Source organism: Castor canadensis, chromosome 1 (assembly GCF_047511655.1).
Source record: "Castor canadensis chromosome 1, mCasCan1.hap1v2, whole genome shotgun sequence".
Classification (NCBI taxonomy): domain Eukaryota; kingdom Metazoa; phylum Chordata; class Mammalia; order Rodentia; family Castoridae; genus Castor; species Castor canadensis.
Window position 1 is genome coordinate 149,506,408 of NC_133386.1, and position 72,089 is coordinate 149,578,496.

The 72,089-nt window shown below is 41.5% G+C and overlaps 1 long non-coding RNA gene across 1 annotated transcript; it reads left to right on the forward strand.

Annotated features, from left to right (window-relative positions):
* The first annotated feature begins 4,209 nt into the window (after positions 1 to 4,209).
* Positions 4,210 to 37,308, forward strand: LOC109679257 (uncharacterized). The gene is made up of 4 exons (XR_012446019.1): positions 4,210 to 4,511; positions 35,246 to 35,485; positions 36,069 to 36,251; positions 36,390 to 37,308. It is a non-coding gene; the product is annotated as an uncharacterized lncRNA (long non-coding RNA).
* Positions 37,309 to 72,089: the final 34,781 nt, after the last annotated feature.

Genomic DNA, 72,089 nt, shown 5'->3' on the forward strand with positions numbered 1-72,089 from the left:
GAGCTTCAGGCAGGACCTGTGACTATTGGCTGAGAGACATAGCTGAGCCATGCAGACCCTTGCAAAGGAGATGGAGGGAAAGGACCTCATTCTTCTCCTTTCCCTCAGTGTCCCATTGTTCTTCCATTGGTAACACACAAAGGAAGGCCTAGGGGAAAGGAGCCACAAATGTACCCACACAGACCAACTTCCCAGCTACAGAACAGGAAGAAGAATAAAGGGGGTTTGGAGGGCAAGTGGAAGATATTCCACACATGAGCCTATTTAGGGCAATTGAGAGGCAGTCCTAATGCATCAGTCAGGGACCACCCAAAAACTATCAGATGTTGGGAAGGGGCCCCAGAGAATCATACCTGCTTAGTGCTTTCACAGCAAAGCCAAATAAGAGCATAAATGGGGACCCAGGGCTCACATGCAGCACCAGAATTAAAACTACAACAGCTCCTAACACAGATGCAAGCAAAGGTCAGCTTTCTGAAAACTTGCCTTACTCTAGTAGTCAAAGCTGACCAATGAGCTGCCTGTACCTGGACTCAGGCCTTGACTAGTCTTGAATGTCTTTCTTCATGGAGGACCTGACATTGACCAGTCAGGACTGGACTCTTTCTGAAAGTTTGAATCCCTTATTTGCATGAAGGACTTGGATGGAAACCTTCCATGGGCACTCTTCCTATATTAGCTACCCCACTTCCTTTGCTCAGGGAATCCCTGGCCTGACTCACTCTTGGTCAGAGTTGCGACTCCTGCCTTCTTGAGCATATGACTCAGTAAAATCTTACATGTATTCCTCTGAACCTGGTCTCATTTCTACTGTTTCTGAACCAAGAACCTGGCTCTAGTAACATTAGAATTGTTGATGGGACAATCAAGAAATAGGTTTTTATTTCTACTGGGATTTCTGTGGAAAATAAGCATAGAGCTACTGGTGGCCATTTTGTCACCATTCTGGAGAGAGGAAGCAGAGCAAAGAGGTGGGGACAAACTCCTGATGGTACCATTGAAGCACCTGGATTCAGTTACACTTGAAGACTCCCCCTTGAATTTTCAGCTAGGACCAATAATCCCTCCTCTGCTCTAGCCAGTCAGGTTTTTGTGACTTGTATCTGAAAGATGTCTGACAAGTGAACCATCTACCTAGTTCTGTACACTGTAGAACTCAGCTCCTAGATGAGCTCCAGCCACATCCAGAATTCCCTCCTAAATCATTTTGTCAAGTCTGGTGTCCTCAGGTCTGCACAGGTGCCAGCCCCTGTCTTTCCATAACCCTCTGCAGTAGCAGCCTCAGTTCCATTCTGTTCCTTGGTAGTCCTAAGACACCAGGATGTCAATGCCCAGAGACATCTTTGAGCAACATTTGGAAGTTTATAAATTCAGTGTGTTTGATAGACAACATTTCAAAACATTCAAGGAAAAGAATACAGGTACTTTTTTGGTAGGGAAAAAAGGCTCAGATTAATATAGACTGGGTTAGATGATATATTGAAATGTGCACAAAGTTGGTAAATGTCAAAGCCAGATCAAATTATTCCATGGTAGAACTATTTCAGCACAAGAATAACACTTATTTTAACAGAAGGATAGCACCATTTCATGTGCTCAGGTTGAATAATAACTGTTTTGAAGGATACTCAACTTCAAAGGACATTTGACGAATCTTTGGCCAGCATCTTTGATAGGTGGCAGGCCCTCTATTTACAGGAAGCCTCTTCTTAGTGTGTGTGTACTTTATTTATAAAGCAAAATCATCTTTAATATTATACTTTTCATCAGCAAGAAAGAAATGAGAAACAGTTTGCAGGCTGAGGGCCAAGAGTGATTAGTACTCTTCAGAGAAGTTCTGAAGACTGACCTTCCTTCCTAGGCACACCTTTTCATGATTCCCTCTACCTTTTGGAGCAGATGGTGAAGATTCCAGTCTGCACACGCAGAGATGGGGAGGAGGGGAAGGCATGAAGCACAATGTGACAGAGCAGAGAGAACGTGCACAGATGGAGTACCAATTTGGGCTCTTTCATTCATTAATTGTGGAGACTTGGCTTAATCTCTGAGGTCCTGAATCCTCCTTTATAAAATGGGAATGATACTGTTTTCCTCAGAGCATGGTTGTGAGGACTAAATGAGATTGTGTAAGCAAAGCCTCTAAAGTATTGCTTGGTGAACACCTTTAGATGACCCAAACAATAACAATGATGACAAATCTGGGCAGGTAAGATGGGCAGCACATCAAAGATTCAGTTTGAACCATTGTATGATGCCTGACACAAAAGAAAATGTTAGCTCCTTTCTCCTTCTTTCTGCTTTCCCAGGAGCGTTTACTCCCTCAGATAGAATCCTCTACCAACTGTACCTCAGGAAAGCATAGGGGATGGAAGCAATGACAGTTTTTAAAAGCCTTAGCTTGCCTTTTTGACCTAGTAATTCTACCTTTGAGAAACAGCTTAAAAATCACCTAAAAGAAAAAGTTACCTGTGTTAAGATGTTTACTATAGAATCATCTATGATAGTAAAAAGCTAACACTATCCAATAATGAGGCCAGTTCAATTATGGTATTTCAACTAAAAGGGTTATTCTGCAGTCATTGACTTGATAATTTCAAAGACTCTACTGTATAGTGGCATGGTAACTGTTCATGATTTTAAAAGATGTATGCAGAATAGTGTCTGTAGGATGATGTACTATGACACAGGTGTGAGTCCATATGAGAGGAACCATCAGGAGTTTCTGTCCCCAGGTCCTTCATTTTTTATCATCTGTACATGCTGGGCTTGTGTATTCTGAAGGGAGAGATTCTCTAACCTATTATAAATTAGTTTATGTTTTGACCAGTTGTGGATATTTATTATACAGAACACTCATAAAGGCCAGGATTCTTTGGAGAAGCAGAAATTGTGATGAATTTTTATAATGCATTGCAACTTTTGTTGATGAGGCCTATTGAATACATATTAATAGTAATTTACATCAGAATTCTGGAATGATCCTTCTGTCCCTGTTTACAATAAACATTAGCAATAATTTAAATTCAAATTAAATAATAATTAATAATAATAATTAATAAATTCGAATTTAATAATAATAATAATTTTAATTCGAATTAATTTAAATGAGCTTTTTCTCTTTTACTTTGCATGGGAAACATGAATTATTGTATATAGGATATTTAGAATGAAACCTGACTAAGGAAAATAATTAGTAAATGAGAGCTTGTAGGATTCTCATGCTTATTACATACAAGGCACTGTTCTGACATTAGTTAATGCAGATAGTCTTTACAACAATGCAGTGAGGAAGACAATTAAAGATGAGGAAACATGCATAGAGAAGTTAAATCACTTGTCCATGGGTACATCACCAGCCAGAGGCAGAGATGGAATTTCCCGGGGTGGGGGGTGGGGCAAGAACCAGGGTCTTGCTCCTCACCACAGGGCATGCTTATTAAGATAACAAAACTGCTGTCTACAGGGCTTCTGGAAAAGAAAAACAAGTGACCTGGTGAGCTTTTAGAGGAAAATGGTGTGAGTCCCTGGCCCCCAGGGGAGAGGATGATGAGAGCTAGAGAGGCAGAAGGAGGGAGCAAGTTCTGTGTATGTACCTTCATGGGGTGGAGGGAATGCAGACACCGGAAGTGGGGTGAGGGTTCGAGGGAACCTTGGGTAGCCTCATTGGTTTGTTGGTGGAGGGGCTGTGACAGCCCCTAAGATGAATGGAGTTAAAGTCACATGTGAATACTGGCAGACAAGGACACAGTGTGAATCATAGGGTCTGAGCCTTGTCTCTACTCCTTGGCTACTCTTCCCTTCTAGGACTCTGGAAGTGGAAGTTTCAGACATCATCTGAAACAACATATTCTTTTCCTCCCCTCATACAATTTAGAATAGTCAGTCAAGTGTCTTATCTTCTGCTGTCCCCCTGGCTTCTCTTCATAGATATTAGACCCCAGACAGAAATGTGTCCCAATGTGTCAACTCTCCCAGAGTCTGTTAGGGCTCTGCAGAGGCAATGCTGCCTTCTCCTCTCGACTCCCACTCTCCTCAGAAGCCTGCTAGCCTCCTACTCTGATTTCAGTAAGAAAGCAGGGACAGTGGGTTTGGGGTAACTGGGAAAGGGAAGCAGGAAGTCAGAAACTGAGCTCAGAACAGAGCTGCCTCTGGTGAAGGAGAGACTCTGGGAATCAGGGCCCAAATAGGAGATAGAGGTCAAGGGCAGGATCAGGGAAGCCCTGGTGTGGGAATTGAGGGGCAAGGCAAGGCTGAGGGACAGGAGCCAGGCAGAGACACAAGAACAACTGCTTTCCCCTTACTTCTCCTGGGAGCCATTCCAGACCAGGGCCACCCAGGGGCTGGGCTGAATAATGGAGTCCTCACCTGAGACCAAGGGGGAAGTTGGCATTGCAAAAACAAGTTGAGTCAGAAATGTGTGAGAGGCTGTAGTCTAAAAAAGAGAAGTCCAAAGTCAGGGGCCAGAAAGAGCTGTGGTAGTTGGACTGTGGAGCCAGGAATCTGAGAACCAGGTTTGAGAGCAAAAACAGCGGGTCCAGAGTAAACAGGATTGGCTAGAACATGTGTGCTCCTTATGGCTCCTTGTGGGGGGCCAGTGGGGCATGGTGGGAGCATGGGGTGACTGAATTTAAAGAGCCAACATAGACACCAGCATTCAGGAGGCCTGGAATCTATCTCATTCCTGGGAGCCTCTCTCAACAGCTCAGGCTGGGTGTGAGAAGTTCTAGGCAGGGTTTCCCCTGGACCTGGAGCTGGTGAATCAGGCTGAGTCTAAGGGACAGGGAAGGCTGTGTGGGAGATAAGAACAAATCCTAATGGGTACTTGGGTGGAGGGACAAGTCTGGGCGCTGGGGCCTGGGCTCTGTGTGGCCTGCATGCTCAGGCTTGTGGGAGAAAGTAGGGCTGGGAGAGAGGTTGGCTGGTGAATCACAAGTCCCAGATGTGGAGCACATGCCACAGGCAGATTTGGGCTGCTTGTCAGCAGATTTCACCACAGCCTGCATCAGTTGTCAGGCTCAGGTCACTGGCCCTGGTCCTAGCACAAAGAAAGTCTGAGAACTGGCTCCCTCTGTGAAAGGCCATAGAGTCCCACAGAATCACATCTGGGTGAGCAAAAGTACTCTCCTAGCCAGACTTCACAAGTTGATTTTATGACGCATCTAGGCAGAAGGTGAAACGCCCCAGTCATTAGCTCACTCCCCTTGTGGGTAAATTCTGCAATGAGTCCTTCATCTGAGCTGTGGAACATGTTTCTCTAGCACACACAGACCAGTCTGTCAGTGTACGTTTGGCTGCTCAGAAAAATCCTTGGCACCTGGGAGGGTGTCCCTGCTTCACCTCTGAGGCCATGCGCTTTCTCTTACAGGCAACTTTGCTGGCTTTTCCTGGAACAGGTCAGGACATAGGGACAATGTTATGGCTGGACTGTGTCAGACAGACTTAGAGCATGCATATGGATATTTAACTTTCAGCACACCATGGCCTCCAGTTGGCTTTATGTGCTCATTCTCTCTCTGTCCTAAATTCTAGCTTAACAGTACATGATTTAAGCTATTCTGTCCTAAAATAGGGCTTTGGCCACGTCTCCAAAGGAGGGCCCCTGAAGCAAATGTGGTGGGCTGACTGCCAAGGCTGGCAGAGTAAGATTAGTACTGGAAATAAACACAGGGTGTTTGCTTACGGATTCTTCTTCACCACCTCATGGATGAGTCAGATGACTTCTCACCCCAGATTCTGTTTTTAACCCACTTTCTTACTCAGGGGTGGGGGTGGGAGGATTCTGCAAAGTTTAAAATACATCCCTAAATTATATACTTTTGTCTTTTGTGTCTTAATGTACAATAGGAATCCTTTCCCTCTTTGAGGCAGTAGGGAATTATTTTTGGCCTTTTCAGACTCATTCTGTTTTCAGTTATCCTTGGTTGTGGAATGAGCTCTAGGAGTTAACAGGGTGACAATTCTCTGCCTGTGGGGTTTGGGACAAGGCAGTTCACCTCTGGAAGTTTCTCACTGGCAACATATAGAGACCCTGAGACTCCCTTGGGTAGGAGTGGCCATATCTCTAAGTATCCCTGGAGTCTGAACCCTGACCTTTGCCTCCCAGGCTTGTCATGACGGCCAAGTAGGTCACTTGTGGAAGTATTTTGAAAACTAAAGTGCTACATTCCTGGGAGGGGATATTGATTGCACCATGCCAAAAAAAAAAAAAGGCCTGTTTCTCCTTTGTTCAGCCTCCTCACAGTCAGTATTGTCTGCTGATGGTGTGCTTTTTTGGTATCCCAGGAAAATACTTCCCTCTGGTTTTCAGAGTTCCTGAACTCCATTTATAATACCTCTGTATCCATGCTGCTTCTTCTTTCCCCTCCTCCCAGAATGGTCCATACATTTGTTAATTATTTGTTTATTGTATGGTAAACATATACATAGAATAACATTTACTCTTTTGAGCATTCTTAGCTGTACAGCTCAGTGACATTAAGGAAAACTTACGCTGTTGTGAAATCATTGTCATGACACTATCCATCTCCTGAGCCTTTATCTTTTCTAAAACTGAAACTGTTCCCCATTGAGCAATAGCTCTCCACTTCCCTGTCCCCTAACCTGGCAACCATCACTGTTTTTGAGCCTCTGAGTTTGACTGCTGTAAGTATGTTGTCTAAGTGGAATCAAACAGAATTTGTGCTTCTGTGACTGGCTTATTTCACTTAGCACAATGTCTTCAAGGACCATCCAGGTTCTTTTTTTTTTTTCCATTTTTCTTTTATTATTCATATGTGCATACAAGGATTGGTTCATTTCTCCCCACTGCCCCCACCCCCTCCCTTACCACCCACTCCGCCCCCTCCCTCTCCCCCCCCCAATACCCAGCAGAAACTATTTTGCCCTTATTTCTAATTTTGTTGTGGAGAGAGTATAAGCAATAATAGGAAGGAACAAGGGGTTTTGCTGGTTGAGATAAGGATAGCTATACAGGGCATTGACTCACATTGATTTCCTGTGCATGGGTGTTACCTTCTAGGTTAATTCTTTTTGATCTAACCTTTTCTCTAGTACCTATTCCCCTTTTCCTATTGGCCTCAGTTGCTTTAAGGTATCTGCTTTAGTTTATCTGCGTTAAGGGCAACAAATGCTAGCTAGTTTTTTAGGTGTCTTACCTATCCTCACACCTCCCTTGTGTGCTCTCGCTTTTATCATGTGCTCATAGTCCAATCCCCTTGTTGTGTTTGCCCTTGATCTAATGTCCACATATGAGGGAGAACATACGATTTTTGGTTGTTTGAGCCAGGCTAACCTCACTCAGAATGATGTTCTCCAATTCCATCCATTTACAGCAAATGATAACATTTCGTTCTTCTTCATGGCTGCATAAAATTCCATTGTGTATAGATACCACATTTTCTTAATCCATTCGTCAGTGGTGGGGCATCTTGGCTGTTTCCATAACTTGGCTATTGTGAATAGTGCTGCAATAAACATGGATGTGCAGGTGCCTCTGGAGTAACAGTCTTTTGGGTATATCCCCAAGAGTGGTATTGCTGGATCAAATGGTAGATCGATGTCCAGCTTTTTAAGTAGCCTCTCCAAATTTTTTTCCAGAGTGGTTGTACTAGTCTACATTCCCACCAACAGTGTAAGAGGGTTCCTTTTTCCCCGCATCCTCGCCAACACCTGTTGTTGGTGGTGTTGCTGATGATGGCTATTCTAACAGGGGTGAGGTGGAATCTTAGCGTGGTTTTAATTTGCATTTCCTTTATTGCTAGAGATGGTGAGCATTTTTTCATGTGTTTTCTGGCCATTTGAATTTCTTCTTTTGAGAAAGTTCTATTTAGTTCACATGCCCATTTCTTTATTGGTTCATTAGTTTTGGGAGAATTTAGTTTTTTAAGTTCCCTGTATATTCTGGTTATCAGTCCTTTGTCTGATGTATAGTTGGCAAATACTTTCTCCCACTCTGTGGGTGTTCTCTTCAGTTTAGAGACCATTTCTTTTGATGAACAGGAGCTTTTTAGTTTTATGAGGTCCCATGTATCTATGCTATCTCTTAGTTGCTGTGCTGCTGGGGTTTCATTGAGAAAGTTCTTACCTATACCTACTAACTCCAGAGTATTTCCTACTCTTTCTTGTATCAACTTAAGAGTTTGGGGTCTGATATTGAGATCCTTGATCCATTTTGAGTTAATCTTGGTATAGGGTGATATACATGGATCTAGTTTCAGTTTTTTGCAGACTGCTAACCAGTTTTCCCAGCAGTTTTTGTTGAAGAGGCTGCTATTTCTCCATCGTATATTTTTAGCTCCTTTGTCAAAGATAAGTTGCTTATAGTTGTGTGGCTTCATATCTGGATCTTCTATTCTGTTCCACTGGTCTTCATGTCTGTTTTTGTGCCAGTACCATGCTGTTTTTATTGTTATTGCTTTGTAATATAGTTTGAAGTCAGGTATTGTGATACCTCCTGCATAGTTCTTTTGACTGAGTATTGCCTTGGCTATTCGTGGCCTCTTGTGTTTCCATATAAATTTAACAGTAGATTTTTCAATCTCTTTAATGAATGTCATTGGAATTTTGATGGGAATTGCATCAAACATGTAGATTACTTTGGGGAGTATTGACATTTTTACTATGTTGATTCTACCAATCCATGAGCATGGGAGATCTCTCCACTTTCTATAGTCTTCCTCAATCTCTTTCTTAAGAAGTGTATAGTTTTCCTTGTAGAGGTCTTTCACATCTTTTGTTAGGTTTACACCTAGGTATTTGATTTTGTTTGAGGCTATTGTAAATGGAATTGTTGTCATACATTCTTTTTCCATTTGTTCATTATTAGTGTATAGAAATGCTAATGATTTTTCTATGTTGATTTTATATCCTGCTACCTTGCTATAGCTATTGATGATGTCTAGAAGCTTCTGAGTAGAGTTTTTTGGGTCTTTAAGGTATGGGATCATGTCGTCTGCAAATAGAGATATTTTGACAGTTTCTTTACCTATTTGTATTCCTTTTATTCCTTCTTCTTGCCTAATTGCTCTGGCTAGGAATTCCAGTACTATGTTGAATAGGAGTGGAGATAGTGGGCATCCTTGTCTGGTTCCTGATTTTAGAGGGAATGGTTTCAGTTTTTCTCCATTAAGTATAATGCTGGCTGTAGGCTTGTCATATATAGCTTTTATAATGTTGAGGAACTTTCCTTCTATTCCTAGTTTTCTTAGAGCTTTTATCATGAAATGATGTTGGATCTTATCAAAGGCTTTTTCTGCATCTATTGAGATGATCAAATGGTTTTTGTCTTTGCTTCTGTTAATGTGGTTTATTACCTTTATTGATTTTCGTATGTTGAACCACCCCTGCATCCCTGGGATGAAGCCTACTTGGTCATGGTGAATAATCTTTTTGATGTGTTGCTGAATTCGATTTGCCATTATTTTGTTGAGGATTTTTGCATCAATGTTCATTAAGGAGATTGGCCTATAGTTCTCCTTTTTGGAGGTGTCTTTGCCTGGTTTTGGGATAAGTGTAATACTGGCTTCATAAAATGCGTTTGGCAGTTTTCCTTCCCTTTCTATTTCATGGAACAGTTTAAGGAGGGTTGGTATCAGTTCTTCTTTAAAGGTCTGATAGAATTCAGCAGAGAATCCATCAGGTCCTGGACTTTTCTTTTTGGGGAGACTCTTGATTGCTGCTTCAATTTCATTTTGTGTTATAGGTCTATTCAGGTGATTAATTTCCTCTTGGTTCAGTTTTGGATGATCAAATGTATCTAGAAATCTGTCCATTTCTTTTAGATTTTCAAATTTATTTGAATATAGGTTCTCAAAGTAGTCTCTGATGATTTCCTGGACTTCCATGGTGTTTGTTGTTATCTCCCCTTTTGCATTCCTAATTCTACTAATTTGGGTTTTTTCTCTCCTCGTTTTAGTCAGGTTTGCCAGGGGTCTATCGATCTTGTTTAGTTTTTCAAAGAACCAACTTTTTGTTTCATTAATTCTTTGTATGGTTTTTTTGGTTTCTATTTCATTGATTTCAGCTCTTATTTTTATTATTTCTCTCCTTCTATTTGTTTTGGGATTTGCTTGTTCTTGTTTTTCTAGGAGTTTGAGATGTATCATTAGGTCATTGATTTGGGATCTTTTAATCTTTTTAATATATGCACTCATGGCTATAAACTTTCCTTTCAAGACTGCCTTAGCTGTGTCCCATAGGTTCTGGTAGGTTGCGTTTTCATTTTCATTGACTTCCAGGAACTTTTTAATTTCCTCTTTTATTGCATCCATGATCCATTCTTCATTAAGTAATGAGTTATTTAGTTTCCAGCTGTTTGCATGTTTTTTGTCTTTACTTTTGTTGTTGAGTTCTACTTTTACTGCATTGTGGTCAGATAGTATGCATGGTATTATTTCTATTTTCTTATATTTGCTGAGGCTTGCTTTGTGCCCTAGGATATGATCTATTTTGGAGAAGGTTCCATGGGCTGCTGAGAAGAATGTATATTGTGTAGAGGTTGGATGAAATGTTCTGTAGACATCTACTAGGTCCACTTGATCTATTGCATATTTTAGATCTTGGATTTCTTTATTGAGTTTTTGTTTGGATGACCTATCTATTGATGATAATGGAGTGTTAAAGTCTCCCACAACCACTGTGTTGGCGTTTATATATGCTTTTAGGTCTTTCAGGGTATGTTTGATGAAATTGGGTGCGTTGACATTGGGTGCATACAGATTGATGATTATTATTTCCTTTTGGTCTATTTCCCCTTTTATTAGTATGGAATGTCCTTCTTTATCTCGTTTGATCAATGTAGGTTTGAAGTCTACTTTGTCAGAGATAAGTATTGCTACTCCTGCTTGTTTTCGGGGGCCATTGGCTTGGTAAATCTTCTTCCAGCCTTTCATCCTAAGCATATGCTTATTTCTGTCAGTGAGATGAGTCTCCTGTAAGCAACAAATTGTTGGATCTTCTTTTTTAATCCTTTTTGTCAAACGGTGTCTTTTGATGGGTGAATTAAGTCCATTAACATTAAGTGTTAGTACTGATAGGTATGTGGTGATTCCTGCCATTTAGTTGTCTTAGTTATTTGAAGGTTTGATTGTGTGTACCTAACTTGATGTTACTCTCTACTGTCTTGCTTTTTCTTATCCTGTGGTTTGGTGCTGCCTGCCTTTTCATGTTTAAGTTGGGTGTCACTTTCTGTGTGCAGGATCCCTTGCAGAATCTTTTGTAGTGGTGGCTTTGTGGTCACATATTGTTTTAGTTTCTGCTTATCATGGAAGACTTTTATTGCTCCATCTATTTTGAATGATAGCTTTGCTGGGTAGAGTATCCTGGGGTTGAAGTTATTTTCATTCAGTGCCCAGAAGATCTCACCCCACGCTCTTCTTGCTTTTAATGTTTCTGTTGAGAAGTCTGCTGTGATTTTGATGGGTTTACCTTTGTATGTTACTTGTTTTTTCTCTCTTACAGCCTTCAATATTCTTTCCTTAGTTTCTGAACTTGTTGTTTTAATGATGATATGTTGTGGGGTAGTTCTATTTTGATCTGGTCTGTTTGGTGTCCTGGAGGCCTCTTGCATTTGTATGGGAATATCTTTCTCTAGATTTGGGAAATTTTCCGTTATTATTTTGTTGAATATATTACGCATTCCCTTCGCTTGCACCTCTTCTCCTTCTTCGATGCCCATGATTCTCAAGTTTGGTCTTTTGATGGAGTCAGTGAGTTCTTGCATTTTCTTTTCACAGGTCTTGAGTTGTTTAATTAATAGTTCTTCGGTTTTTCCTTTAATTACCATTTCATCTTCAAGTTCTGAGATTCTGTCTTCTGTTTGTTCTATTCTGCTGGATTGGCCTTCCATTTTGTTTTGCAGTTCTGTTTCATTCTTTTTTCTGAGGTTTTCCATATCCTGGCTGTTTTCTTCTTTATTGTTGTCTATTTTTGTCCTGAGTTCATTTATCTGTTTATTCATCGTGTTCTCTCTTTCACTTTGGTGTTTATACAGTGCTTCTATGGTTTCCTTTATTTCTTCTTTTGCTTTTTCAAATTCTCTATTTTTGTTGTCTTGGAATTTCTTGAGTGTCTCCTGTACATTTTGGTTGACCCTATCCAGTATCATCTCTATAAAATTCTCATTGAGTACTTGTAGTATGTCTTCTTTTAAATTATTCTTGTGGGCTTCATTGGGTCCTTTGGCATAGTTTATCTTCATTTTGTTGGAGTCTGGATCTGAGTTTCTGTTCTCTTCATTCCCCTCTGGTTCCTGTACTAATTTTTTGCTGTGGGGAAACTGGTTTCCCTGTTTTTTCTGTCTTCCCGTCATTGTCCTTGGTGTTGTTACTGTCCCTGTACTGTGTGTAATTAGGTATTTTCTAGCTTGTAATAATAACAACGGTAATATTTAGAATGGAAGAGTGAGCTGAGATGGAAAGCAAGAAGTTAAAGAAAAGGGGAAAACAAATATACAGACAAGAGGGAGAAAGCAGAACAAGGTATCAGACAAGAGAGTTTCAAAGGTATAAACAGGGAGTGTTAGTGTACTAATCGACAGTAAGCTGAACAGACATTAGAGAGACAGAGAGAGGATTGAAAAACAAAGATAAAAAAATAAAAAATAAGTAAATGAAAGTAATATCTATATATAAAAATGAATTAAAATAAAATGGAAAATAGAAAATTAAAAAAAAAAACAAAACCAAAAAACTTCCAAGTTTATATGCAATGCAGTTTCAGTCTTAATAATTTGGGTGTCCGTCTCAATCTCCAGTCCTGGAGTTGGTGCCTCAGATGTTGTTCTGTAGTTGTCTCATCAAAGGGTATGCATAAAGTAGAACAAAACTACACACTCACACACACACACACACACACACACACACACACAAAAGCCCCACCAAGTGTCCCCAGTTCAAATGCAATTACAGTTTCAGTAAGTTTTTTGGCTTGCAGGTGTAATTCGGTTGTTCTCTCAGCAAAGGTAGGGAGAAAAAGAAAAAAAAGCGTCTGGAGACAGTTCTGCGAGTGGTATCTGCAACTGTGGCTTGCCTGCCTGCTGCTCTCAGCCTGTAGCTGGTGGCATTATTTATGCAGATCTCTGGGGTGAGCTAGCACTCACCTGGTCCCACAGGCTTTGTTTGCTCAGAGTTCTCCTGTGTGGGAGCCTCTGCTACAGGCTTTCCCCTTTCCAAGCACTGGGAAAGGTGACACTGCCCCCGCGTTGTCAGGCCTGCGTGTTTATTTACAGTTCATGTGGGAGCCCCTCTCCTCTGAAGTTTTCCTCCCACTGCCACTTTCAGCAGCTTTCCTGCTCCTGCTTACTGGGCGGTGCTGCTGCTCCTGCCAGCCGCCATGTTTGTTTACAGTTCACGTGGAAAGTGGGTCTTCCCTCTTCTCACAAGCTTTCCCACTCCTGGTTGCTGGGTGCGCGCCCCGCTCCTGCCAGAGGCTCTCCGGCCCGCCTGGCTTGTTTATTTACAGTCCCGAGAAGGATTCCCTTCCCCCAATCTTCAGCGCTCAGGGCGCCCCACCCTCTTTCCAGCGTGTCTTAACTGTTCTTATTGCTTATTACTCAGTTTCTCTTTTTTTTTTTTCTCGGGTGGAGGTCAGTCTGTCCAGGGGGCTATGCTGCTCTGGCCCAGGCTTGTCTGTGGGGCTACCGCAGTACCGTGAAGCTCACCTGGTCCGCGTCTTCCCAAGCCGTATGGGCGCCAGCCCCTGGCGGCCCCAGGGGCCCTCCTCGTTTCTCCATTTGACGTGAAGTGGAGATTCTCTGCACCGGCTGGAGATGTGGAGGGGTCAAAGTTATGCCTTTTCTCAGTGATTATGCCTGCAAAGTGTGTCTCCAGCGTCTCTCCAAGATTTCACTATAGGAGGCTCGCTTTCTGCTTCCTACCTCTAGCCGCCATCTTGGAATCTCCCAGGTTTGTTTTTTAACAAATTGAGAGATAAAGTTCTCAGAAGTTCTAAATAGCAGGTAGAAAAAACCTCAACATTTTCTCCCAGAAACTATTGTAAACTGGGGAGCAAAGGCCTTGTGGGCTATACGTTTCTTTCTTAGCTTAGGTGCTATGGTTACTTTCTTTTTTTTTCCCTTTATTATTCATTTGTGCATACAAGGCTTGGGTCATTTCTCCCCCCTGCCCCCACCCCCTCCCTTACCACCCACTCTGCCCCCTCCATCTCCCCCCCACCCCCTCAATACCCAGCAGAAAGTATTTTGCCCTTATCTCTAATTTTGTTGTAGAGAGAGTATAAGCAATAATAGGAAGGACCAAGGGTTTTTGCTGGTTGAGATAAGGATAGCTATACAGGGAGTTGACTCACATTAATTTCCTGTCCATGTGTGTTACCTTCTAGGTTAATTCTTTTTGATCTAACCTTTTCTCTAGTTTCTGGTCCCCTTTTCCTATTGGCCTCAGTTGCTTTTAAGGTATCTGCTTTAGTTTCTCTGCGTTAAGGGCAACAAATGCTAGCTAATTTTTTAGGTGTCTTACCTATCCTCACCCCTCCCTTGTGTGCTCTCACTTTTATCATGTGATCAAAAACGTGTATCTGTATCTTAGGCCTCAGGTAGGCAGAGGTTGACAGAGACTCCAACATGTGGTATGTAGAATTGAATAATACCCTTTGTTTCAAGTGTTTACTTCTTTCTGATGTTTACCTGTGGACCAAAGAACTCCTGTGAAAGATTGCTTAAACCATGCCTGTAGTTGGGGTTCAGGTATGTCCTGTCCACACTGATAATTTGAGGGATCCTGACTGCAGACAGGTTTCAAGAAGATAGTTTGTCCCTTTGATGGAGAAGTTACTGAAGGGCAAAAGTAACTGACGTGGTGAGCCAGAGCCAGGAGAGGGCCTGGGCACCAGAGGGAAGTAGCAGGGAGATCCCAGAACACTTTGGGAGGAGGGGACAGGTACCAACACTAGAATGGCTGCTTGACTAAGCTGTGCAAAAGCAAAGTTGCAGAGAGAAGCCACAAAGGGCAGGACATAGGCATTCTCTTCTTCCTATTGGCAGTGACTGGGGCCCCAAATGGTGAGGGTCAGGGCCTCAGTTATTGGGGTTGGAGAGAGGTGAAATCTAGTTCAGCTGAGGCAGTGCAGTGGCAGTGGTGGGGTTTTAAGGCACAGTGATGATGTAAAGCTGGCAGGAACACCAGCTCTCAGGCCTGGCAGAGGGTGCGTTAGCAGCTCTGGCTCTCATGGATACAGGGTGGAGGCCTGAGGAGACCTGAGCTATCTCATCTCCCAGGTAAGTCCCCCTCAGTGTCTCCCAGAAAGTCTTGAGGACAATTTCTTATGAGACTGTAATTGTTGACTGACTGGCTGGGGTACCATGCCAATGGGATTCGGGTCTTAATATGAATGGAACCCTTCTTGTACCTATTGGCTAGTTCAGGGTAGGAATCTCTGGGTTACTTTTGTTTCAATTTGTTACAACACAATTATCTGGTGTATTGTATTATCAATTCATTAATTTCATTTAATTGAAAATATTTTTTTCCAAACAGAGCTACAAAGTGCCATTAGATAGAGACTATCCACCTTTTTTGGCTAGATTATGATATGAGGGACTTTGAGGCTGGACAGAGCCATCATTAACTGTTCTCTGGATTTAGTCACGTTTTTAATGACACTGAGAACATAGGAAGAAAGAGAATCTTGAAACCTATGGGTTATAACTTTCCTGGGTGAGGTTCCTCTGATCAATCTTCACTTTAGAATGGCCATATGATTGAGGATTTCTGCTTCCTCCAGTGCTTTACTCACCATCGTCTTAGACCTAGGGGAAGCTGAAGAGTGTGTGATCAGAAGCGACATGTTTTCTAGAGCCATTCCTATGCCAGCTTCCTTCAAAAAGGTATTTGAGTATTTTTACATGTCATGTGAATGGAGTTTATGACTTTTGCCTCCAGGAGAAATCCCAAAATAGTTCCTTTCAGGGCAGGCACTGGGGGGCTGGGTACTAGGCAGGTCCCCATCCTTCCCTCGATGGGGTTTATGAGTGTCCTGAGCCATTGAAAACTGGGTTTGCCCATACAGAGATCACTTAGGGTAAGAAAATCTTGAGCTATGGATGGGCATTGGTCCTGCTGGTCCATGGATGTCTACATGGAGACAGTTGTTGGCTAGAGGGCCTCATCCATGGACAATGAGTGCAGTAGGAGTGGCTTAGCAGCACAGGTAACAAGTGCTGGCTGATTTTGGCTATTGGCTTTGTTCTCATGGGGTACCCTGATGCTGTCTACTGACACTGTCCACCTGGTGCAGGTGGGGTCAGCTCTTGGTGCTGCCTGTCATCATCATTGGCCATGCTAGTCCCAGAGGCTCTACTAGTTTTCCTCCTCATGCCATGACCATTGGGTGACTATACCAGTATTCTACTTTGAGGTTAGTCCAAATCTTCCTCCATTGTCTTTCAAACTATTTTTCAACTGTTTATTACAGAAATCCTCAAGCATACAGAAAAATGGAAAGAGCACAATCAAGATCCTTGTATTTACTTAGTCATCACAGAATAATTGCTAACATTTTGTCATATTTATTTTAATAGACCGTCTATACAAACCACTTCAAAGTACATTGTAAATTCTTCCCTTCTAAACACTTCAGTATTCCACATGAATTTCCTGTGAGTAGGGACATTGGCAATACCATTATCACACTGGAAAAAAATTAATAATAATTTACTTATACCTTCCAATTTAAATTTTATATTTGGAATCTTGGAACTGTCCCCAATATGAGTTTTAAAATTGATTTGTTAGTGCCAGCATTTACTCAGAATTAATGCATCACATTTAGTTCTGGGTTTTAATCTCTTTTATTCTAAAGCTATCCCACTTTTTCTTTTTTATTATGCTGGCATCTGAGGACCCAGGCTAGTTAAATGCAGAATGTCTTACCTTCTAATTTGTCTCATTTTTTGGGGGGGGTTACTTAACTTTAAAAAAATAGCCCTTATTTTCTGTAAACTGGGAATTAATTTTAAAGGCGTGATTAGATTTGGTTAACAATATTGATATGATGCTTATTTAAAAAAAAATGGGCAAACACAATGCTCTATTCCCTTAGGATATGCCATTTGAATTTCAACACCATATTCTCTCTTCTTTTCCTCTAAAAATCTTATTTGGCAAATTGCCTTTTTTTACTCAAAGCTATTACTACTGAACAATTTCACAAACCTATTTTGAGAGTCAAAATATGAGCATCTAGTCCTTGTCATTGTATTCTAGCCATGACAATCATAATCTTCTTTGAGGCAGTGCACAACTCTCTCCAGGGAGAGATGGAGCATAAGGACAAGCAAAAATGAAAAGCACCTTGATAAACATTTTAAACATCGCAGCTGTACATCTCTAAAGAACACCAGCTGTAGAGGAGGAAGCTTCTGAAAGAAGTAAGAGGAACACAGGACATGTCCCCAAGGTCTTGCTCCACCAAGTTCTAGGACACTTCAGAGAATACAGGTGTGTACATTCCTAGGTGAGTGTCACATGAAACACAGGACTCTGGTCCTTTCCCAACACAAGATCCCAAAGGATAAAGCTTCTTATGCATCTGGTTGCATTTATCCACTGTGCCACCATGCTTAACATTTTTTCCTTGACTTGGACCTTAGGGATTAGAAGGAATAATTATCTCACCACAAAATTCCTCTTGATTCTGACTGGAGTCTCATCTTACAGTAGTATCTCTCTTGTTGGGACTTTCTTAGTAGTCTCATGAATTCAGCTGGGAATGGACCAATGGTTTCCATTTCACAGGGGAAAAAAATCAGTCTTGGATGTTTTCTTTTTTCACTTCAACAAATGTTTTTTTGAACCTCATTGTACACCAGAAGGAGCTGGTTAGGCCCAGGGACTATGTAGGCTCAAGTTTGCTCAAGTTCACGTGTTGTTTATAGTGAAAAAGAAGAGATACACACAGATTTTTTTTTTTTTTGGTTTAAAAAGGAAAACTCAGGGCCTCACACTTGCTAGTAAGTGCTTGACCACTTGAGCCATACCGCCAGCCCTTTTTTTGGCTTTAGTTATTTTTAGGTAAGGTCTCCATTTTTGCCTGAAGCTAGTCTCAGGCAGAAACCTCCTACTTACTGTCTTCCATATAGCTGGGATTGCAGGTGTGTGCTATCACACTCAGCTTATTGATTGAGATGGGTTCTTGCTAACTTTTTACCTGGGCTGGCCTCGAACAACAATCCTATTGAACTCTGCCTTCTGAGTAGATGGATTGAAAGTGTGCCTGATTACAAATATATATTTTTACTATAAAATGATAGAGCTGATTATTAGGTGTTAAGGGGTGGAAACAGCTCTAACTTCTGGAGAATATGAGGTCTGAGCTAAGTCTTGAAGGATGAATACAGACAGACAGAAGAGCCTTCTTGGCTTGTTCACTATGGAATTCTTAGCTTCTAGCACATGTTAGCATCTAACCCATGCCTAGTTCGTGGTAGACATTCAATATAGTGAATTTACAGAAGAAATCTCAGTAGAGTCTTCTGATCCATATCCATTGCGCCACTGGCCCACAGAAATCTCAGTATCGGAAACATTGCAAGCACAAAACAGACACAAGGAACTGAGTACTTCAGAATTACTGAAGATTAATCCTTGTAGAGTCATAGAGTCCTTTGAAAAATTGATGGAAGCCCTGGTTCTTCTTCCTAGAAACATAAACACTCAAAATTTAACAGATGATTTTGGAGGGTATAGGCCCTCCTGAACCCTATGCACATTAAGGATTTCTGTTGGAGAGAAATTGGAACACTGAAGTATTTAAAATGCTTTAATTTTATTTTATTCTAAAGTAGGGAAAGGATGTTCTTATGGTTACTTTAGATACCCTGTGAAGTACGGGCTGAAGGGACATAAACCTGGAGCAGGTGGCTCATTGAAAAGGTTGCTGAATTAGGGGAGAGGCAGTGGAGAAGGAGGTAGAAGGGTGAATACTGTGCAGAAAATGTGTACACATGTATGCAAATGCAAAAATGATACTTGTTGAAACTATTCCAGGAATGGGGCGAAGGGGGACAAAGGAGAGTGATGAAGGGGGTGAATTCAAGTATGATATATTTGATACATTTTAAGAATTTTTGACATATCCTTTTTTTTTTTTGGGCGGTACTAGGGTTTGAACTCAAGGCCTCATGCTCGTTAGGTAGGTGCTCTTAGGTTTGAGCCACTCTGCCAGCCCAATTGTAAGAACGTTTGTAAATGCCACAATGTACCCCACCCAGCACAACAATAAAGGAAAAAAAAGGTTGCTAAATTAATTCTGTAGCAGATGATTTAGCTTGATTTAGGGGTGAGATTGAAGAATGGAGAAGAGTGGTGGGGTTAAGAATGCCTTAAGAGATAAAACTGAGCCAGGTGACGATGGCTCACACATGTAGTCCTAACTACTTGGGAGGCTGAGATAGCAAGGGTGGTGGTTCAAAGCCAGCCCAGACAAAAAGTTCATCTCAACCAATATCTGGGAGTAGTGGCATGTACCTATCATCCCAGCTAGGGAAGGAAGAATATTATAAAATAGGAGGATCATAGTACAGGCTGGCCTGGGCAAAAAGTGAGCAAAAAAGTGCTGGGGTATAACTCAAACAGTAGAGTACCTACCTAGCAAGTGAGAAGCTCTGAGTTCAAACTCCAGTACTGCCAAAAAAAGAAAAAACAAGAAAAGAAAAGGTATAACTGGCAACTGTTGGTGTTGCCTAGATTTGAGAGTAAGGAATAGGAATTAAGTCTGATCTCACGTTTGGGGATGACAGGGAGGATGGTGGCACTATTTATTGAGACGGGAAAATAGATTTGGGTTAGGAATGGGTGGTAGAGAGTCTAGAGGTGGGAGATGTGAGGAGTTCAGGTTTGACTGTGTTGTAGTCACACAAGGTGACCAGGTAGTGAGAAATCAGAGTGAAGTGGAGGAGTAACAGGGAAGTGCTGCAAAACTTAGACGAGCAAAGGATTATGGGAGAGTGAAGCAAAAGTATGTGTTTTAGAAGCATAATTGGGCAGTGAGGAGGACCAATAACAATTTCCAAGACTGAGGAGTGTGGAGATAAGGAGATAGTTCCTCTAACAGCCTGTGGGGCAGGCAGTGTCTTTAGGAGCTGCCAATGGCTTAGAGCAATAGGATTTTATTGTCTCACAGGTCTGGGGGCTTGAGGTAAGAAATCAAGGTGTCTTCAGTGTCACCTGCAACATGGAGGGAATCCTCTGTGCCATTTCCTAGTTTCTGGTGACTCGGCAATCTTTGGTGTTCCTTGGTTTCTACATGCATTACTCCAGTCTTTGCCTTTGTCATTACATGCATTTTCCTTTTGTGTCTGTAAATCCATATGCTTTTCTGATCAGACCAGTCATATGGGATTAGAGCACTGTGCTGTTCCAGTATGAGCTCATCTTAACCACTTACACCTGCAAAGAAGTAAGACCACAAATAAGTTAAGTTCAACCTCATATTTTGAGGTACTGAGGTACTAGGGTTAGAACTTCAACATGTTCTTTGTTTTCGGTGGTACTGGAGCTTGAATTCATGACCTCACACTTGTTAGGCAGGTGCTCTATCACTTGAGCCATGCCTCCAGCCCTTTATGCTTTAGTTGTTATTATTTTTTTAAGATAGGGTCTTGTGTTTTTGTCTAGTGCCAGCCTCAGAGTGCAATCCTCCTACCCACACCTTCTGCGTAGCTGGGCTGCACCACCATACCCAGCTCATTTGTTGAGATAGCTTCTCACTAACTTTTTGCCCAAATTGGCTTAAAACTGTGATCCTCCCAATCTCCATCTTTTGAGTAGCTGGACTTGTACACAGGAACCACCACTCTTTTTTAGAGGACAAATTCCACCCATAACAGGGAAGACACATTTTTGAGCTCAAGGAGAAAACAGAGGAACCTTCTGTAGAGGAACGTTCTGGGAATTTTGTTGGCCCAGGTTCCAAAATGTCCAGATGAAATAGTTGAGTGTGGTGGTAGTGGGTGGTGGTGGTTCTGGTCAGACGAGAGGGAAGAGGAAGAGCTAACTGATGTTCTGGGTGATAAGATTGATAGAAACATGAGGCGTGAGGAACCAAATGAAGCTCTAGTTTGAGGATAGCAATGATGAACTTGGCCTGGTGGCAAAAACACACTCTACACCAAAGGAACACCAAATGGAATATCTGTGGTTGCTTTGCCTGGTCATTATCTCTTATTGATTAACCTTTAGCAGGTTTTCAGAGTGTTTTGTACTGTGGTTGAGTTTTCCTAAAAGTTGTCCTTGTCACTATTTTTGTTCTTTTAATTATTTTCCTCTTGCTGCTTCTGACAATGGGGAGCAAATATAGTTTAAGAGGCACTTCTGTGATCATAGCTTCTTTATTTTCTTTGGGATTTTGAAGGATTCTTCTATTCCCAAAGAACCCAAAAGTAAATTCAATGAATAACCTTTTTATTGTTTGAGAAAACCTTCTCTATTTACTCCTTTTTATTATCCTTATGAATTCCAGAATGATAGTGTGCAAGGAAAAATATGTTAGGTCAAAAGGCTGTTACCATATTGTAAAAACATCCTAAGTATGGGCCCTGTATTGTTTGCTTTTCTAGAAAATTCTATTCCCTTGTGAACAACAAGGAGAGCTAAGGCTCTGGCTATTGATCTGCCCTTTACTTGCCTGTGCTCTTTTGTTGAAAAATTTCTGAATTATAGCTCTAGATGCTTTATATCCTATTTGATCAATTTTCATGAAAGATTATATAAATATCTCTGATATAGTTTCATAAAAAGAATCCCCTACCCAGGTTTACAGATTTAAATACCAGTACAGGAAGACGTGTTCATTAAATGATGTTTGGTGGAAAAAAGAGAGCCTGGTTAGCATTCCATAATACTAGGTGCAGAGTATGGTGATGAATGGAGTGGCACTGATTTAGAGTTAAGATCTTTTATTCTTTCATGCCCAATGACCTAACTTCTTTCTGCTAGGCCCCACCTCTTAAAGGTTCCATCACCTCCCAATAGTGCCATAGGCTGACAAGCAAGCCTTTAGCAAATGAGTCTTTAGGAAACATTACAGATCCAAATTATAGCATTCATAAAAACTATAAACAATGAAGTTGGATAGCTTCCAGGTTGGTGAACACATCCATTCCACGGGAACAGAAACTCTTGCACTCAGATCCTTCTGGATGTTGTCCCATGTATCTCCTCATCTGGCTATTCCTTTGGGTCTTTTATGATATCATTTATATTAGCCAATAAACACGATTTCCTGCACTTTATGAACTCATATAGCAAATTACTGAACCTGATGAGGGGATCGTGGCCAAGCCAGACTGAAATGTGGATCATCTGGGGATCCACTACTAATACCTCCTGATTTGTAGCCAAGGCAGGTGGAAGTGTGGATAACCTGGGAACCACTTCTTGCAAGTAACATTTGAAGTGGGAGCAATCTTGTGAGATTAGCCCTTCCTCTGTAGGGTATTCACTAACTCTCAGGAGTTAGTGTCAGAGTCAAATCATAGTACATCCAGCTGGTGTCCACACAGAACTGGAAAGTTGCCTAATGAGGAAACCACATACATTTGGTATCAGAAGTGTTGCGAGCAGAGAAACATTTTCTCTTTGCGCCCACCAAGAGTGAGGGCCAAGATTCAATACTGGTGGCTTTCTAGTTTGTGGTTTCTGCCTTTGAATTCTGTGAAATACAGGTACCACCTCATAATAAATTCTTACATTTTTGTTCATGCAGATAAAGCAGGTTTTATTGACTTGTACTCTAAAACGCCTTAACTAAGACACTATTGTAACTTTTCTTTCTTCTTCTTTTTAGTGCAGTAATTTTTTTTTCCAATCTGGAGATTGGACATGCAAATCAGACTCCCAAGAGGAGCTGACTTATTAATTTCCATGCTGAGTAAGTGCCAGAGGGACCAGAATCCTCCTGCTCACAGGTCAGCCTATTCTCTCCCAGTAGGAAAACCTACACGGGGAGCCAGATTATAATAAGAAGGCTGCTTGATGAGCACAGACAGAAGCAGATAATTAGGGGATCTGAGCAGACATCTCCAAGTGAGGAGGGCTGGAGGCACTTTCCCCACTTTCAGGATGTACCGAACCTGCTAAATAGTATATGTGTGTGATTGCGCTAGGGCGCCCTTGGAAATATAGCTCAACTCACTAAAACCAGCTCACTCATAAGCCAAGTCAGCTAATGAGCCATTTATCTAAAATTAGTAGTTATCAGAATATTTCATGTGTGATGGAACGGCTTTCACAGCTTTCTGTGTATTTTTCCCCTAAGGTGACTGGTGACTGTTTTATGTGATACAGTTCTTCCTCCTTTTCTCTTTCCTTTTTCCTCTCCTCTCCTCACCTTTCCTCTCTTCTTCTCACTCCCTTCTTCCTACCCACCCTCCATTTCTCCTTCCTGCTTTCTTTTTTGTCCTTATTTCAAAGGTATTTTTGCTCACATATCCAAGGTTGTCCACCTCCCCACCTTCATTCCTACCTGCCTCATCTTCTCCCAGAGCTCAATCAAGACTTGGAGGTCTTGAGAGTTGAGCCAGGCAGTCATAAGCCAGAAACAGTGCCAGATGTAGAAAATGGGTGGAGCAAATCTAAAATAGTGTGTGTGTGGGGTAGGACTGTGGGGTGGTGGGGAAGCAGAAGGCCAGGAGTCAGACAGTCCAGACCAAAGACCAAAATAGTAGGATCAAGGTCATTAGCTAGAAGTCAAACAGGGGTCCAGAGTGGGATAAAAGGCTGGACTGCCGGAGAAGAGGCTGGAAGTCAGCAAGGAGAGGGTAACAGGTGTTTGGTATTTCTATTGCTTATGAACTGTCTTACAATTTTCTACTTCTCTAAAATTGCAGTATGCACCTTTTGGAAAAATCTGTACAGTATTGAATTTGCATAAACTTAGAGTTGCTTAACTCAGGGGGATTGCTTTGTTTATGAATCATCAACTTTTTCTTTTTTAAGCTTCTCCTTCCTGCTGCTTGCTGTCTGCTTCCCAGAGTTTTGTGTCATAAGTGTCATTATTAAGCAAATTGCCCCAAATCCACTGCTGCTGTAAGACATTTCTGTATTGGCAGCAAGAATGAAAAAACAAGACACATTCATCTGAAACTATTAAGCCCCATTGCTCTTCATATTTTCTGATAGCTAAGTGATGAAATAATATTAACCCACATATTATTATTATTTTTTTTGCTGAGACTGGAATTTGAATTCAGGGCTTTGTACTCGCAGAGCAGGCGTTCTACCACTTGAGCCACACCTCCAGTCCATTTTGCTCTGGTTATTTGGGAGATGGAGGTCTTATGAAATATTTGCCTGGGCTGGCCTCGAACCTCAATCCTCCCTATCTCAGCCTCACAAGTAGCTAGGATTACAGGTATGAGCCACCAGCTCCTGCTAAGAACATACTCTTACAGGAATTAACTGAAGTTTCATGAGAACTACTTTAATCTATCTGAACACAGTGCCTCCAGGGACCTAGCTACTCCCTTAGACACCTCCCACTAGGCTCCATCTTTCAAAGTTTCTACCACCTGACGCCAACATGGTGGGGACCAAGATTCCAGCACAAGAACAAACCATATCCAAACCATAGCCCACTCTGAGTACAGCCCTGCTTTTTGTCATCGTGTTAACTGTCTTTCTCTTTGTCCTCCTTTCTTCCTCTTAGATATGCTCTGGTGGTAATGAGAGGCCCACCCAGGTAATCCACAGTCATCTCCCCCATTTTGAGGTAGTTAATTTAATCACATATGCACAGTTCTTTTTACATACAAGATAACATATTCCCAGGTTCTGGGAACTGAGACACAGAGTAGGAGCTATTATACTCTTTTGTGATATTTGACCTATCCTAATAGTAATATATAAAACATTAATAAAATAGAACTCAGAAAAATGTATCTTGTAATTTCACTATTGAGAGATAAACATAGTGAATATTTCCTTCTAACTTTAACATGAATCGTTTTTGCATAGTCATAATCACATTCTGAAAATATTATGTAAAATCACATACATAATCATATTACATAAAAATTTTGAGATTCTACTTTTTCTCTAAATATAATAGCTCATTTTCCATGCTATACATAGACAGAGCAAATATTTTTTGTTGACTATAATATTGTGTCAAGTCAATATAAAATATTTTTCCTAAGCTTTCTTTTATTTTTGGAAATTTAACTTGCCTTAATTTTTTGACATTTTAAATAATCCTTTGACAAATACTTATGCTTATGATTATTTTCTTCTTTATAAGTTTTTCTTTAGGATAGATTTCCAGATGTGGAATGACTGTACCAAAAAGGTTATTTATTTATTTATTTTTTTACAGCAAATGTTTTTCAGAGAGTTTATAGCAAGTTTTAGAACCACATATATGTGACTATTTTACTGTTTTTCTTACAGCTCCAAATTAAAAAAAATATCATCAGTAAATCAGGAAGGTGGAATATTTATCTTTTGTTTTAACTTGCATTTATTCATTTAAAAGGAGATCAAATATTTTTTCATAGGTTTATTTGTAAGCTAGTTATAAATCTTTGATGAATTAATGATTTGTGTCTTTCACTTTTGGGGGTAAAAATGCTTTTTAAATTAATTTTTCTAAGAGCTATATTTTTAAAAACGTTATTTATTTATTTATTTTTAATTTTTTTTATTCATATGTGCATACAATGTTTGGGTCATTTCTCTCCCCTTTCTCCCCCCTGCCCCTTCCCCCTCCCCCCTCCCCCCTCACTACCCAGCAGAAACTATTTTGCCCTTATCTCTAATTTTGTTGAAGAGAGAGTATAAGCAATAATAGGAAGGACCAAGGGTTTTTGCTAGTTGAGATAAGGATAGCTATTAAAAACGTTTATTTAATGTTTGTGACACTTGCTACACTTATTTTCTCTTGTTTTAATACTTTCTTACTATGTAGAAGTTTTAAATTTGTGTATGGTTTATCTATTCACTTCCCTCCCTCTTTTTCTTCTTTGATTATTTAAAAATCCTCCTATCCCAATGGTTGAATGTGCAGTAAATTTAATATTCTTCTAGGTTTTCTTGCAGTTTGAAAAGTATCTTTTTAATCCATCTGAAATTATATGGGTACAAAATCTGTGGAGAGGCTTTGGCTACCTGTTTAAATTTGCCAAGAGGAAGAGACTCATTTGCACTTCTGAGTTCTCTGCAAAGAGCCACTTGCCTTTTCTTCCTCATATAAAAGAAAGATAAATAAGAGACTTATCCTAACAGGAAAGTGTGACATGCTGTGTTGTTTCCTAGTCTAGGGAAAAGTTCTCTCATTATCTATGTCTAACTTCTCTTCTGATTGATATTTTAGCTTAAAATTGAGACAGAAGTAGCTTTCGGTAATTGACTTTGACTGAAAATGCACAAAAGTGAACAAAAAAGTCAACTTTTAAAAAGTGGTAGAAACTATTCCATTAGATACAAAGTTTGTTACATTTCTGGAGGAGTTGGTTTAGTAAATTAAGCCATAGTAGACAGTCTTTCCTCTGGAAGGGATTTTTTTTCCTTTTTTTGGTGGCACTGGGGTTTGAACTCAGGGCCTCATGTTAGCTAGCCAGGCACTCTACCACTTGAACCACTCCACCATTCCACAGTCTTTCCTCTGGACAATAATGGAGTACTTGTCCTGGCCAGTGGAAATAAAATGGGGAGCTAGATATGGAATTTTAAGTTTGATAGTAGTCACATTAAAAAAAAACCAAAAAACAAATAGGAATAGGTAACCCAATAAAAAAATCCTCATTTCACTGGGAGCATGGCTTAAGTAGTAGAGTACTTGCCTAGCAAGTGTCAGGCCCTGGGTTTAATCCCCAGCAGTGTAAAAAAAGAAAATCATTTCAACACATAACCTATGCTAGAATTATTAGTAAGGTAGCTAACTTTTTTATTCTTTTTCACACTAAGTCTTTGAAGCCCAGTGTGTGTGTCACACTTAGGGCACATCTCAGTTTGGAGTCACCTCATTTCAAGTGCTCTGTAGGTGCATGTGACTAGAGGCTGCCCTTGAACAGGCCGATCTAGACAGGGACACATTTTTGGCTGCTTCACTCTCCTTTTCCTAACTCCATGCTGAATAATGTTTGCCAAGGGTCTAATACAATTGATTAGTTTTTGGTGTTGCATGGTAGCAATCTTTTTTTTTTTTCTTTTATGTGGTATTGGGTTTGAACTCAGAGCCTCAGGCTTGCTAGGCAGGTGCTCTGCCACTTAAGCCACTCTGCCAGCCCTGTTTTGTGTTGGGTTTTTTTGAGATAGTGTTTTGTGAACTATTCCCAGGGTTGGCTTTGAACTTCGATCCTCCTAATCTCTGCCTCCTGAATAGCTGGGATTACAGGCATGAGCCACAGGCACCTGGTTGCAATCATTTTCAACATAACTCTTTCTACAGAATTCCGTGTTTCCCAATTCTGGGGCCATGAAAGACAGACAATCTCTTGGCTACTGCTGCAGACAGTGAGTCACCTTGTCACTCTGCCTCTGTCTCTTTCTGCCTCTGCTTTTCTCCTTCCACTCATTCTTTTAGAATGAAAATAGCTTTATTACTTTTGTTTTTTTGCAGCACTGGCAGATTGAACTCAGGACCTTGTGCGTGCTAGGCAAGCACTACAACCACAGCCCTTTTGGTTACTTTATTTTTCTGATTAAAAAAGTAATAAATATATGTTAACTTTTTTTTTTTTTAAAGAATCAGGCACTCAAAAGGAAAAAGAAAATGTAAACCAACTGTAGCTTATTACATAAAACTTACCATCAGCAGTCTTTAGGTAGGTCTTCTTTTAGTATTGCAAAAATGTATTTATGAAAATAGAATCATAAATCATAGTATCCATGACACATTTGTATTAAATGGATACATTTGTATTAAAATGCTTTCCATGTTCCTCTTAGTGCGCTGTGTGCTAAGCTTGTACGGTGTTTATGTGACCTATCTCCTACTGTTAGACCTTGAGGCTCTTTCTAATTCTCCATTCTTACAGCAGTGTATCAGCAACCTTCCTCATACTTCTATGCCCAAGTATCTCATAGTTTTGTGAGAAGAAACTTCTAAAATAGGTCCAACTTGATAGGCGGGGCTAGATTGACCTTTAGAAAGCTTGCAAGATCAGGAGGGTGAAACAGGTCCTGCCTGGGGGGAGGGAGGAGTTAGTTCCAGTGGGAGAGGGGGAAAGGCAGGGAAAGGGGTATAGGAGAGTGAATATAGTGCAAATATTGTGTACACATGTATGTAAATGCAAAAGTGATACCTGTTGAAACTATTCCAAGACTGGGGGCAGGGAGGAATAAAGGAGAATGGTGGAGGGGGAGAATTCAAGTATGATGTATTTGATATATTGTAAGAACTTGTGTAAATGTCACAATGTACCCCCACCCAGCACAATAATAAAAAAAAGAAAAATGAAAGCTTATGCAAGTTACATTCCTTACAAGAGTTATGAGAATGTCTGTCACTATACTTCTTGCTGGGCACTAGACATTATCAATATTTTCTAATTGTATCTATTTTTATTTTGAATCATTCTAATTTTACTTTTAAAAATGTTTTAGAACTATCTTTGTTTTTCTTCTTGGCTGTACTGGGGTTTGAACTCAAGGCCTTGAGCCATGTCTGTAGCCCTTTTAGCTTCAGGTATTTTTTGAATAGGTCTTCCATTATGCCTGGGCTGGCCTGGACCATGGTCCTTCTATTTATGCTTCCTGTGTAGCTGATATGACACCTGTGCACCACTGTGCCCAGCTTTTTGTTGGTTGAGATGGGGGTCTCACTAACCTTGATCCTCCCAATCCCCACCTCCTGAGTAGCTAGGATTATAGGTGTGAGCTTCTGTGCTGGGTCCTAGAGGTATCTTTACGTTGATGGTGATATGTGAAGATGTTCCAAGTTTTGTATGCATTAAAGTGTAACTGAGTATTTCCAAATGAATTTGTGTTTGTGGAGGCATCTAACCTGGTGCAGCAAGCAGGATGGAGTTGGTAACCAACAACTTACCATCTGTTACTTGCTCATGATCTATACCCAGGACATTTCAGCAGGGAGTTCTGTGCATCGCAGACAGCAGGGGACTTAGGCTGACAGAGGTCCAATATTGGCACTTGTTTCTAGTATCACCTTAAAAAGAAGATCTAACAAACCATGCTGTGGATCATAAGGTGTCCACCTCAACAGGCACAGTCACTTCAACTCACATTTCATTTCCCAAAGCAAGGCCAAAGAATGCAACTAACTTCACAGGATACAGGGAAATGCAGACCCATGATATACCTGGCAGAATAGCATTCTCTAGTGATTGTCACATTTTGGAGAAAAAATTGCCGCTACCAGGCACATGTTATTGTTCAAATGCCACAGATAAGAAATCTGAGGCTGGGCTGGAGAGGTGGTACACGCATGGAATCCCAGCTACTCAGGAGGCAGAGGTAGGCATATCTTGGTCTGAGGCTGGCATGGGCAAAAGCATGAGACCCTATCTGAAAAACAAACTAAAAGCAAAAGGACTAGAGTATGGCTCAAGTGGTATAGAGCCTGCCTAGCAAGCAAGCAGCCCTGAACTCAAACCCCAGTATTGCCCAAAACAAAACAAAACAAAACAAAATACAAAAAGACCCAACAATAAAACCCTGACCCTGAGACTTTAAGACATAGCTCAAAGTCACTTAGTAAGTAGGACATTAAATTGCCTTGAGAGTGTAATTTAGGTTTATCTTATTTAAAACACATGCTCTTTGCACTGCATTATCTTTTTAGAACATCTTTTTTTTTTTGGTGGGATTAGGGTTTGAACCCAGGGCTTTGCCCATGCAAAGAGGTGCTCTACTGTTCAAGTCATGCCTCCAGTCCTACGTTGTCTTCTTCAGAGCATCAGCAACATTTCTAAGCTCAGCTTTTGGGACCCACATCTCCTTGTAGTCAAGCATTGATATGGGCCCTTGAAGTCTCTGAGCTGGTTTTGTGTTCCTGGTTTTATCAATCAGCATATCACACCCATCACTGTGCTTTGGCCTCGACAGGCCCTCCTGCTTCCCATCTGACAAACTCTGGAGTCACTTGTGCTGTTGTGACAACCATTCCACAAAGGGGCCCACTGTGATAGTCTCCACATGAGGCATATATTTTGATCCATCATCTGTAATTATAGCAGTGTCATTGCTTGGAGGATGTTTTCCTGCAAAGGAGGTCCAAAGAACATTATCTTGAACAACTCTGGAGGTCGTGATAAGGAACCAGCTAGTCATGGGTGTGCACTTTGTGTTTGAACAATAATATTCTGAGAGAAAAACAGCTAAAACTTGTGGAGAATCCATTGTGAGTCACTGTGCTAAGCATTTTAATATGTTTGTCATTATTTATTCTTCACAGTAGCATGCTGAGGGATATATTTCTGATTCAGAAGTATAATTGTCCAATGAAAGGACATGCAAAGTAAAAACAAAAAATCTGGTCTCTGTTCTGACTTCCCTTAATTACTCTCATAGAGAGTTTATCAGTTTCTCCAGGGCATTTGTTTTAGTTTTTGGCAGTACTGGGATTTGAACTCTGGACCTTGTGCTTCCTAGGCAGATGCTCTGCCACTTGAGCCACCCCTCCAGATCCTTTTATTTTAGTTATTTTTTGGATAAGGTCTTTACCTTTTTTCCTGGACTGGTTTTGAACTGTGATCTTCCTACTCTCCACCTCCCAAGTAGTTGGGGTGACAGACATGAGGCGTTGTGTCTTACCTCTGCAGGGCATTTATAATTTCTAAGAGGTGTGCTTGGCTGTTGTCCCTGGAGAATTTGGAAATAGATATTTAACTCAAGAATCTATCACTTAGTATATACAGAACATGTTTCCAAAAGTGGGGTTGTTAGAGGAGCCTGAGGGAAGAGGGAAAGAGAAAAGAATGGTAGAGGGTGAACAATATTGAAATACATCACATATGTGTAGAATAAGACATAACGAAACACACTGAAAACTGCTGAACAATACAGGATGGGGGAAAATTTTGAGGACGAATAGTGGAGCAAGTTATACTGATTTAAGCACAATGTATTTATAGGTAAAATACCAGGGCAAAATCCCCACTGAACAATGAACACTTAAACAATGAAGTTTAGGAATGTAAAACAGGTCATGTTAAGGAGAGGGCACTAGTAAGAGGGGAGGGAAAATGAAGAGAGTAAAGAAGGTGAATATGGTTGACGTACTGTCTATACAAGTATGAACATGGAACATTGAAAACTACTGAAGGCACTTTAAGAAGGGAAATAAGGTAGGAGGGAGAATAATGGAGGGGATTGACCAAGTCAAAGTATAATACATGTATGTTTGGAACTGTTACAAGGAAATCCCCTGTATAGCTATCACATACTAATAAAATGGTTTTTTTTTTGAAAAAAAAAGTGTGTCATTTAGGACTCTTTATGCCAGTAACAGAAAACTCAGCTCATCTTAGCTTAAGAAAAAGGTGGGAGGATTTACTCACTTAATGCAACTTAAAGAACAGAGATAGGATGGTATGGTTTGATCCAGGAGCTCAAAGAATACCAAGAATCCTAAATTTCACTCTTTTTTTTTTTCTATTAGCTCTCCCTTTGTTGTCTTCACCTTTCAAGCTCACACTGATGACAAGAAAGCTCCTGACAGCATCAGTCTTTTGTCCTCTCACATTTAAATCCAGTAGAAGAGATGATGTGATTGTCAGCAGTCATAAGGTTTTTACCTCATCTCATTGGCTGTGATTAGGCCAATTGGTCAGGGCTGAGTCAATGGCCATGTCTGGAATCAGGGAGGTGGTATCTCTCTTTTTGCTATGGACAGTCACATCCAGCTTTACTAGGGTATAGTTAAAAATTAGAAATTGTTTATATTTAGGTGTAAATTTTTTATCTGAGACAGGGTCTCACTATATAGCCCAGGCTGGCTTTGCATTTGAGATCCTTTTGCCTCTGCCTCCAGAGTGCTGGGATTACAGGTGTGTGCCACCACATATGTAGAAATACATACATACATACATGTGACATATGTATAATATACCTATATACAGACACACACATATATAAATGATCACTATAATCAAGTTATTTTACATATGCATCAGTGACACAGTTACCATTTACCATTTGCATGAGTGTGTGTGCGTGCACTTACATGTGTTGAAGACATTTAATGTCTACTCACAGTTCAAGTATACAATACGTTCTTGCTAACTTTAGTCACCATGCTGTGACTAATTTATCTTGCACAATCGAAACATTGCTCCTAATAATTACTCTCACGTGTTTATTGCCTCACTCACCTTCTGGCAACATAACTAACATAACCATTCTATTCTGTGCACCTGTGAGTTTAAACTTTTTAAGATCCTGCGTGTAAGTGGGATCATACAAAGTGCTTGTCGTTCTGTGTCTGGCTTATTGCACTTAACATACTGTCCTCTAAGCTCATCCATGTTGTTGCAAATGGCAAGATTTTCTTCTTTTTAAAGGCTGAGTAATATTACATTTTCATATATGCATACACTGCATTTTCTTTGTGCACATTCACTTCTGAGAACAAGGGCGAGGGTGATTCCAGTGAGGAAAATCAGGGTGCAGTTGCCAGAAAAAAGTTAACTGTGTCCGGCATGATGAAAACAACAGAAGAAACAGTACTTCCTGTCCTCCTCCTCAGAGTAGTTTATAGTATGAAAATGTTCTGGTGTTATGAAAGCTGAACTCACAAATCTTCTGCAGGATAAAGAACAGTGCTCTTTAGAAGGTAAACATTTACGCAATAACTACAATGAAACATGAAAACTTTCCATTTTTCATTAGCTGCTAGAAATCTTAAAGCTGTAAGTGTCCAATTAGACTCCCTCTTCCCAAATTCTTGCTATCATTATTTATCTTATCCTTTTTAAAAGCTTAAGACATAGAAAAAAAAATTAACGTTCTTGCAGAAAAACTGAGGAATAAAGAAAAACCCAGTGATAACCAGTGTAGGTTGTTTTATTCTTGTATTGGTGCAATAAGCTTCCCTCATGTGCAAAATTGGGAAAATGCTGCCCATGCTATCTGACTTTTGAAATCTAAAATATACTGTGAGGAATTTACCATATCTTTAGACAATTACTATCATGATTGTTTGCTATTTGCCTAATGGAAACACTACAATTTACTTATATATAGCCCTGCTTTTCTTCCCCCCTAGTTACATAAAGACAGGATAGCAATGGACATCCTGTGGGCACCTGAAGTTAATTCTTTGGAATAAATTTTAGAAGTAGATTTTTGTCCAAGGAAGGCTGAGCTACCACATACAGGTTTTAAAATAGTTGCTAGAGAAATGACAGAAATACCAGTAGCGCATTGCTATTTTGCATAGAAACATTAAGCTATCATAGTAGACATTTAGTAGTTTTCCGGGAAGGTCACAGACAGTTAAGCTGTTCTTAAAAAGTCATTTGACAGTTCTGATTTTCCATTTACTTTCTCATTGAATGAACAAAAGGCATCCCTCCACCCATGGTTATTGCTATATGCCTAATATGACTTTAGGCCATTAATACTGTATGACCAAGGTTCAGAGGGAGTGCCTTACTATGGCTGGAGAATTACCCAGAGTAAGAATCAGGGCAGACTTCCTGGAGAAGGGAGAGCTTGGTTAGAAACTGTTGGGTGCCATCAAGTAGTCAAGGAATGAATAGATTGTACACTTCACAGAGGCAAAAATCATTTGGGGTACCTTGCCATACATCAGTGTAGCATAATTCGATTGTTACACAAAAGGAATAAAAATCAGTAAACTGAAAACCTTTACTCCAAGTCATTTACAATGCCATTTCCCCCTCAGTGAACACGATGATATTTTGACCAAGGAGGGCTGACCCTACAAAGAGGCCTTGTTCAAAGTTTATAATATCCAGATGCACTTCCTCTGTGCTAGGCTGACCCAGATGCTTTTTTATTAAGGAATGAGATGGATATTTTAGCACATGAAGGACTGCTCTTTGTTTACATTTTTTCTCTTTGGAGAGCATTGCCAAACAATGTCCAGGTACAACCTGAATTGTTTTTCAGTTGGTTTCCAAAGGTGGGAATGATCTGGAAGTTCAAGTAGTGTAGGATACCCTAGCTAGAAAGGCTTACTTAGTCTCAGTGGGTAAATACAGAAGTCGTTTGCCTGAAGCTTGTTCTGCCCAGTTCTGTGCACACTCACTAGCTCCTCTGATTTCCTCCCTGGGGAAGAAATGGGAGTGTCCCCTCTTGGGATGGGAAGTCCCAGTGGGCTAACAAGAATACTGTGCTGGGCATAGAGGAATGATTACAGAACTCTGGCATGCCCCTCATGCTCCATTTGCTGTGAGAAGTATATGCAGGTGAGGGTTTAGGGTCATGAGGGCAGAGCCCTCAGGAATGGGAGAGTGACTTCGTGAGAGGTTGAAAGGAGAGCCTTGGTCCCTTCTCCCTTCCACCATGTAAAGTTGCTGCCATAAGGCATCATCTTTAACCCACAGATGTGTTGCCCGTGGACTCCGAGGGCTAGCTGAATAATCTCTGGAATATGCACACAGATTTGGGATGACTACAGTGCAGGATTAGCCACAATTGTATAATCCCATTGACTTCCCATTTAAAGGAAAAACAAATATCACTAATGGCCTGGAAAGTGTAGGGGTGAGAGAGTGTTTGGTCCACTTAGAATTTGTCCAGGGTCTCCCATCCCTTCTCTGACAAGTGAAATCAGTCACTAAAGAAATATGATAGCTCCAGTGTGGTGGCACAGGAGGAGGAATGACATCTGAGACTGGCCCCAGGCAAAGGTATCTGAAAAACAAACTAAAAGCAAAAGGACTGGGGTGTGGCTCAAGTGGTAGAGCACTTGCCTAGCAAGTAAGAGGTCTTGAGTTCAATCCCCAGTACCTCCAACAAAACAAGACAAAGCCCCACAAAATACTGTCACTTGTATTACAATGGCTCCAGAAATATTGCTGCGAATGGGTCATTTGAAGGTACAGCTAACAGCGTCCAGACAGATGGAGAGCATGGTTTTAGATGACTGCTTCTATTATTTGAAGTTCCCCTGGGATAAATACTAGTGTGGGATCAATAGCAGTGCCATTTGGCCACAGTGTTCTTAACTTTATGTGCTACAGGTTTCAAGAGCCAGCTTAGCCCAATCCAGAGTACCCTGCCAGTATGATCTCTGATGATAAAAGTGATCATACACAGGCCACAGACTGAGCAGCCTCTAGAATAAGATTTTGTCTGTCTTTAAGATCCTCATGTGAAGTGCGGGACCTCTGTGCTGTTTATTCTGAATCCCCAGCACCTGACCTGCAGCAGTCCTGGCCCACAGTAGGTGTCAACATCAGCTGGAAGGATGAACAGATGGACAAATGCAGCCAGACCAGGACCAGCCCCAGCTGTCTCCAGTCCGCATGTCTGGTGTTCATGGGTACATGGTGCCAGAGTTCAGCAATGAAGGACAATGTGACAGAGGCTTCCAGGGTGCACAGGTTATAAGCTTGGGCTTTGGAGTCAGACATATGTGGGTTCTAAATTTGCTCTGCCTCTTGTTAGTTGTGTGACCTCAGACCAATCACTTGATCTTTGAACTTCTGTTTCCTCACATATAACATGGGTATAATAAAATCTACCTCATTTGGCCATCAGGAGAACAAAATCAAATAGTGCCTATAAAAAGTTTAGGTAAGTCCTTGGTAAGTGATCAACAAATGGGCCCATCTGGGATCCTGAACATCTATAGATGTAATGCCCAGGGAGTTAGTTTGGAGGAATGGAACACATCACTGTTTCTAGAGGAGGTGGTGGCTTCTGGACCCCAAAGTCAGCCAGTGTAGAGGTCAGTGCTCAGTGTTATCCTGGCAGGCATGTGGGCTCCCTACATGCATGGGGACAAGTTAAGGACAAGGCTATGATGAGGTCACATTGAGCCACCTATAGACCTGCTGGATTTTCAGGATACAAGTGATGGCTGAAATCATAGAAGATGAGGGATGGAAGGGAACCTTTGGTTCTGCTCTGGGCCTCAATTTGAAGAGGCTTCCCCATCAATCAAGGCATGTTTCTGCTTTGCAGGGATGGATCCTCTCTGCCAAGTGACTTTATGGGGGCCATCACGATTGTTAAATTTGATTCAGGCAAGATGCACCACTGGGCAAATTTTATTGTGAGTTCTCCATGCCAGGAACTCCTATAATCTGTTATTTGAGAAAGACCCAGAAGGTGGAGACACGAGCCAAGATCTGCCCTGTATGCCAGGTGGGTGATGATTCTGTTTGCAGAATTTTAGTTGCTCAAAAGTGACTTACGGGGCTGTAGGTGATTACTGAGCTGCACCCTTGGTAATCAGTCATTTACTCAACAAATACTCACTTCCCTTCCTTGCCTTCCTCCTAGGTGAAACCATAGCTGTGAGAGACCATGTATCTGGGCCTTCGCTGTCTCAGGAGCATGGAATACTTCTACGCAGATTTTTTCTTCCTAATTGCCGCCATCCATGTGAATGTCTCTGCATATGAGTCCCAGAGGGTAACTTTCTCATATTCCCTGACCTACCTTTGAGAGCCTGAGTTCAAATGCTGAGCAGGAGCCCTCAACAGAAGATTCAGGCTGCAATTGTTGTTTACCACCTTGAACATTAGCTAGTCTCACTCTAGTATGGAATTTAGATTGCAGTTCGTGGAAGAGGCTGAAGGTTTTAACAACAGCATTGTTTTTACATCTAATAGCTATGGAACTAGTCATACTCTTCTTCCTGTAATCTCTGTGGTGGCTCCGTGTAGTGTATGGGAATAAGTACAGCTAGAGGACGTCAGATCACAGTGTTCCTGGTCTATGAAGCAGTGAGCCACTCAGAGATGCTCTTTTTCTAAGGAGCCAGCGAGATGCATTGGTGATGAGCCCTGAATTGGAGGTCAGGATATTTGGGTTCACAATTCCAGCTCTGCCACTTCCCTGATAGGTGACTTCCCTGCCAGGTGGCTGTGTCAGGGCTGCTGCTTCCTTGGGTATAGAACAAGGGTTGTCCCTCAAGTTATTTCTAGCTCTGACATTCCACAAGACTTAGCTAGCTTTGAGTGCCATTCCAAATTCTGGAAACTAAGTAGTGACTGTTCAAGTGAGCACATCCTTGCAGACTTTGAGCAAGGGTGCCAGACAGTTGGCCCTGGATGGCCAAATCTCAGAACTATGGAATTTCACTCAACTGCAAAGTCCCCAGCACAACTTGTCACTGAGTGAAATTCTTCAACAGATAAGTTTATCATATTGGTGGTTTAATGACTTTTATTAAACAAATGCTCTTTGAAACCTATTAACAAACTGTGAGGTCCTGCTTTTTTTTTATCATTGTTGTCAGTAATAATAAAAATAGCACCAATTGCTTATTCACTTTGTATGATACACTGCTTTTATAGTGTGCTAAGCTTTACCTCATTGAATGTTTCCAATAGCCCTATTACTTTCCCTATTTTATAGATGAGAGGTTCAGAGAATTTCCCCAGGTCACACTGTCAGTAAGTGCATGCATTAGGATTTGAATCTGGCTCAGTCTGACTTCTGAGTATACTTTTTCTTATGGCTGGAAGTTATAGTGTCTTGTGGCACTTTGACCAGCATCTTTAGAATCAACACAGTTTTGCAAATTGTGCTGTGAGTAGAAGAGAGAGGAGAACTTGAACCTGGTCTTTACCTTTAAGATCTTCAGATCTAGGAGACAGCATGCCTGTAAATAATACAATGTAAACAATGAGTGGTTCAGGTAGTAAGCAGTAAGAACCAATAGTAAGGAAGTGCTCAGAGTCAGGAAGATCTGTAGGGATTCTGAAAAAACAGTAGTGACAAATTGGAACTTTATTTGAATCCCTAAGAATGGGGGTAAAAATATCTGAGGACAGGCTCTGAAAGAAAGGGTAGGGAAAGAGCCAAGTCCTGGAGATGGGAGTGTGCCTACAGTGTTCTCAGAACATTGGGCAGACAGGGCAGTTTGACATGAGTGGAGAATCTGTGAAGCAGGAGAGCGTATGGGAGGGAGACTTGGGCACTAAATAGGGTTGAAGTCTACTTTGTGAAAATTAAGCAGGTGCACACTCATTGTGTCTTCTGTGCAAAGCAAGAAATGAGTGATTTCTATAGTGATGTTAGATTGTTTCTGCTACATAAATATAGTGATTCAGACAGATGAAAACACAGTCACTTAGGTAGAACATCTGTAAATTCCACTACACACTCTAACATCCATTTGCTCACATTAATGGAGCTGCCTCTGCACTGCCCAGGTTAAGTGCTCCTGCACTTACTGGCAGGAATTGGGAGGAAACACAGGGCAATTAGAATAGGGGCATTATGGGTGACTGTTTTTCCCTTTTACTTTTTATCTTTTGGTGGGTCTGGACTTTGAACTCAAGGTCTTGCACTTGCTAAGCAGGCTGTATACCACCTGAGCCATGCTCCTAGACCTTTTTTTTTTTTTACCCTTTTAAAAGTCGACTTGAATGTTAGTGTTAAATTCTAATTTGATATTATTTATGAGTGCAGTCATGCTGGGACCCTCAGAACAATTCTGAATTGATTAACAAATAAACTACTTGCCCAGAAATTATTTTGGATTTTAAAATATTTATTAAAGAAAAATTCATAGCAAATCAAAGGAGATTGCTTGCACCATTCCTTTACCCACTTTCTTTGGTTACCTAAGGAGCACCTATTCATCCCTGAAAACCCACTCCGACTTCACTTTCTCTTTGGAGCCTTTCTGAATATCCTGCTCAGGTGTACTCCATTCCCCACACAAGTAGCATTCCATAGTTTAATATCCATAGTACCTTCTATTAGTAGGGAACAGTAGATCCGTTTTGAAGTCACTTGGGCAGTCTAAGAATTCTAGCTCCATTGCTTACTGGTTGTGTGACTCTGAGCAATTAAGTCAAACACCGGAGTCTGAGGAGCAGACGAGGCCTGAAATAAAATAATCTGCACAAATGCATATACAGTTTTTAGCATACATGTGCGCAGTGATTCCTTTCAGAACTACCCATTTCAGTGATCGCCTTTATTTCCAGTGTATTTGCTGCTTAGCAGGTTTTCTGTCCCACACGTCGGATGGCCGTGAGCTCGCAGATGGGATGGCTCTACTGGAAAGTTTGGGCTGCGGTTGAAGGCCTTCCCCTGGCCACCAACCGGTCCGGCGGCGAGGCTGGGACTATCACAGCAGCTGCGGTTCCGGCGTGCTGGGTGGGAGACTTGCGGGGGTGGGGGATAGAGTGGGAGGGGAGTTGGGTGGGTTGGGGGCAGGAGCGGGGCTCAGGGGCTCGGCGCACGCGCAAGGCTCACCGCTGGCCTCCCAGGAGTAGGAGAGGCTCCTAGATTTGGTTAGAAGGAACCCTGCGGGGTCTGGGCACCGCGGATGGGAGCACCCCTTGTCCATCCAGGCCGAAGGCCCCGCTAGGGAACCCGCGGTGTTTTTTTTCCCTTTCTTTTTTCCCGATGGCTCAGAGCTGGGTCGGCTTGGGGAGGAGGCCCCGGGGAGGGAGGGATGGCCAGGTAGTGTGAGGTGAGGAGCACTAATGAGGCTCGGGAGGCAGAAGCCTGGGCGACCCAAGTCGCCCTGGCCCGAGGGAAGGGCCCCAGGGAAGGCCTGGAGGCTCTGATGCAAGGAGGAGGGAGCCAGGGCAGCTGCCGACCTCCTTCGGGAGTGTGGGAAAGGCCAGGGAGGGGCGGAGGGGAGAGGCGAGGGTGAGGAGACCTGGGAGGGAGGGAGGGAAGGAGGAACTGGCCCCAAAGCAAAAGCGGTGAGGGGAGAGAAGGGCTTGGAAAGCCTAGAGAGAAAGTGGCTTGGAGACAATGCGGGAGGGCCGAGGGGTAGAAAGAATGCAGGGAGGAGAGCGAAAGGGAAGGAGGGATCGGGACTCTGAGCCAGAGGGGCAGAGAGAGGAAGGGAGCGAGCAGCTGTGGGGGCGAGGCTTGGCAGGAACCCCGGGAAAGAGGAGGCCAGTCCCTCTCGCATACTGCCAAATAAAAAGGCTCCACAAACATGGAAAGTGTGTTCTTTGGTCCTCTGTGGCTTGATTCACCGCAGGGTGAGGCTGGGCTCAGGGAACTGCAGCACACTTCTAGGTTGCAGACCTGAGGAAAGGAGTCCCAAGCCCCAGGGAAGGAGAGAAAGAGAGGGCAGTGGGGGAGGACGGAGAGAGCAGAAGAGGGAAACGGCTGGGGATCACAGATGGAAGGAGGCAGTGTTTGTTTATTCTCTGATTTATGGGACAAATATTTACTGAGCAGCTACAGTGTGCGGGACACTGCCCTAAGCTCCAGGAGCACAGACACAGCTTAACTTGGCCTCATGCTGTGAGCAGGCTAGTGGAGAGACGGATAGAAAGTCCACATGCCAGCACTGTGCTATGGGCCTTGCTTAACTGCTCCGTGCCTCAGTTTATCTGGAGCATCAGGTTTATTAAGAGCCTTACTCTATAGGGTTGTTGGAAGATTAACGAAATACTCTATGAAAAGTAATGAATTGGTTCTTGGCACAAAGTGAGCACTCTGAAAGAGTTTGTCTATGGGTATTTGACCTGCTGGGTTTTGAAGGAGAAGGCATTTGCCGAGTAGGAGTAGAAACTTCCAGGCAGAGGCCAGAGTTTTAAGAAGGTTAGCAGTGGTGAGGATGTTGTGGGGTTGATCATAGTGGTGCACACCCTGGGGGTGGTGAGAGGGCCTGGTAAATACTTAGATTCCCGGACCCCTCTTAGACCTACTAGATTTGGGTCTCTGGACAAAGCCTGGGAATCTGTACTTTAACTTGCTCCTCAGTTCCAAAATATCCCTTCCCTCCACTCAATCCCAGGGCTCTGTTCTATAGTTCAGGCCTTATGGTGTTCAGCTGTGCTGCAATAAATACCTCCTCATGGATCAGCCTATAATCTGATACTCCATCTATCACCTCCCCAAATGATGTCTCCTCTGTGAAGCCTTCCCTCACTGTCCAGGACAGAATCGATGGTTCGTGTGTCTGTTCCTGCTGTACCAAACACCCCTGAATTCTAGCAGTAGGAAACTGTATCATCCTTGTTGGTTCACGTGCTATGTCTCTCCCCATGCCCACCCCCACAAAAAGATGCAGACTTAGGGCACAGGTGGACCTAATTTATCTTTTATCCTCTAGCCTAACACATAGAGGGAATTTCAGGAAGGCTGCCTTCACCAATGTTTTTCTGTCTCTCTGGAAGATGCCAGTGAGAGAGAATCCTCTTATATACTCCTCCAGGGTGTCTAGGTTTTCTTCTGTTTTCTTTGGCTCATTAGGGCATACTTGGCAGTGAGACGATTTCCTATAGACAGAAGTTTCTGGGCAGAGTACACCGCAGGTCTCTGGTTAATGCAGATCAAGTTGTTCTTGAGGCACCTAGTAGGGTGAAGTGTTTTGGAATCCTAAGCTTGTTCCCACATTTCTCAGCTTATTCTATTTGAGATGGAGGTGGTGGTAGATGACCTCTTTCCAGAAGCTGGTTGGAGTCAAAACCAGGGTTATATAGCTTACAGTGACTCTGAAGATCAAGGATAAGAAGTCCTGGCCTGGAATTTTGTGTCTGTTCCAAGGTTCTAGACTCCAAAGAGCCACCTGTCTAAACTGAGTGTTTTATGTTTTCCTGGCCTTTGGTCAGCTGATAGGTTTGCACAGTTTCAGGGTCTCCTTCTGATGGTCTTCAATTGGCACCTGTTGTAGCGGTTCCAGTGAGGTTAGGTTCCAGAGAGGTTAGTGTTAAGTGTGTCTCCTCACATGCTATCTCTTTTAGTTCTCACAGAAACCCTGTACAGTAGGTGATGTTCTCCCATCCTTGACGCTGAGGACACTGGAATACAGAAGTTACGAAACATGCCCAAGTTCCCACAGCTAGTAGGTGGTAGAGCTGGGTTTTTAACCACCATGGCTCCCACACAATTGAATTCCTCCTCATCCCATTTCATCACATTTTTTGGGGGTGTAGTATTGACTATCACTGAAGAGAACAATTACAAAAACCTTGAAAGAACATGGAAAATGTAAGGACCTGATTTTCATTGAAAAAAAAGAAGGATGCTCCATGGAGTGGGTGCTGTGGTGTAATTGTCAGAAAATATTTAAGAGAAGGAACAGATATAAATATAGTTTTCTCAGCATAATTGCAGGTGAACTTTAGCTCATTTTTTAATTCTCAAAAATATCCTTAACATCATTGTGTCAGTCTACAGAAACAATCACCAAAAAAGGTCTCTGGCTTGGTGTGTCATACTAGCTATGGCCACATGGTGTCCCTCCAGCTCAGTCTAAACCTTCCAGACTTCCAACTTCAGGTCTCCAGGAAGCTGTGCACTGGCTATCACAGAGGAACCTTAGGTCACAGAACCAGCTTCTGGCTGCTACGGCAGGGCAGCAGTACAGCTTAAGAAGGGATGGGACAGATGAAGGATTCTTAGGCCAGAGGACGGTGGTGATTTGTTTGTTCCCAAGGGGCAGTTCTGACATTGAGGGTTCATTTGGGAGGGGACATTAGATTTTCTAAAGGAAGGGAATGTAGAAGGTGGGGTAGGAGGTCAGCTCCTTTGGGAGGTGGGTTTGGACAGGGAGGAGGCTGGAGTGGGAGCTGAGACACAGAAAAGTGCAAAGTTTTTGTAGGGGCAGTGATGTAGTTGGAAGAAAAAATTGTGGGTTTGTTCAATAAGCATACTATGTCATATGTCCATAAGAAGAAAAACGGACTAAGCATTCTCTTTTCCTCAGTGTTTTGCCTGAATTTTCTGACCAGTCTGGCTGTAAACTATGGCTTTTAAACTAATGCTGGAAACTGTTACTTTTATATATATTTTTATATTTTTGGCGGTATTGGGGTTTGAACTTAGGGTCTTATGTTTGCTAAGCAGGTGCTCTACCGCTTGAGCTGTACTCTGGGTCCTTTTTGCTTTAGGCATTTTTCAAATAGTGTCTCCTCTTTATGCCCCAGCCGGCCTTGATCCTCCTATTTACACTTCCTGCGTAGCTAGGATGACAGGCACAAGCTATCATATCCACCTTTTTATTGGTTGAAATGGGTTTTTGCAAACGGTTTGTCTATTCTGGCCTCGAATCAAGGTCCTCCTGATCTCTGCCTCCTAAGTAGCTAGGATTACAGGTGTGAGCCACTGGTCCCGGCCAAAACTTGTATTTGTTTGATAGCAGACATTTAACCTTTTTAGTAGTGTTTGAATTCCTGTAGGGCAGTGGTTCTCAAACTGGTATGCATCAGATCCCTGGAGGGCTTGGTACAGCAGGTGGCTGGGCCCTACTCCAGAGTTTCAGATCCAGCAGGTCAGGGGTGGGATCTGAGAAAGTACATTTCTATTAAGTTCTCAGATGGTGCTGATGTTGCTGGTTCAGAGAACCAACAATGTGAAGGAATTAATGTCCTCACATGGCCTTCCTGCCGTTTTAAAAGTCCCAAGCCAGAGAGTCCTAATCTTCTCACTGGATGCCTGGGTATAGCCAGATAGTAGGTTGCAACCTGGGCTTGGCCAGTAATCCTTTCAGAGTCTGGACCAAATGTTGCAAGACTGAGTTGGATTGGTGGGTGGTTGTTAGGCCTCCTGTGGATTGGGCTGCCCAGGGTATTAGTGTGTTATTAGGCTTCCAGAGGCTTGTGTACCTTGGGTTTTACTAGCTTCCCAGTTTGGTGTTCTAACTTCCCTGATCCTCTAACCTTCCAATAGCAAAAAATTCTCTTCTGCTTAACTTAGCCAGTCACATCTGTTACTTGCAGTGAGATCTTTGACTTAAGCTCCCTCTGTACTGGCCTCCTACACAGGCAGCCTAGAGGAAACTGAGTTGACTAAGATCATAACTGAGACAGTAGCAGAGCAAAGAGCTGGTATCTGGGGTCCCTGTGTCCGGCCAGGGGCTCTTCCTTCTGTGTATACAGCTCCCACCTCTGGATTCACTGTACAGCCCTACTCAGAAAGGCATTCATAGTATTAGTGTGTTAAATCCTTCTGAAATATGTTAGCACATCAAAATATGTAAGGAAAACCAAGTGGTAGGCACTAGTTGCACCCCTAAAATGCTATACTTCTGTGACTAATGTTTGTCTTTAAAAAAGAGATTTAGCCCTCTGCAATTGCAGGCAGTTTTAAAAATGGTAGAACTCATGCTGTGTTTTAGATATTTATTGTCAGCTTTCACTTGTTTCAGAGTTTCGGACCTTGTTGCTATGGGTATTTATTTTTACAAAAATATTGGTGGTTGGGGAGCAGAGTATCAAAAGGAAAATGCTTTTATATTCAAGTGCATCCTTCTGCTAGAATCCCTAGGAAGGAGGCTGAAGAGGAAGAGGAAGAGGCTTAATAGCTGGGACTGACAGCTAACACCAGCCCACAATCCTAGGGGCCTTCTGGCACAAAGTGGAGCTGAAGCCTCTCTTCTTATAGGCACAAAGTGGAGCTGAACCCTGTCCTCTTATAGAGAGGCTTCCAGTTCTCTATGGAGTGCTAGGGTGGGAGGGAAAAATATTTGGTCAGCAACATCAGTTACTTTGACTTTTACCTTTTTTGGGGTTTTGTATTAGTTTCTTATGACTGCTATAACAAATGACTGCAAAGTCCATGGCTTATAACAATAAAAGTTCATTGTCTTACACCTCTGGAGGTCAGCAGTCTATATGGGCCTCATGGTGTTAAAACAAAGGCTGTGTTCCTTCAGGAGGTTCCAGGGAGAATCCATTCCTTGCCCTCTCTAGCTTTTTGAGGCAGTCTGCATTCCTTGGCTCTTGACACATCACTCCAATCTTTGTTTCCATCATTATGTCTCTTCCTGCCTCTCTCTTTCCTGCCTTGTGATTACTTTAGGTCCATCTGGATGATCCAGGCTAGTTACCACACTTCAGTATCCTCAACTTAATTTCATCTGCAAAGTCCTTTTGCTGTGTAAAGTTCAGAGGTTCTAGTAATTAGGATGTGGACATCTTGGGAGGGAGTCTGCCATATGCTGACTTAATAAAATTAATTTTACCTTTAATTAAATTTAAACTTTAATTAAACTAAAATTAACTAAAAATACAATCAGACAAACAGAAAGAGGAAAACTATAACTCATGGATTCATTTCTGAAAGAGAGGCATAATGAACATTTTCTTAAAAATGAATAGTTTTTACAGTTTTGATCATACTGCATGCAGTCTGAAATCTCACTTTTCATTAACTATCATACCATGATCTATGTTCTATGTTCTATGTCTGTACATAGTCTGAACATGCCATTGATAGAATATAACATTTTATCTAGGCCTTTCCTTATTTTTATAAATTTAAGTTGTTTTAATTTTTTAATACAAATAACAGTATGGCAAATAGTTTTGCTCATAAGGAGTTTTGCATTTGTGTTTATAAGTTTTCCCTGGGATAGATTTGCAGATGCGAAGTTGCTGGATCAAAGGCTCATTGTAGAAAATGCGTTTCAAAGGGACTGCATCAATTTTCAGAACCGTCAGATTCTGGGTGTTAGGGAGTGGATATCTTTGGAGGAGTCATTATTCTGCCTACTGGGCCTCAAGTTCCCATCTGTAAGATGAGAATAACAGTCACTACTTCAAAGCCGTTGACAAGAAAAAAGGCTCTCATGTCTCTGAAAAAGGCTGGTGAATAGTAAAGACCTGCACAGGTGGTAGTTATTGCTCTTGTGAGCTGAGTTCACCTGGATGGATGGGTTGGGAAGAGAGGCTTATGTTCATAACTCAGTTGTGCCACCCTGTACTCCCTTTGTGTGTGTCTGCGTGTCTGCGTGTATGTGTGTCTGTGTGTGTGTGTGTGTACTGGGGGCAGTTTTCTCAGCAGCAGCTCCTTTCCCTCAGAAAGGCCTAGCAACCTGTGGACAGATGTCTCAAACTGTGGTTGCAGACCCTCACTGTGCATCAGATTCACCCCATGAGCTTTTTAAAGGCACAGATTCTTTGAGTTTCCCCCCAAGAAGCTCTGGTGTGAAGTCCAGGTATCTTGCTTTGCCAAAGTTTCCCAGGTGATTCTGTAACCAAACCCAATGGATTCATTATATTGGTAAAAATACCAACTCTGCTTTAAAGAGTTAAGAAAATAGTTTTTTTTTTCTGAGCCAAATATGAGTGAGCATGGCCCAAGAACATGGATGTAAATTACCTGAGTACCATATTCCACTAGGGGAAAGTTTATATGAACTTTTATAGTCACAGAAAAGAAGGTAAAGAATCAATGTGTTTCTAAAATACATAGTTGAGGTCATGAGGTAGTTTGACTATAGCAAGGTGCAGAAATTTTTGGATGTAGATATTGTCTTTGTCACATTCTTAGCTTTAGGGTTGGTGGAGGGAGGCTATGTGTGTCAAACTTAGCAATACTTCCAAGAGCTTTATCTAAAAGTCAAGAGGATGTTAAGTCAGATACAAAAGTCAATAGTAAATGGCTATTAAGAGATACTAAAGATAGCTCAAATAATTTTGGCTCTTGACCTACAACACTCGTCTCTCTACAATCACAATGTTCTACTCGACAAGGTCTTGAAGATCTTTAATACAGATGCAGCATCTTCGGAGAATTCCAGTCCATAGCGTCTTGGTGAGTGCAAAGCCCAAAACAAGAATGGCCAAGAAAGAAAAGAGTGGAGGAAAATTTATTACCTGTAGCAGGTGAGTACAGAATGGGAGTTATTGTCAGAAACTTTTTTTTTTTTTGTGGTACTGGGGTTTGAACTCAGGTCCTCACACTTGCTAGGCAGGCACTCTACCACTTGAGCCAATCCACCAACAAGGGTTTGGCTCCCCCAAACAAAGGAAAAAAGGAAGCATGGGGATTTTATTTGAGGACCCTACACATATTCATTCAGGAAAGCATTTAGGAGGGGATATATTCTTGAACATATTCAATTTAAGGTCAAAAAGGAAAGATGGTGTATATACTTTTGGGTATGCTCAGCTCAAGGTCATGGAGCACATGTTCAAAACATGAAAATGGCAGCCGGGAACACCTTTGGGCACATTCAGTTTGTGTCATAAAGATGGTGGACAGGAACATCTCTGGGCATTCTTGGTTTTCTGAACAAAAAGTTTTAGCTGAAACAAGAGGAACAGACTCTTTGAAGGTGCTAACATTAATATAGGCATTTGCCCCCAAAGGTGCCTGCCTCTTTTAGTGGTTAAAAATTTTGATGCAGTAGAGATTAAAACCCACTTCTCTGAACTAATCTATGGAAACCTGGGGAACAGAGCCCAGCCTCTGGGAACAGGTGAATGCAAAGGCAAGACATATAGTATTAACCAGACAAATTTCCTAGTGGGAACTGGCTGGGGAGCTCAGGGTTTAACAGGACAGTTAAGAAGGTTCACTTTAACACTGTGGCTTCCTTCAGCCAATAGGAGGCCTAGCCAAGCCTGAACACAGGCCTCTGACAAGTCCCAGTTCTGTAAGGGGAAGCACTCCTTTAGCATTTCCTTTTCAGTGGGAATGAGGGGTGGAATGCAAGCAGAGGACTCCTTGATTGGCAGACCCCCCAGTCCCCAATGTACCAGTGAGGAGGAGGGGATGGTACTCAGTCTCCAGGGAGGAAGCCAGGAGACTCTGTCTAATTAGTCCAGGAGAAGTAAAGAGGGCATCTCTTCTCCAGTTTGGTGTATTCTAGGTTTTACTGGAAAGAGTAAAACCAGGAAACAGAGGCCTCTTGTCATCTGAATTTCCAATTGCTAGATATGGAAGCAGTGCTTTGGGGGGTGTGGGGAGTGGGGGGGCGGAACTTCAGCTACATTGACTGCATGGAGTTTTAGCTGCCAAGTGAGACTCTGGGTTCTGTCCTCCAGACTCACTAGCCGGGTGCCAATGACTCATGCCTGTAATCATAGCTACTTGGGAGACAGATCAGGAGGCATGTGGTTCGAGGCCAACTCAGGCAAATAGCTTGCAGACCCCATCTCCAAAATAACCAGAGCAAAATGGACTAGCTTGCAGACCCCATCTCCAAAATAACCAGAGCAAAATGGACTAGAGGTGTGGCTCAAGCAGTAGAGCATCTGCTTCACAAATGCAAAGCCCTGAGTTCAAATCCTAGTCCCACCTAAAAAAAACCAGACAGTACTCACTTTTTCCATAACCACTACTTGTTTCTATTTAAGAGCCCTAGAAAACACACACACACACACACACACACACACACACACACACAGACACACACACACACACACACACACTGTACTCATTATCTCCCCCACGTTACAGGTGAAGAAATGGTGGTTTGGCTTGCTTGCATCATTTGTCCAAGCTGGTGAATGGTGGGCCAGAATTTAAACCCAGCATCTGAGTTCAGCCTTCTAATCCTGCTATATAGCCTTTTACCAACAGGTGGACTTGTTCATTTACAATGAGATGTGGGGAAGATTGGCTGGAGGCAGAAGGTCCTTCAGGGAACACTGAGGGACAGGTTGACAAGTGCACAGTGCAGTCTCTGTTGCATTCTCCAGGTCTGCCTCCACTTTGAACCCATCTGATTCTGGGACAAGAGCACTGGGGACCTTGGCCTACCAGTGGATGAATCTGGAATTGCTAATCAGGATGCATTTCACATGCATAGGAGCCTAAGTCTCTAGAACCGACCAAGGCAAAGGAACTCCTCCCCCTGCCACATGGCTTGTCCTGGATTAGGGAGCTCCCCCTCTTCTTCCTTCCCACACTCCATGCTTCCTTTCTTTCCCTTCCCTTCCTCACTCCCCTCATCTGTGTCCTATCCCTCCATCTCCTTTTCCTTCTGCTACTTCCCTTTCTCATCTCCCCTAAGCTGATGTCTGAACTTTGAACCCTGTGTCTCCCAGTCAGTCAGTCAGTCATTCAGTCACTCTGTCTTGTCTCTTATTCAATTAATCATTTACCCGATCAAATTCTTTGCTTGGTATGGAGACTCTAGGCTGGGCTGAGAGCCCTGCCCTGGTATGAATTAGCCCGATTCTCTGCCTGGTCCTTGTGGGCTCCTTAGAGAGTTTGGTCCTCCTTGGCCCTCAGCAGGACCTTACCAAAATGAGCTCATTGCTGGATTCAACATGACTGCCCCAGTGAACCCTTTGAACTTTAGATGTGGTCCTTGGCTGGCCCTGCTGATCCCATCAGGCCTTTGTAGCTATGTGTTGTTACTGTCTCTGTCCTGCTAGGCTATAGATTCTTTCCCTTCCTTTTGTGAGTAAAGCTGGATACCATTTGTGCAGTTTCCAAACTGAAGCCAAGAGAACCCCCACCTCTGAGTGATTCAACCCAGCTCTCCTGTTGTTCAGACAGGTGGTCCTGCTCCATCTCACCCTGTGTGTAAAGGGACGGCTGTGTGGGCGACCAGACACGCTGTGAATACAGAGCACTGGCTCTTGGGAAGCCAAGAGCAGTGGCTGCTTTATTATCTCAATTTGGAATCTGCATATTAAAATGCACACTGTCTCTAGGGAGGGACTTTAATAGCTCTAATGAGCCTTCCTACCGGTCTCCAGGGACACCTAAATGGCTGTGCATTAATTGGGAGTTTGGCTGTGGATCTGATTTGGCCCAGATGTGTCTACTTCAGTGACTTGTCAGATACTAGAAGTCTCTCTGGACTTTCCAGATGGGGAAATTAAGACCCTGATGGGGATGGGGGCAGGGGAAGTATTTTATTCTCAGAGACTAACTGCAGCTTCTGTCCATCTCCCTGGTACAGGAAGCCATTAAGCAGGTTTAATATACAAACAGGCTGATTTTACAGTGAAATTGCCAACCATGCAGCTGTGGGTAGGCAGTGTGTTATATTCGATTTCCTTCCTTCCTTCCTTCCTTCCTTTCCTTCCTTCCTTCTTCTTCCTTCTTTCTTCTTCCCTTTCCTTCCCCTCCCCTCCCATCCCCTCCCATCCTCTCTCCTCTCCTCCCTTCCCTTCTCTTCCCTTTCCTCCTTTTTCCTTGTCCTTTCTTTTTGACACTTCTGGGGTTTGAACAAAGGGCTTCCTACTTGCTAGGCAGGTGCTCTACCACTTGAGCTATGCTCCCAGCCCTTTTTACTTTTAGTTATTTTTTAAAAATAGGGTCTTGTGTTTTTGCTTGGTCTGGCTTGGGTAGTGATCCTGCTACCCAGGCCTCCCTCATAGTTGGGATGACAGGAATGAGCCATCATGAAAAACTTAGTGGTTGAGATAGGGTCTTACTAACTTTTTGCTCAGGCTATTTTTGAGCCTCTATCCTCCCAATCTCTACCTCTGAGTACCTGGGATTACAAGTATAAGCCACTGTGCCTGTCCCCTCCAGTCTGTTACATGCTTGAAAATCCAGAAGATGGAATATTTCCCTGGGTTTACCTTCCAAATCCATTAGGGTGACTAGACTGGGAAATACATCCTGTTCTTTAAAGGAAAGAGTTGCAGTTTCTCCTCAGTTGTTGCCAAAAGCGCTGAAGGAGGAACCAGTGAAAGAAGTCTGCTATGGGTTAAATGGTTTCCCCCAAAAGGTAAGTTGAAGACCTAACCCTTGGCTCTTGTGAATTTGACTTTATCTGCAAAGTCTTTGCAGATGTAAACAAGTTAAGATGAGATCACTAGGGTGGCCCTAATGTAATATAACTGATGTCCTTATAAGAAAAAGAAACACCACAGGAAGACAGACCCATATGGAGAATGCAATATGGTGAAAGAGGCAGAGATTGGAGTGATGTACTTGCAAGCCAAGCAATGCCAAGGATTGCTGGCCACCACCAGAAGCTAAGAATAGTGAAGGAAGGATTCTACCTAGATCTCAGAGGAAGCATGGTCCTGCAGAAACCCTGATATCACACTTTTAGCCTCAAGAACTGTGAGGCAATCAGTTCTTGTTTTAAGTCACTCAGTTTGTGGTCCTTTGTTACGGCAGCTGAGGGAACTAATGCAGGGACCAACACAGTGAGCCCATGCTCTGTGTGTGCCTTATGCTGTGAGGCTTGTAAGTTGGGACATCCCAAGATGGAAGGACACAATTAGCGAGGTAGTCTGCGTGGGAGGCCTGGAGGAAGAGGATGGTGAGAATGGCATTGGGCAGAGTCTCTCCTTTCTCCTTTTCCCTGTTCTTCTAATCCATGTTCTAACTTGAAAGTCTGAGCCCTTGGGATCTTGGTTGAGTCAAGTGATGGAGCCTAAGGCTAGTGATACACATTCACACTTATGGACTATTTGTTGACTTAGGGGCATCTCCACTTAGTGGATTGTCTGGGTCTTGAGTAGGGGATATTTGTGCAGATGCCCCAGTGAGAGTGGTGATGTTAGCTTCACTGCAACTTTAGGGGGTGAGCCCTTTCCTTGCCAGCCAGTTCACACTTCCTCTACTCCTTTGTGGTAAACATTGTTCTTCCTCAGCATCCTCAATTTCCCTCACTCTTGGTAAAGTTCATGTTGTGAGAGGGAATAACCTATCTCCAAATCCAGGTCCCAGCCTGTCAGGTAATCCTGTTCACGTGCCACAGTGATTGGTTCATATAGAAAAGGTCTAAGCCAATTAGACCTGGCTTCAGGGGACTTTTCTTGTGCAAAAGAAAGAGTTTAGTTTTCTTTCTCTGGCTGATTGTGAACAAGGAAACACATAACCATCAATGTTGTTGGCAGTCATCCTGTGACCATGAGGACAGCCACATTTAAAAATGATTATTCAAATATCAGAGCAAAGAGAAGGATACTAGGTCTTTGGTGACTTCAATGAATCACTGGATCAGTCTACACCCTGAAATATGTCCTATCTCTGCATTTTAGTTAAGCGAGTCAATATGTCCTCCTCATTCTTCAAATCGAGTGGTTTTTGTTGTTGTCATTATTTATTGTGATGGTTTTAAAATATGACCACAAATTTTGTCACACTCATCCTTTCTGGAGCTTTTAGCCTTCCTCAAGGGCATAAAGGGACTGATTTAGGAAGACCAACTCTGGCTTTCCACCATGTGTAGATCAGGGTTCGTTTACACAAATAGGGAGGAGGATAATTTGCATTTCTCATTAATAATTAGGATGGAGTTTGTATTCATGTTCCATCTTATTCATTAGTGCAAAACTATTGGCTTTTTAGAATAACAAGGAAAATTAGAAACTAGTTCAGCCTCAAAAGGGCTGAATAGGCATGCCTTTCCACTTAAGTTTCCAGCATAAGTTTCCACTTATGCTATGATTGCAGTCATTATTCGTAGATACTTTCCCAAGCCCATACTCTGGGGGGCATTCCGAGTGTGTTCCCTGTGGCTCAGGTGGCTCAGGTCTGAGCTGACTACACTCCAACTGGGCAGGCAGCCACTGAGGACATATCCAGGTATGCACAGCACCATGAACTGCAGACTGCAGTTAAGTCAGGGCTCCTTTCTTGCCCTTGGAGGAGGCTCCTGCCCTTCAGATGTGGTGGCTCAATGATACTCCCTGTGCTCTCCCACCCCTTCTTCTAGAACTTGGGGTGGAATCATCTGTAAGGAGGATGATCAGGGCGCTCCTTCCTCTCTGGCCACTTGTCCTGCTCCATGAGCTCAGTCCTGCATTCCTAGGAGGTCCAGTGATTATTCTGTTCTGGGACTCAGGCCAGCATGGCTCCATGTCAGCCTGGCTTTCTCTTCTTCCTGGGCTCCAGATCAGCCTATTGGCACCCACCCCTCATCTGCCTGCAGTTCAGAAATGCTCTCACCAGCTCAATCTCAACTGCGGCTTTTGATCTAGTAGACACCTTTCCAGAGCCCCCTCATCTGCTTTACTAATTAGGTATCAACTGCCAACTGCCATCACCAATTTTGGGTCTCAGCTGTGGGACTTGATTGATCTTCTCCAAACACATGCTTACCCAAAGGGGCCAGAAGCCACTGCCATTGTCAAAGAGCCATTTCATATATGCTCACAAAGCAGCCTCCAATTCCATGCAGGAAATGAGCTCTGCAAAACCTTTGTTCATACAATGTGCCAGGGATCAGAACAAAAGGACTTAGAGTTGATCATGACTGGACCATCCAAGTCCTTATTAAAAAGTTCAGGGAATCTAGTCGTTTGGACAAACAGGGTGGCTCTAAAATGGGCGGTCAAATAAACTGTTTGACAAGAAATGAGCATTGCCCATGAAGAAGAAAGCCATGATGATGGAGTTTCCAGCCGTCCATACTACCTAGATGGGGATTGGGGCACTATCTTGGGAACCTATTGAAAGCTAGGGAGGAGGTTTAGGAATGGCTGTGTGGCAGTCGCTGTCACTTTAAGACAAGAGCCATTGGTTATTTCTTCCAGGCATTCATAATGTCACAAGGGTACTTGTCAGCAAGTAACTTTAGTGCCTGAATTGTGTTTTCTGAGTTGGAGTTTTTCTAGGTGTTTTAAAAAAGAACACCTGTGGCACGATCCAGCTTAGTGATGCTTAGATTTTCTCCATCTTCGGATGACATGGTGGGTTGAAAAGAATTCCTTTGCCCACAGCACACCTGACCAATTAAATCAGAATCTTTGGGAGTAAGACTTGGGTATCAGGATTTTTCAGAGCTATCCAGATAATTGAAAGCCACTGGTCTAGTCCCTTACACTTTCCCTATCAAAATCCTGTAATAAAATAACCTGAATGGTTATTTTATTCAATAACCATTCAGAAGTCACATCTCAGTAAATGTAACAGCAAGGTGCAATGTAGAAATTCTTGTGCTAGATTTCATTAGCTATTGATTATTTCTCTCTATGACCCTCATTGTCTTTGTTCTTCTCTAGGGAAACCCCTGAACTTTTACTCTTACTCCCAGTGTTGAAAAGTCCTTGACCTGTTCTGAGAAACAGGCAAAGTGCTGAGGCCTTAGAGGAAAATTTCATCTTGGGAGCAGAGGTCAAATTTGAAAAGCATGTCCAGAGATTAAAGGAAATACTTGGAGTTGAAAGGGAAGGAAAACACTGAAAGACAAAGCATACCAGAAACTGTTATGAAAAGTACACAAAAAGAATTTTAGAAATTTAAAAAGTTCTGAAATTAGAGAGTAACCATCTGTGGGTTATTCCAATTCTTTGATGGTTCTGCAGAATTCAAGCAAAGTGGGTCTCCATCAACCCACACCCAGATGTCAGCATCCAGACTGGACAGAGACCGGCCTGGATGTTACAGACCTGCCCTCAATGCCTACAGCAGACTTATCCATGTGATGTGAGGTGACCCTAGGTTTCCATTGCCTGTTACTTTATAAAAATCTGACTTTTATTCTATAAAATTGCCACAAATATCTATTTAAAAAAGCAAAAAATGCTATAAAGAGTATAATAAAAGAGAACAATTTTGTGGCCTATTCTTCCCCTCTGCCTGATTTTGTTTCCCAGAGACACTTTTAATTCTTTGCCTATTTCTACTGGTGTTTATCTTCATATATCTGAGCAAATGCTTACACTTCTATTTCTTAAACTTCCAATTTTAGGTCTTCCCTATTAACTTCCTATTATGTAAGGTAAAGATCTTTCAGTTCTCTTTCCTCTTTCTCTTCTCCCCCTCACACTTCCTTCTTCACTCTCCCAATATAATTGTACTGTAATTTTTTAGTAAGATCAACATGCAATATTTACCTTTTATGACCATTTAGTTATGGTTTAGCTAGCCAAGAAGTAACCGATGATTGTATTTTCTTTCTTTTATAGCATTTTATTTTTCTTGGAGTTTATGTTTGTCTTATTTTCTCAGTTGCTAGGAACTCATTCCTGGTTTTTTTTCCCTGAGCTTTCACAGAGCTATAAATATCCTCTTGGTAAGGTCCAGCAAGCACACTGAGAAATCTAACCGTTCCTTCCCCCGCCCCATACAGCCTTCTGGTCTGTTCCAATTTGGATTGGTTGTTCTCTAGGCCTTAGGGCAAGCTATCTTCATCGAATCCCCTCTTCTTCTCTCCCATATTTGATCTTTGCTTCTAGATTTCAGTATCTTCTCTCATTTTACTCTTTTGTTTATGTGAACTATATCTTCTAGTTCATTCTACAGAAAGGGTGTATGTAGTTAAGTTAATTTTTTTGTAACCCTACATAACTGACGAGGTCTGAAAAGGAGGGAAGGGGTGTGTGTGTATGTATGTGTGTGTGTGTGTGTGTGTGTGTGTGTGTGTGTGTGTGTGTGTGTGTAAAGCTGGGTACACGCAGGGTGCCCGGGGTTTGGGGAGCTGAAGATTGAGAACTATCTTAGTCAGGCTGAAGGACAGGGGAAGACAGTGCTATGCTGAGGCTGTAAGCTTAAGTGTTCCATTGGGATTCACCTACAAAACACAAATAGACACAATTGTGAAGAATTTCAAGATGGCAACAGCAGAGCATAAAATCAAACAGGCAGGGCCTTCTAAGTGTGGGCCCCTGTGTGACTACATGTTGTAATACATCTAGGAAGCCAGCTCTCGTGGAAAAAGAATGGCTTATGTATTAAGTCATGCTGTTCACTGACCCTACCCATCAAAAGAAACTGAAAAGACTTAATTCCTTCTACACATCTGAAATAAATTCCAGATGGGTTACAGATTTAAATGTTAAAAAGTGGACAAAGCAACACAAGAGCAAAACTTAAGAAATATACATGTTACCTGGTGGTATAGGGAATTTAAAAGTCAAGACAATAAATAGATGCTACAGAAGAGATGATAGTTATATTTACTTACAAAAACTTTACATTATGTGGAAAGGTGTTTCATAAGTGAAGACAAAAGATGAATATAGACTGGGAAAAAGGTGGTAGCATATAAAAACTGATAAAGGATTAATGTTTAAAATGTTAAATACTTCTACAAACTGATAAAGACAGACATCTCAGTTGGAAAATAGGCAAAGGATATGAATAGACAATTGTCAAGCAGAAATCCAAATACCATGTGAAACTATATTAGGAAAATGAAATCAAGGGGACAATGAGATAATACCTCTTACATATCTTGTTGGAAAAAATTAAAGATAACACTTATTAGACATTTTTGTTGTTTTGGTGGGACTGGGGTTTGAACACAAGGCTTCACACTTGCAAAGCAGGTGGTCTCAAAGAAGGAGCTCTACTGCTTGAGCCACACCTCCAGTCCATTTTATTCCATTTTTTTGTTTTTATTTTTTATTTTTTTGGAGATGGGGACTCAGTGTTTGCCTGGGCTGGCCTTGAACTATTGTCCTCATGATTTCAGCCTCCTAAATAACTAGGATTACAGGCATGAGCCATGGTGTCTTGCTAGACCTTCTTGCTGGGGAAAGGGCACTCTTTCACATTACTGGTGGAAAATTGAATTGTTACAGAGTTTATCTGTAATGAGAAAAACACTCATCATGCTTCATTTCCATTTCTGGTGACCCAGCCTGCGGAAATTAAGGACCAAGAAGTAAGAATATACCTACTAATGTATTCATTGCAGCATTTTAGTTGAAGCAGAAAACTATTAAAATCAATAACAACAAAACAAAGATACACAGGAGAATTAAAAAAAAAACCTTAATATCCATCAATGCAAGGATTGTTGAATAAGTTGCAACATTTATAATCTGAATAATCAGATTCACACTGTATATATTCATTAGAAAAAGGTTATACCTAGCAATTGACCTAGAGAGATTTTCAGATAGACGAGGAAAGCATGATGGAGAGAAGCATATATACTGAAGTCACATATTTTATATGTGCAAAATAAAGCCCAAGCTCCCAAACTATTTGTGTAGGATTACATGAATGTGTAATAGAAAATGTGCAGGATGCATACTAGTTTTTTTTTTTTTGTGGTACTGGGGTTTGAATTCAGGGCTTCATGTTTACTAGGCAAGTGCTCTACCATTTGAGCCACTCCACCAGCCCGTTTTTGTGTTGGGTATTTTTGAGATAGGGTCTAGTAAACTATTTGCCCAGGCTGGCTTCGAACCAAGATCCTCCTGATCTCTGCCTCCTGAGTAGCTAGGATTATAGTCATGACCCACCAGTGTGCAGCTTACATACCAGTTTGTGAACCTTGCTTTTGCTGGTTTTTGGGTCAGGGGAGAAAGTTAAGTGGAAGGATAGGAAAGAGATTGTTTTGGTGAACTCGGAATGGAATGTGAACAATTGTGCAATGAAGAGGAGGGTTTGGGCTCAAACCTTTTGTAAGGCTTACTGCTGTGATCCGTACTTTGGCTATTGCCCCAACTCCTGACTCTTGGGTTCCAAGATCAACAACAGTTGTAGTATAACTTAATTTTAAGGATGTAAGAGGCCTCTAAGCAAATAAGCTAAAAAGGGAGAATATTTTTATAGGAATTAAAATATGAGTAACATTATATTATTATTTCTCTGAAATAGTAATTGCCAGAAGCCAGCAGCGCAATATCTTTAGAAATTTAAAAGAAAAAGTTTGTAATAGAGGACTCTTACCCACCCATGTTATCACCAATATATATCAGCAATGGCAGTATTCTCTGCTCTCCATTGGCTAAGAAAAGTTTCTACACAAGAATTCTTTCCATAAAAATGATTAAAATTGTCTCCAAATGACATGAAAATTATTCAAGGGAGAGTAAGATGATATAGTCAAAGTGCTAGATGAAGAAAACTGCCAGCCCAAAATATTGTACCTGGCAAAGCTATCCTTTAGAAATGAAGGAGAGATAATGTTTTCCTGAACAAACAAAACTGAAGGAGTTCTTCACCACTGACTTGTTTCGTAAGAAATGCTAAAAGGAATTTTTAAAGGATATTGAAAGAAATTAAAGGACTCTAATTATCAACATGAAACTATATGAAGGTATAAAACTCACAGGTTAAAAAACATGGAGTCAAATTCAAAACACTCTGGTTTTGTAATGATGGTGTATAAATCACTTTAAACTCTACTATAATAGTTAAAAAGCAAAAGAATTAAAATAACTTAGCTACAATATATTTTTTTTGGCAGCACTGGAATTTGAACTTGGTCTCATGCTTGCTAGTCAGGCACTCTTACCACTTGAACCACTTCACCAGCCCAGCTACAATAATTTTTAATGAATGAAAAGTATGGAAAGATATTAAATATGCATATTTGAGGAATGAAAGCATAGAATTTTTATATGTGATTAAAATTGTTATTAGTTTGAAATAGACTATTGCAACTGTGAGAAGTTTTGTGAGAATAGTATGGTAATTACAAAGAACTTTATAATAGGTAAACAGAAGATAAAGTTATCAAAGCATACCACTACTCCTCAAAAAATTCAGCTCACAAAGATGGAAAGAAAGAATAGAACTACAAAATAGTAAGAAAAAATAAAAATGTAAACAATAAGTTCTTAGTTCTTAATAATTACTTTAAATATAAATGGACTAAATTCTCCAATAAAAAGATATAAAATTAAATGGACTAAGAAGTGAGATAAAACTATATGCTGCCTACAAGAGACTCACTTGAGATTTAAGGACCCACATAGAGTGAAAATGAAGGTATGAGAAAAGATACTGCATGCAAATGGCAACCAAAAGAGAGCCAGGCTATACTTACATCAGACAGAATAGACTTTAAGTAAATAACTGTCACAAGAGATAAAGAAGGTCATTATATGATGACAAGGGGTTGATTCACTAAGAAGGTCTGATAATTGTAAATATATGTATATTCAATGTTGGAATAGCTAAACATATAAAGCAAGTATTACCAGAACTAGAGAGAGAAATAGCAATACAATAACTTTAGGGGACTTCAATACCCTGCTTTCAACAATACATTCTGACCGATAATAAAGGAAACAGTGGACTTGAATAACATTATAGACCAAATGAATCAACATTCCATCCAAATGCAGCAGAATTTACTTTTCTCAAGTGCACACAGCATTTCTCAGAATAGACCATATGCTGAGCACAAAATAAGTCTTAATACAGTGATCTCATTTAATTCACAGATACATTACATGCAATTTTGACAAAGCAAGGAAAAAAATTCCCATATGCATATTACCCAGTTTAATAGAAGCTAATTTTTTAAAATATAATTTTAGAATTCTGAACTCTATGCTTCCTGAACATTCATGATTTTTCCTCAACAGCATTTTCCTTGGAACCATATAACCATAGATAAAAAGGGTCTACTGTAAATTTAAGAAAATTGGAATCATATTGAGTATTTTTTTGGGCAGTTTGGTTCCAAATTAAAAACCAATAAGTGGATAAAATTGAAAAATTAATAAATATGTGAAAATTAAGCAACACACTCTGGAACAATTAGTGGGCCAAAGAAGAAATCAGAATTATCTTGAGACAAACACCCAAACTTACAGGATATAGCATAAGCTATTCTAAGAGGGAACTACACAACAATATGTGTCTACATTTAAAAAGAAAGATCTCAAATAGGCAACTGACTTTTTGCTTCAAGGAACTAGAAAAGGCTGAACAAACTAAGCCCAAAGTTAGCAGAAAGTAGGAAATAGTGACGACTAAAACAGAAATAAATGAATTACAGACATGCAAGAAGACAAATAACCCAGTTGAAAATGGGAACTGTATAGGTATTTCTCAACAGAAGACATAGAAACAGCCAACAGGTATATGAAAGAAATGTTCAACATCACTAGTCACCTGGGAAATGCAAATCAAAACCACAATGAGAATGTGTGTTAGAATGACAAAATTAGCTCACACTTGTTAGAATGGTAAAAGGCAAAATATATCAAGTGTTGGTGGGGATAGGGAGAAAAGGGAACACTTCCACACTGATGGTAAGAATGTAAATTAGTATAACCATTATTGAGAGAGTATGGACTCCCCCACCAAAAATAACTTAAAAACAGAATTACTGCATGATCCAGCAATTCCACTTCTGGGTATATAGACAAAGGAAATAAGATCAGTATGTCATAGAGATAGCTACACTCCCACTTTGATTATAACATTATTCACAATAGCCAAGATATGGAATGAGAAAAATGGTTAAAGAAAATTATAAATTATATGTATATATTTTATATGTATATATGAATGTGTATATGTACACACGTGTATATAATAGAGTATTATTTGACTTAAAAAGGATGAAATCCTGTTATTTGTGACAATATGGATGAACCTGGAGGACATTATACTAAGTAAAATAACCCAACAACAGGAAGACGAATATGGCATGATTTCACTGATATGTAGAATCTGAAAAAGTTGAAAGCACTGAGTAGAATGGTGGTTGTCAGGGATAGTGCATGTGTGTGTGTGTGCGTATGTTGAGGGAAATAAGAAAATATTGGTCCAAGTATACAAAATTTCAGTTATGCAGAATGAACAAGTTCTGGAAATCTATGGGATACCATGGAGTCTGTAGTTAATACTAATAATGTATTGTATACTTGAAAATTGCTATCAGAGTAGATCTTAAATGTTCCTAACACACACACACACACACACACACACACACACACACACTAAATATGTGAGGTAATTGTTATGATTTGGATGTGACCCCTAAAAGGCACATGTGTTGAATGCTTGATCCCCAATTGTTAGACCCAATCATTGAGAGGTGATTGAACCATTGATTAATCCATTGATGGATTCATAATTTGATGGCATTATTGGGAGTTAGCAAAAACTTCACAAGGAGGGCCTAAGTGGAGGAAGTAGGTTACTCGGGGCAGGTCTTTGATGAACATGCCTTGTTCCTGATCTCCTTCTTTCTCTCTGCTTCTCAGCTACTATGAGGTGAGCATCTCTGCTCTTTTATATGCTCGCTGCCATGATGTTATGCTTCATTACAGCCTAAAAGCAATGGAGCCAGCTAACTGTGGACTGAAACCATAAGCTCAAATAAATTCTTTCTCTGTTAAATAGTTTCTCTCAGGTGTTTGTCACAGATGTGAAAAGCTAACAGGAAGTTGTTAACAGAGAAATGGGGTCATTGCTGTGACTATTCCTGACCATGTGATTGAGAAGCATTTTGGGCTGTTTTGTAGGAGGAATTTGGAAAAGGAGAAAGAGGCTAGCAAAGTTCTAGAATGCTATGAGCAGAGTGTAATGGGCAATTTTGATGGGAAATCCAAAGACCAAAATGCTGATAGAAATGCAAACAATACAGTCTGTACTTGTGAAGTTTCAGATGGGAATTGGACTGCAGGATATTTGTGCTACATTTTGGCAAAGAACTTGTCTACATTTTATCCATGCCGTGAAACTTTGTGAGAGGATGAGTTTAAAGATGGCAGACTACTTTAGTGGAAGAAATTTCCAAGCAGTCCACCATTCAGGCTGTCACATGGATATTACTGCTATTTTAAACCATCTGTGTAGTGAGAATTAGGAGCAAAAAGCAGAGTAGAAGATTTGAAAAATGTGCAGTTTGGCCAAAAATGGAGCATGTTGAAAATTGTGGACATGGAAAAGGTGTGGATGTTAAAGAGATTAGTGCCTTTAAAAGGAAGGCAAGTACTCTGCATTGGGACAATAGGAAAGATGCCTTGAAGCCATCTCAGGAATCAGCAAGACCCCACCCATTGCAGACTGCAGAGTTTATAGCATAAAGTCATTTGAAAGACTTTTCCTTGAGAAGTAAGTGCTGAGTGACATTCTGCTCTCATGCAGCTGCCTAGTAAATGGTTTCCTCAGTACTAATTTCACCATGCTCAGCTACACGGGCACTCAGAGGCCACTGTAGCCACAGTCCAAGGGGACCTGGATACTGCTTTGATGACAGCAGACCTTGGTGCTATCCACATGGTGCTGGTTTTGTAGGTGTGTAGAATGCAAGTTATGGGGTCATGGAGGCTTCCACTCAGATTTCAAAGGAGAGCCTGGGAGCCAGGGAATCTGTAGAAGGGTTGTTTTCTCTGAGGGCAGACCCTGAGAATGAAGCAGCGAGAATGAAACTGAAGATGCAGTGGAGAATCCAGGAAGCTGGAGATGCCTGGAATGTGGAATGCCTGTCAAGGAAAGCTTCAGGCAGCAAGTGAAGGAGCCCAAGAGAGAGGCTATGTAGGCTGCAATTAGCCAGGATGTACAGGTAGAGCTGCCCCTCCATTGGAACACACATCATGGCACCATGCAAGTGCCCTAGATCGAGATATGGAGCTACTGAATTTAATGTTTGCCCTGCTGGATTTGGTTTTGCTTTAAACTGTGACTTCAAATAATTTCTCCCTCCTTTAAATTGTTTCTCTCAGGTGTTTGTCACAACACTAAAATACTAATATAGAGATGAATATTTTAATTGGCTTGATTATGGTGCTCATATATATATATATATATATACATATATTATATATGTGTGTTTGTATGTATGTGTATACACATATCAAAATCTCAGGCCATGCACTGTGGAGAGAGACAATTTTTATTGCCAATTGTACTTCAAAAGAAACAAAATTTCTGCAAAGGCAACAAAATGAAACAAAAAAAGACATATAGCTTTAAATATTTATTTATCTATTTATTTTAATAGCATTTTCAAGTTGTAAACATTGTAAAAGAACATAGCTCATTGTAATTAATTTTAAAATGCAGAAAAATTATGAAGGAGAGAATTAGTCCAATTATCCAAAGGCAAAACTGTCACTATTTTTATATCTTTCTTTGTGTGTCTCTGAATTTTAAAACTACAGCTTAGCAGCCCATTTATTTTACTTTATATTACATTATATTATGAATATGAACTCAGCTTATTAAATACTTTCTGAAAAGTTACCTTTTAGAAGCCTCATGATATTTCATCATAAGGGGTACTATAAATTACCTAATCATTTCTCATGTGAGGACATTGCTTCTAGTTTTAGTATATTTTAAAGAAAAAAAATCCTCAAAATTTCCAATACTAACTGCAGAGACTCTGGCAGCCTTGGTAATGTGCCATGCTGGGGCCCTGTCAACTTCGCCACTGTGGTGAAAGTTTGGAAGGACATAGCTATATCACGAGAGGTTGGAGCTGGTATAAGACATAAGTTTCTACTTTACACTCGTAAGGCTCTTCTGGTTTCTATTGAAGACCCAGGTTCAGGAGTGGGGCCAGAGCCTCCCAAAAAACCTATTTGGGAAGCCTCTTGTAATCTGTAGGAGACAGCCTCTCACACTTTCCAGATCACTTGGACCATGAATCCATCATTGCCTCCACTTGTGGCTTTCTCCCCTGCTGGCTCACAATTTTGATTCTCTGGTTTCTTGGCTCCGGGTCCTGGAAGGCTCTTGCTCTGGCCCTGGATTTCACAGCTCTGATATGAAACTACATCCTCTTCACACCCTGGACAAGCTCTCTCTTGGTTTGCACATTCTTTCTCCCTCCCCCATTAGATTTCCTGGTCTAATGGGAGGACTCCCTGGTCTAACCCAGGACAGATTACTGGGTTTCAGAGAGAAGCAAACAGAATGGCAGGCCTGAGATTATCTCCCTGTACCTCTGCCACACTAGGTGTTAAGGACTGGGATTTCATTTTATTTTCTCCTTCTGGTTACAAATTGACAAGAACTTAGGATGCTATTAGATACCACATTTGAGGCTTTGATTAGACTTGGCTTTACATGATGCTAAAACACAGCAGCTGTTATGAGTTGATGTGTTATTAAATATATCAGGTAGGTAGGGATTCAGGAGTGCTTTCTCCCAGTACTTGACCTTCCTAAGGGAACCTATATGCATAATATTCTGCAAACAAATACCTATTGAACAACTTTCACAAGTCAAGCACTGTGTGAGGTTTTGGGTTACAATGATGAAGAAAATAGACAAAAATTCTTGCTCTTATGGAGCTTACATTGTGGTGGAGTGGGAACAGGACACAGGGGTGGAGGTATGGCAGTTAGGGTTTCAAGAAGGAGGGCCAGGGAAACTTTCTATACTTTACAATCACCTGGATTAACCAGACTGGCAGACACCACTGCAGTGTCATTTGGAAAGATGGCTGCTGTTTTCTCCTCTGAGCTGGTTTACAGATGAAAAAATTTACACCATTTTGCAGATGAAAAAAATTGAAGCATGACAAGCCAGAATAATATTCCCAATGTCACACAGCTAGATTATCCATCTGACTCTAAAACTGTGCTTGGAAACTTGCCTTCACCCATCCCTGAATGGGAGCTCTCAGCCCTGGAGACATGGCACCAGCCCACACAGGAAAATGGAGGCAAAGCCCAGCAAAGGCATGGAAGCAATTACATATTGTTCAGAGTACTATTTAAATTAACCCTTTTTTGCACCAAAGCTACCAAATAAAGACTGTTTATAAAACAGAAGAACTCTCTTATAGAAATAGCCAGTGACAGTGGATGGTTGCTAGGGCAATTTAGCTGGGAATCTGGTAGTGAAGTGATTAAGCAGGGTAGAAATTACCTCATCTGGTTTCCCCCAGAACAGGCAGTACTCTGCATGGAAAGTGGCAACTAAGTTCACTCTTTCCTCCTAAGGAGAAAGCAGGTAGGAAAACTTTAGGACATAGGTAAGAACATATCATGGCAGCAGAGTGGCTCCTCCCCACAGGTTGGCTGGGGCTAGACTGAGATGAGAGGTGTTCAAGGGTGGGTGCCTAGGTAGATTCCAGCAAGGGAAGAGTGTGCTTAGAGCCTGGGAGTAGGCTAGGAATCAGGGCAGGAGGCGGAAGGCAGGACCAGAGCTAATAGAATCCAGAGAAGAATGGGCACGGTTGCACAAATAAACCAAAATGAGCTATAAGGAACCAGGCCACACCCTAGTGTGAGGACCCACTAGAATTCACAGAGATGGAATGTAGGAACTGCACAGGTCTGGGAAGGAACTCTATGCTTGCAATATTAACCATTTACTTCTATTATTAGCAACATTTGTCAAGTACAATGCCAGGTTCTGTATTAACTGTTTCCATAGGTGTAATGTAATCCCATTTAAGACAGTATTACGCTTCCATTTTACAGAGAAAGAACCCAAGAATTAGCAAAGTGTGGTGGCTCATACTTATAATTCCAGCTACTTGGGAAGTAGAGTCAGGACTATTGTGGTTCGAGGCCTGGTCTGGCAAAAAGTTAGTGAGACTCTCCCTGGAAAACTGGGTTTGGTGGTGCACACTTGTAATCCCAGTTGTTTGGGAGATGGAGGTAGGAGGATCAGCCCAGGCAAAGTTAGCCTGAAACCTTATCTGAAAAAGAAACTAAAAGCTAAAGGACTAGGGGCATGGTTTAAGTGGTAGAGCACTTCCCAAGCAAGCATGAGGACCCTGGAGTTCAATTCCTGGAAATGCAAAAGCAAAAACAAAAACAAAGGACCCTGCCCCCCAACACACAAAAGAAACCCCAAGGATTATTTAACTTGCCAAAGGTCAATCAGCGATTTGACTGTAGATTCTGAAATCAAACTTATTTCTGTTGAGTTCCAAAACTAAGATCTGCCAATTTTGTTGTTACTTCACTTATGGAGGTTTCCATGTCTAGCTGGATTTGAAAGCACCAAAGTTCTTACTTTGCACAACTAGTGCATTCTAGTCGTGTTGGCTCAGTAGTTGGGATGGGTGGAGTCTGCAGATGTGAGCACCAGTGTGGCCAACTGAAGCTTTTGGGGGTGGGGAGAAGATCAGTGTTCAGGGGGTTAGAAAGGAAGTGAACAGCATCATACACCTGACACATGGGGCTGCAAGACATAGATTCTGTGATAGGCAAAATAGCTCTTGGAAGATGCATGGAAAAAGAGGGGGAATGGGTTGCCTGAGGCGTGTCTGTGACATTCTTTCTTCAATTTCTCTTTCTCCCTCTCCAGTAGGATGTGCAATTCTCAGGAAAGTGGTTAACTTGTTCAGGGTCTGACCAAGCTTCTGATAACCCCATACTCAAAGTGAAGTCATTGCCGTCTTGATTTTTGAATATTTGGAAGAAAAATAGCCATACATACAGTGATGAAAATTAAGAGAAGTCATAGTGTATATCTGTTATCTGTTGCTGCATAGGTAGATTGCCCTAAAGTTCCACTGCTTTAAACAACATTTGTTATATTATACAATTTCTAAGAGCCAGGAGTTGAGGAACATCTTAGCAAGGTGGTTCTGCCTTAGGCTGTCTTATGAGGTCATAGCCATGATGCCAGCCAGGGATGAGGTCTCATCTGCAACATTGACTGGGAGATACATTTTTGACTCAATTTCAGAAGTTGCACACCATTACTTCTTCCATATTGTTTTTGTACAAGAGGAAGAGAATTAAATGTGGGACCTATTTTTGAAACCCACACATGGCATAGACAAAGACCTGGGTGAAAAAAATTGACTGGTTAAATGTAGCAGAGATGTTGAGTGGGCAAAAGTCTTCTTGAGGTGGTTTCGGGTGCTAGGCAACACACTTGTGCTCGGAACTCGGAGAGTGTGTGCTAGCACCAGCCTCTGATGACTGCTACCATCCAAATGACAATGATTCATTCCATTTTCTCTTTGTCTAGGGGAAAAAAAATCTCATTTTATGCAAGCCAAGCTGTTTATGGATCTTTCTATCTATTCACCCATTTGTATGGGTCCCAGGGCATGATAACAGCTATTCAAACTGTGGGATGTTAATTAGATGGAAAAATGTACACATCAGCTATCTCCATTTCAACTGAGAAATCTGGCTGAGGTACATAATTTGCTTCAGTGTCATCTGTGTCAGGATTTTGAAAGGGTGGCGATATATCACTGTGTTAGACAAAAGGCATGAGAGAAAAGCAGAAGGAGCTATCCATGGCAACATGGGTTTCAGGATATTAGTAAGTGCAAATATTTGCTTCTCTATAGAAGTATTAAAAGCTCTATTCCTATTTCTTGGTTCTGATGCCTGAAGTTATTTGCTTTTTACTACTGACATTGAAGTAGACTGCTAGCTCATCTTTTGCTTCTGAAATGTAGCTTTTGCCAGGGGCAAGTGTAACTTCACACAGTCTTAATGTAGAGGAATCCCCCTCTGATTGTCTGTATTTAGGGGGCAGATGTGAGCAAATATGATTGATACAAAATATGATATTAAATAGAAGAGCTCCTAACTGTCTCCACTCTGACTCTGCCTCTTTCCCTCTCTTCCTTCCTCTTGCTCCTCCATGGTATAATAGCCAACCCCACTGAATAGGCAGGTGCCTGGTGTGGGGGAGTCATTTCTCCTCAGTGTGGGGGAGTCATTGGCCTTGCCTTGCACCTTGATCCTTAGGCAGTTTCAGCTGTGCCCTTGGAGTACTGCTGTCACAGCTGTCGTGTGGAAGATGGCAAAACCAAGTAGGTCAGTATAGGAGGTGGTACAGATCCCTGTAGAGAGGACAGGAGAGCTGCCCCAAACTTCTGGTGACTTACACTGAGAAGGACATACCTAAGGAGGGCATGTTTCAGAGGACCAGACTCTGTGTTCTCTGGAGATTCTTCTTTGCTCATTACGGAGAGAGTAGAACTTCAAGTACATATTTCCAGGTCACAACCACTTCCTCATTTCTCCCCATTATCATGTACACTATTGAGGGAGATGTGAGTTGGTCTTGTGGAAGAGAATTGGCGTGGGAGGAAACCTCTCCTTGGGCAGTGTGAAGGCTGATAATAGGCACACCAGGGGAGCAAGAGGAAGACCTGCCGCTGTTTCTTCTATCCCCCAGCATTATGGAACTGAAATTCACTCTCTCTCCCAAGGGTTGGGGTCAGTGGCCCCTGTGTATGCTTGCCAAGAAAAAGATCCACCAGTCTACATTACTTCACTCTAATATTTACAAGCCAAATTATCAGAGATAATGGTTATGAAATTGCTTTCACATACCAGGCCCTTGATTAATATTTGCTGAATCAATGAATGATAAACTCCAAGGTGGCATTATGAGTATGACTGTTTATTTCATTGCTACAATCTTCCTGTCAAAGCATGAAAGGGCCTGGGTTCTGCCAGAGAACACCACCCTGTCTTAGGTCCTCATTCCAAAGCTGAAGTCAACTTTCAATTTGAAAGTTTAATTTCTTTGGTCAGAATTATGCGATCACATATTTTAAAGATTCAACTAGTTCTATAATTTTTATTAAGACAAAAAGCAGGGCTGGAAGTGTGGCTCAAGAGGTAGAACACTTGCCTAGTAAGCCTGAAGGCCCAAGTTCAGCCCCCAGTACCGCCAAAAAAAAAAGAAAGGAAAAAAAAAAAAAGACAAAAAGCAGCTCTTAGTCACCTCCCTCATCTTCCCCACTTTAGAGGCAAATAATTTCCTCTTTTCTAGAATTATTTTGATTCTTATCATCTCATCTCTAACAACGTGTTTCTGTTTCTGTTTCATGATTTTTTAAATTTTAGGCATCACATATTGGCTTCCTACTACGGAAGAGGAAGATTTAGCTTCACCTCTTTCTCCTGTCCCATCAAACACATGCAGCCTTCCCCCTTCCCAACCTTTCAATACAATTAAAAATTTGGTAAATCCATATTCAATTCTTGCAATATTATGACATGTGTGTTATCCATGTCTGAGCCTTTGCAGTGAATTGATTACGTTCCCTTTCCTGCACAACTTCTTGGTTTCTCTGAAGTTAACTGCTGTGTATTTGTGTGTGTGTTGAATATCCGTTCACTGACGACTGGTTCAGTCCCAAGAACTCCAAAGGTTTTTACATTTCCTTTCACTAAAACCATATGCTATTAATTCATCAATTTGGCAGACTTTTTTTTTCCCATAGATTTCTAAGCTGTTGGTAGATGGTGGTCTTTCCTGGTTGGTGTACAAGTGTTATCCTGAGACTTTTTTTTTGTAATCAGTTCAGGGATTTCTTTGCCTTTCTTCTGTGTTAGGTCTAATATTTTGTGTATTCCATTCTTCCTGTTTTTTGATTTATTCTCTAATTTGGATAGAGCTCATCCTCAGTAGCTTCCTAAGGAATGGAGTATAAGATACCCATGTTTCAAGACCTAGATAATCTGAAAAATGTATTTTTGGACTTTCACTCTGGATTGACAATTTGGCTTAGCTATTTAGTGAATAATTTTCTGTCAGAATTGTGAAGGCTTTATTCTACTGATTTCTAGCTTCCAGGGCAATTTTATTTTATTTTTTGGTAGGACTGGGGCTTGAACTCAGGACTTCTCACTGATGATGTCTGAAACTTCTCACTCCTGAGTTGTATATTTGACCTATTTTCTCCCCTTTGGAAACTTATATGCTCTTCTCTTTGTTCTCTTTGTTTTGAAAGTTTGCACTGATGTCCCTTGGCTTGGGTATTTTCATCCATTTTGCTGGGTACTCAGTGACCCTTTCAGTTTAGAAACTCATTGCATACGGAGCTAGGAAATCTTGAATTGGTGTAAGTGGGTGCACTATTCCTGGAATTTCTATTATGAGATGTTGGACTTACTGAACCATTCTTTAATCATCTTACCTTATGTTCTTCCTTTTCTACCATTCTGGGCGATCTCCTCAGCCCTTCGATCCATCTATTAAATTCCTCATTTGTGTTCTTGTGCTTTTAACTTCCTGAAGCTCCTCTTTGTTCTCTGAATGTCTCACTCTTCTTTTTATAGTACGCTATTCTTGTTTCATGGATCTAATATGCTGTCTTATTTCTCTGAGAATATTAAAGTTATCTTTTAGCATTCTTCTTTTTGGTTTCCTTCAAGTTTTTCTCCCCATCTCTACCCCTTGTTTCTTTTGGTCTCTTTCCTTCATGTTGGAGACTTTCATGAGGTGCTTCACGTATCTTCTCATGATTAGGAGTTGGGGACTAAAAGACATGTAGATAGCATTTGTCAAGTGGAAACTTCCTGTAGGTGATGTGACTTTGCCATTTGTTTGGGGAAAACCCCAAAGTTGATTTTTAAAAATTCTTTTCTTTTAAACTAACCAGATTCTTTCCATTTTTTCTATCTGGAAGGCAATGATTTTGCTGCCGGTGTTCCAGGAGCCCAGGGTAAGAAGCAAGATGGGAGTCCCAACATTCTCTGTGTGTATGTTCTCTTAATTCAATATGGTATCTTGGCCTCCAGCTAGGATTGTCATTCCCCAGTCCTGACACCGTCCATTTGTTCTCCACAGAGAATAGGCCTCCTGTCTTCCCTGGGCAGTCACCTGAGACAGGGAAGGGAATCCGAATCCAGGCTTGTAACTGCTTCTTAAATAATTCTTCACCAGTCTAACTTATATTACCTCCTTCATCCCCAAACCCAAGGGGCATCAGTACTGCCAAGCTCTGTGACTTTGATTACTGTTAATTAAGTCTCGGCTTTCTCCACTGTCAATTTAGGTTCTGGCTTCCTCAGGTCTGCCAAGTGGGTGACCACGTACCCGATTGCTTGCTTTTTCTCCAAATTCTGTTATTGTGAGCTTTCATATATTTTCCCTATCTTTGTGATTCTTGTTCCTTATGAGGCCTTTGGCCAGGCTATAGGCCATTGCCCTCCGATAGCTTCTGCCCCTTGTCTCACCACCTTCTCTGAGGCACTGCCACAGGAAGGACTGGGGCAGGCCATAGCTCATTCAACAGCTCAGCACAGAGGATGTTGCTCAATCACAGCAAGACTCTTCAAGACTCTTCATAGAAGAGCCACTGTGACTCATAGATTAAACAGAAGAAGAAGAGATGACCTTTGCCAGGGAACTGAGGGAGACCATCCTACGGTCAAGCGCTAAGCAGATCATTTGTGCTTTAAGTTAGTTAAATTTAAATTCCCATGTTCCATGAATGAGCAGGTGTGGGATTAGGGAAGGATGTTGCTATAGAGAAGGACTTAAGCAGAGGGTTCCAGATAATACCTGATTTGAATCCTGGGTTCTCAATTATTAATTGTAATTTGCTTAGATGCTACAATCCTCAGTTTCCAAATTTATAAATGGGGTGATAATATACCTTTCTGGGGTTGTTGGGAGGATTAATTGAATGTAAGAGTGCACAAAATGTGGTCAGGGAAACATAACATAGTATCTATAGACAGTGGCTCAATACATAGACTGTGCCAGAAGACCTGGTCTTGAGTCCTGACTCTGTTGTTTAGTAGCCCAAGTGCAAACTTGGGCAAGTTACTTCATCTTTCTGTGCCTTAGTTAATTCATCTGTATGCTGGGTATAATGTATTGTGAGGATTAAGTGATGTCATATGTACAAAGAATTTGTTTTTTTTTTGGCAGCACTGAGACTTGATCTCAGGGCCTCACGCTTGCTAGGCAGGCACTGTATCACTTGAGCCACTCCACCAGTCCTTTTTTGTGTTAGGTATTTTCAAGATAGGGTCTAATGAACTATTTGCCAGGGCTGACCTTGAACTGAGATCCTCCTGTTCTCTGCCTTCCCAGTAGTTAGGATTTCAATCATGAATCACTGGTGCCTGGCTCCTTAACTTTCTTAGCCTCCATTTCTTCATCTGTAAAACAGACAATAATAGCACCAGCTTTATAGGGTTGTTGTGAAGAAAACATGAGATAATACTTAAGTGGTGTTAGTACCTACAAATTTTATTACTTTGTACCAGATTCAGCTGGTTTTCATTCATTTTTTCCCTCTTGCCCAAGTGTACCTGCCCAAGGTCACATAGGATGTCTTGGAGATAAGAACTGAACCCCTGGCTCCATCCTCTTGTACAAAAAACTAGGAAGAAACAGTGACTTCTGCTAGGACATTGACAGAGCCCCCTCAGAGAGGTAGCACTTCCACCAGGTATTGAGTGGCTGTCCTGTAATCTGTCCTTCCTGCATTTGCTTCAAATGTAGTATCAGGAGGAGGCCTTGGAGGCACTTGCTTCTCCCAGAGGCAGGGGCTGCTGAACTTCCTTGGAGATGATAGGAGAGGGAAGTCAGTCTCTTGCATGGCTTTCACCTGGTAGGCCCTTCCTTGACAGGTGTGTAGCTCAGAGCCCAGCTTGGTGGCAGTGAGTACAGGAGGCTGCAGACATCACTCAGTGCCTTGATAATTGGATATTTCTATAATGACAAATTACAGCTGTTTCTCTTGTCATCAGTGTGAAAACATTTCCGAAGCAGTGATTTCCCAGGAGGGGCTGTGGTTGTTATCCAGTTAAGATTATGGAAATGCCTGGTGCAGGGTACGTGAAGCGTGGCGGAACGGAGCTGTGTTTCCGCACCACTGGCCTCTGGGTATTCAGCCCTGGCATTGAATGCAGAGAGAAGATCAGCTTCCTGTCATAATATTATCACTGTTAATTCCAGCAATTGTCATGTTGAGATGGGCTTGGAGTCTTCAATTTGTTATTTGGCTTCAACCTTGACTGTTAACTTGACCAAAAGAGGTTGTAAGATGTAAACAACAAGGGAGAGTTCAG